The 71,322-nt window shown below is 37.6% G+C and overlaps 6 protein-coding genes, 1 long non-coding RNA gene and 1 other non-coding gene across 13 annotated transcripts in view; 5 read left to right on the top strand and 3 right to left on the bottom strand.

Annotated features, from left to right (window-relative positions):
* The window catches only part of LOC121048757 (abscisic stress-ripening protein 5-like), a 1,567-nt gene extending 855 nt beyond the window's left edge, over positions 1–712 (top strand). Inside the window, exon 2 of the mRNA XM_024309314.2 lies at positions 229–712. Within this exon, the coding sequence (XP_024165082.1) occupies positions 229–411 (183 nt within the window). The 3' untranslated portion in view covers positions 412–712. The remainder of the gene's footprint in view (positions 1–228) is intronic.
* A 10,626-nt stretch (positions 713–11,338) lies between these two features.
* Positions 11,339–12,888, top strand: LOC112172121 (abscisic stress-ripening protein 3). The gene is made up of 2 exons (XM_040508847.1): positions 11,339–11,803; positions 12,416–12,888. Exons 1-2 carry the CDS (start codon positions 11,414–11,416, stop codon positions 12,608–12,610), a joined length of 585 nt encoding a protein of 194 aa, XP_040364781.1. The 5' UTR covers positions 11,339–11,413; the 3' UTR covers positions 12,611–12,888.
* Positions 12,889–24,936: 12,048 nt separating this feature from the next.
* LOC112168906 (egg cell-secreted protein 1.3) lies at positions 24,937–25,626 on the bottom strand. The gene has a single exon (XM_024305840.2). It carries the CDS (start codon positions 25,563–25,565, stop codon positions 25,071–25,073), a length of 495 nt encoding a protein of 164 aa, XP_024161608.2. The 5' UTR covers positions 25,566–25,626; the 3' UTR covers positions 24,937–25,070.
* A 664-nt stretch (positions 25,627–26,290) lies between these two features.
* On the top strand, positions 26,291–26,362 carry TRNAH-GUG. Its single transcript has one exon. It is a non-coding gene; the product is annotated as a tRNA-His (tRNA).
* A 16,272-nt stretch (positions 26,363–42,634) lies between these two features.
* Positions 42,635–49,051, top strand: LOC112171987 (cellulose synthase A catalytic subunit 2 [UDP-forming]). Its single transcript, XM_024309138.2, has 14 exons — positions 42,635–43,335; positions 43,935–44,130; positions 44,233–44,468; positions 44,558–44,660; positions 44,757–44,934; positions 45,023–45,289; positions 45,378–45,723; positions 45,873–46,010; positions 46,112–46,237; positions 46,329–46,541; positions 46,675–46,942; positions 47,121–47,317; positions 47,420–47,770; positions 47,921–49,051. The coding sequence occupies exons 1-14, from the start codon at positions 43,255–43,257 to the stop codon at positions 48,500–48,502; spliced, it is 3,282 nt and encodes a 1,093-aa protein (XP_024164906.1). The 5' UTR covers positions 42,635–43,254; the 3' UTR covers positions 48,503–49,051.
* Positions 49,052–49,519: 468 nt separating this feature from the next.
* On the bottom strand, positions 49,520–50,519 carry LOC112171988. Its single transcript, XR_002925201.2, has 2 exons — positions 50,248–50,519; positions 49,520–50,162 (listed from the first exon to the last, which is right to left on the bottom strand). It is a non-coding gene; the product is annotated as an uncharacterized LOC112171988 (long non-coding RNA).
* Positions 50,520–53,052: 2,533 nt separating this feature from the next.
* LOC112171986 (pentatricopeptide repeat-containing protein At2g37230) lies at positions 53,053–55,901 on the top strand. Its single transcript, XM_024309137.2, has 2 exons — positions 53,053–53,498; positions 53,660–55,901. Exons 1-2 carry the CDS (start codon positions 53,131–53,133, stop codon positions 55,524–55,526), a joined length of 2,235 nt encoding a protein of 744 aa, XP_024164905.1. The 5' UTR covers positions 53,053–53,130; the 3' UTR covers positions 55,527–55,901.
* Positions 55,902–57,742: 1,841 nt separating this feature from the next.
* On the bottom strand, positions 57,743–68,306 carry LOC112171985. Of its 6 annotated transcripts, none has more exons than XM_024309130.2 (18): positions 67,956–68,306; positions 67,748–67,863; positions 65,870–67,466; positions 65,504–65,791; positions 64,587–65,294; positions 64,411–64,476; positions 63,577–64,056; positions 63,205–63,273; positions 62,912–63,046; positions 61,530–62,276; positions 61,161–61,226; positions 60,730–60,942; positions 60,440–60,610; positions 59,892–60,323; positions 59,177–59,779; positions 58,838–58,978; positions 58,324–58,614; positions 57,743–58,237 (listed from the first exon to the last, which is right to left on the bottom strand). In XM_024309130.2, exons 2-18 carry the CDS (start codon positions 67,859–67,861, stop codon positions 57,993–57,995), a joined length of 6,366 nt encoding a protein of 2,121 aa, XP_024164898.1. In that variant the 5' UTR covers positions 67,862–67,863; positions 67,956–68,306; the 3' UTR covers positions 57,743–57,992. The 6 variants fall into 6 exon arrangements, with proteins under 6 accessions (XP_024164898.1, XP_024164902.1, XP_024164901.1 ...); XM_024309134.2 differs by having other exon boundaries at positions 59,892–60,248; XM_024309133.2 differs by having other exon boundaries at positions 59,216–59,779; positions 67,956–68,305.
* Positions 68,307–71,322: the final 3,016 nt, after the last annotated feature.

The following is a 71,322-nucleotide window of genomic DNA, read 5'->3' as shown; positions in this document are numbered from 1 at the left end:
ATTGATCTTAAAGAATAGGAATTACTTGTATCTTTTTCATTCTCATTATAGGTCAAAATAATTTGTCCTTTGGTCTTGTTGAAATTGTGATTTCTTTTTATTTTTTTCTCTAATTTGTCAGTTGAAGTGGTGACTCTGTTTTCAGTATTTGTTGCTGGCTTCAGCCAAAAAAAAAAAAGTATTTGTTAGTGGCTTGACTGATTATCATGGTGATGTCTTTTAATGCAGCATGAGAAGCATAAGGAAAAGAAAGACCCAGAGCATGCCCACAAGCACAAGATAGAAGAGGAGATCGCTGCAGTGGCTGCAGTTGGATCCGGTGGGTTCGCCTTCCACGAGCACCATGAAAAGAAAGAGACCAAGGAAGAAGAGGAAGAGGCTCATGGAAAGAAGCACCACCATCTCTTCTAAATCCCAGCTTGTGATGATCTTCATCAATAATTAACTATATATCTATGCATTGTTGCATGTTTAAGTTTGTTTCCATGAACGATCTGATTTTTACTTATTTATTCGCTGTTAATTAATTATGTGATCAACAGTATATGTACATTATCTCAGAGTATGGGATTAATGCCTGTTGATTACGTGTTTAATTAATTATGTGTTTTTTGTGAGATATGGGTGTTATCTGGGTTTGCTTTGCTCTTAGCATGCCATGTATGTCATTGTTGATAATAATAAATAATATCGTGTACTTTTTGTAATTTCAGTAATATTATTTTTTTATGTCGTCAACATAATTGGGATTATTAATTTTGTCAATAACAACTTAAAGAAATGAGAATTACCCTATCTAGACGGTATGTGGCATTTCTCTTTGCTGTTTTTAAAATTGTAGGACCATCGATGGAGATCATATATGGCCAAATACGTTATTGTAATTTAGTTACTTCAATTAATAGCTTCGATTAGAGATTTCATCTTCTCCTTTGGCCAATTGAGGCTTCAACTTCACTAGTGTCTCTTCCAGACACGAATAGATTTGGCCATCTCTTCCACTAGAGGCTTCATCTTCATCAGTGCGTGGCTCTTCCAGAATCCAAACAAGCATAGATTTTGGCGATCTCTTCTAGACAGGGGTTAAACCGCAAAATTTCGGCTTCTCTTGTTGGATTTTGCTCAAACAGAGACGCAAACTAACGAGTAAACTTTGGTCCTTTATTTTCACAAACTCCTACCCAGAGCCGTCTCAAAAGTTTTAGAGGCACTGTGCGAAATTGAGAATACGGTCCTCTTTATCCGATTTTATATAAACATATTATTGAAAGTTTTTGTTATATACAAACAAATATAAATACAATTAATTTTTTTTTTAGTGTTTGTTTTGTTTTAGACCTCTTATATATCTTATATTATTATATTTTGGGGTTTCAATAGATGCCGCTCCCAAAACCTAGCTGCCTGTGCTCGGTGATCCAAACATGGCGACTGCTGCCGATCTCCATTCTAAGTGGAGAAACCCACTCCACATCCCACAATCCAATCTCAGCCCTTCAATCTTGGTCGGCGACCAACCAACAAAAAGAAGGCTGTGCAACATTCAAGGTTTCTGGTCGGCGACCAACCAACAAAAAGAAGGCTGTGCAACATTCAAGGTTTCTTACCCGTGTCGGTTTGGGTTCGATCCAGATCGCAGCGGACCTCCAGGGGTGAGCCTTGGGCACTATCCTCCAAGAGACACTGGTGGATTGCTCTTCGGAGCAAGTAGATCTCTTGCGTCGGATCTCCAATCTACTTCATGTGGACGGTCAAGAAGCTTCTCTTAGCATCATCCTGCATTGATCACACCTTGGGACCTGAGGAAGATGGTGCAATCGGTGATTCATTGCCGAAGCAAGCTTGTACGGAAAGATGAGTTGGATGAGTTTGGTCGGAATCGACCGCGTCGGGGACGTCTCAAAGTTAGAATTATGGGTGATCCTCGGAGTTGGATAAGGCCTATGCTAACGTGGAGAGGATGGTCTCAGGATCTGGGGCGGAGACGAGATCGCCTGTATCTCGTATGTGCGGCGGCGATGGTGGCCGCGACGAAAACTGGTGCAAGAGCAGAGGAGCCCAATCTGGGTTGGGTGCCAAGATCATTGTTGAGGCCCAACTTGAATTGGGGGCCCAAATCTATTGTTTGGCTCAACTTGTGTGTATCCAAATCCTTTTGGGTGCCCACATCACTTTGGAGGCCCAATTGTGTTGGGGTTTCCAATTTCTTTTGGGTGCAACATCAAAATCCGGATTTGAAGCTCATAGTTTTGGGATCTGGTTCTATGGGGTTTTGAATTTGGGATCCAGGAGGCTGGACCCAGCCATACCTCCTAGCCCCAACTTGGATGAAAAGGAGAGATTTTAGTTTTTCGTTGAACTATGCCTATGTACTGTGTTCTAGTTTTTTCATAGTTATAGGCTTGCTTTCATTTGTGAGCACTGATTGTCTAATGAGTGGTGCTAGCATGCCACATCCTAGACTTGCCCATAGATGGCAAGGGAAGGTATGTATCCGTGCCGTTCTGGCTTGAGTTGAATGAAAGTTGTCTGGATTGATTCAAAAAAAATTATATATATATATATATATATCTTATATTACTTGTCCACTTCTTTAAAAACAAAAGAAAAAAAAACTGAGAGAAAGAGGACTAAAACTTGTAAACAAAAATTCCCTTAAAACAAGCAAAACTACAATTGAATTATTAACCAAGATAAATACAATATAATACTACCCAAAAAACATAGTAAATGAAAGAATGATCAAGGATAAATGTGTTAATAAAAACAAACAAGAAAAAAGGACGAAGGAAAAGGAAGATAAATATAATTTTTTGGGTAGTACAAAAATAAATGAAAGAATGTAGTATCCATAAAAATAAATAAAAAATAGAAGAAGGAAAAGGGGCGCCCCGAAAAAAAAAATCAAATGACATGCCACATGAGTCAAACTTGTGTCACTGAGTTGAAGACAAAAGTTCAGTGCCAACTGAACTATGAAACATTCATGCAATCAAGGCCCTTCACACAAATATATTAGTACTGAGAATTATATAGGGCCCCATAATTTGGGAGCCCTGTTCCATCGCACACCTTGTACGGCATCTAAGCTGGCTTTGCTCCTCCCTTAATGGGTTCTAATTTTTAATTTATACTTTCTCGTGTCAAATTTCTTTTTTGTTGTCTAAAAGTAGAGTTCTAAGGCCCAAAAAAATCTAAAGACAAAACAAAATATATTAACAAAGTGAATTTCATCATGAAGAAAACAGCGTGGTGTTAGCATCATACATGTAAATATTAAACAAATAACATCACAGCTGTGATACACACTACGTACTATACTACCCTACTTAAAAACAACAAGATAATCCATCCCAACTAAGGAAAATCCTATCCCCATGCCAAACCCTATTTTATAAGTTATATACGAGTATGATTTCTACACAGCACACATAAGTAAACACTTGAAAGTGAATTAACGCTATTATGTTCTGATCACATAGTAAACGGTGCTCAAACAGGAGTGACTATTTTTCAACTCTACTAATTAATTCTCTCTCTCTCCCGATTCTTTCTCCCACTTCTTCTAAACCCAATTCAAATTTACCAACCATCTGTAACCAAAAAAAAAAATTTGCCAACCATCCCGTAGAGAATAGTTCAGTCCATTACATAGAGTGAAGGGTCCCGTAGTATTGATCGAATTAATGCCCAACCAGATCAACATGTGAGCGTATATATACATACATATAGATTGATCAAAGAAACTTGTTTTTTTTTCCTTCTTCTTAATTTCATGCATGCCTCATTATGTATATGTCTTAATGTCTGTTTGTATTTTAGTAGTGCGTAATTCACAGTTGACTCTGGACGTACTAGACCTCATATCGATCGGTCATTATCTATCTTCCATCGAAAATGAAGAGAAGAGAATGGGGGTTACACAGTAATAAGTAACTAGGTTAATTGAGTTTAGATGAGTTAGTGAATTATAAGCTGTTCTAGATATGAAGAGTTGGTGCTTCCATAAAAAAATATGAGCTTGAAGAAAGATGTACCATTAAAAATCCATCACTAATGTCTAATAACTAGTTGGTATGCGATGCATTTGAAGTCATGGGTCAAGATCACCAACCACCATAATTCATATGGATATGCAGTCCATTAATTTGTATGACTCGAGAATGATATAGAAAGTTAGAATGGCAGATTATGGAGAATGGTAGGTTTTATTTTTTGGTCTGAAAACCAAAAGAAAAATGGAGCCTTTCCTTTCTTTATTTCTTGGATATTATTACTTGTCTATGTAATTAGCTGAGAGCAAATAGAAAACCCGTACCAAGTCTAATCCAAATTATCCAATCATGCCCTCGATCTTGTCCGTCATTAAAGACATGCAATAACAAATATATGTGCGTCTGTGTGTCTAGGGTTGCAATAACAACTATATGTGCGTGTGTGTCTAGCCGTAATCCAAATTATCCAATCATGCCCTCGATCTTGTCCTTCATTAAAGACATGCAATAACAAATATATGTGCGTCTGTGTGTCTAGGGTTGCAATAACAACTATATGTGCGTGTGTGTCTATATAAATATATATTTGCTCAGGTGCGGATATCCGCACCGAAGCAAAAAGGTACGGATTTGCCATTTTTTCTCACTTTCCGATCATATTTTCACATCTTAACCGTTCAATTTTTAGTTCCTAATGTATAGATCATCTCTACAAAATTTCAGCCAATTTGGTGATCGTTAAGGTATCCAAAACTGCAATTTACACGAACGGACCGAATCTGTCGAACCGGAACCGTTCGTATTTATAATGGTAAATTGCAGTTTTGGATGACTTAACGATCACCAAATTGGCTGAAATTTTGCAGAGATGATCTATACATTAGGACCTAAAAACTGAACGGCTAAGATGTGAAACTATGATCGGAAAGTGGAGAAAAACTGGAAATCCGCACCGAAGGAAAAAGTGCGGACGTCCGCACCCAAGAAGGGCTGTATATATATATATATATATATATATATATATATATATATATATATATATCTGTTTGAGAGCGAACGTCCGCAACCCAGAAAAAGTGCGGATGTCGCTCCTCCGGCCTCGATCGAGCATCGACAGCTCGGGGCGGCTTGCCGAATGGACGCCGGTGGTCTGCGAAGCCGATCTGCGGTTGGGTGGAGTCGCTGACGACCGTTCTGTAGCGCTGCACAGAACTTGCAATTGCAGGTGAGGTGGCTGCCCAGAAACCGACAACCCAGACCTCAATTGCTGCCCAGAAAAGGTTTGAGACGCCTCCGGCCAGCCCCTCGCCGCCGTCGCCGCCTGGGACCTCTGCTGCATCGACGTCCGCACTTTAGCGAAAGCGCGGACATTCGCCTATGATCGGGCCTCTATATATATATATATATATAATTGACTAAAAATAGGGATCCCTCACTAGAAATCCTATATGTATGTGTGTGTGTGTGTGTGTGTGTTAAGGTTTAGGATATATAAATTGACTAAAAATAGGGATCCCTCACTAGAAATGCTATATGTATGTGTGTGTGTGTGTGTTAAGGTTTAGGATATATATATATATATATATATATATATAGAGAGAGAGAGAGAGAGAGAGAGAGAGAGAGAGAACGTTTCTTGGGTGCGGATAGAACATTTCTTGGGTGCGAGCGTCCTTAGGTACGGATTTCTCATTTTTCCCCACTTTCCGATCACACATTTACATCTTAACCGTTCAGTGTTTAGATTCTAATGTATAGATCATCTCTGCAAAATTTCAGCCAAATTGGTGATCTTTAAGGCATTCAAAACTACAATTTACAACAATGAATACGAACGGTTCTGAATCTGTCAAACAGGAACCGTTCGTATTCATTGTTATAAATTACATTTTTGAATGCCGTAACGATCACCAATTTCGCTGAAATTTTGCAGAGATGATCTATACATTAGGACCTAAAAAATGAACTGTTAAGATGTAAATGTGTGATCTAAAAGTGGGGAAAAATGGGAAATCAATACCTAATCCTTAGGTACGGGCGTCCGCACCCAAGAACCCCTGTGTGTGTATAGTGTGTGTGTGTGTGTGATTAATAAGCCCTATGTGTGTGTGTGAGTGTTAATGAGAGGATTTACAATATATAACCTAGCCTACCAGCTATTATTAATTTGTAATGAGACTCAAATTACTTGATATTATATGCCTATCACAAGGTCCATACAGTTCGGACTGATCGATATGCTTATATCATATTATACACTCGAAAATGAACCCACTATATATTATACCTACTGATAGGATTAGCATCTAATCCTGAACTAATTCCATGCCATCTCATATGATTTTGTTGATGGAAAGCAATCGATCTGAATGTGCCCTACATATATTGGATAAAGGTGTTGTACATGCTGAATTTCTTTTTCTTTTTTCTTGTTTCTTTTTTGGCTATGATGTGATTGATCGAGTTACGTTCTGTGATTACAGGTACTTCTATAAATGGGAGAAAGCAATTGGGTTTCGAGAAAGAAGAAGGTGAAGACAGAACTTTATCTTTAATAAAAGGGTTCGACAAATAATTCTGCCTAAGCTTTATTATTACAGAAAAATGAAACATTCCATTAAGCTCTTATTGAGTTTGCTGACTTTAGGGTTTATGATTTAGCAATTGATTATGATGAATAAGAAGGTAATGGAAAATTTGCTGCTATGCAAAGACTAATTGGCATAGAACTGCTACGATTATTATTTTGGTTTATTCATTAGTTATACACCTCATTAAGGTTTACGAAATTCTTCGACCTATAGCTTGCTTTTACGAAATTGCTTATTTTCTGAAGTGGTCATTTTTGTGGGGAGAGGTTTTAATGAGAACAACTAAAATTAGAATTTCATGAGGATTTTCTTGTGAGACCTACTTTTCAATACATTTTTGTAAATTAACCGTTAGATGTTTAGATATTCATGTGTATATCATTTATGAAAATTGACAGGACCCGTCCATGATTTCACCTTGAAAATCTGAAAATCCAAAGTGGCCCTGTGGGGCCCACTTCAGAAGAAATTCTACCAAAACTTTGGCGAAACTCCCTCTAAAAGTGGACTACCAAAAACCTGTAGAAAGACATTTACATTTCTAAAATAATCCACCCTTATTCTTCTAGAGCCACCATGCTCCCTATATCACAACATCTCCCATTTTACAAACAATTCTCAACTTAAGAATATTAATCTCATAGGTTATCAGAACAATCTAAGGTACAAGCGTACAAGAGAATAGAATACAAGATAAAGGACCGATACTTTTATAATGCGGAAGCTATGACAGTTATGCCTCAACCCCATGTACGCTCGACCTCAAGCTAAACTGGCCTGCAAACTGGGCATTTAAAACCGAAGGGCCCAGGGGAAAACATTTAAAAAATCGTTAGAGTGAGTGGACAAAAATTAAGTAATTTCAAATGAATAAGTAAAACTTAATGTTTTCCCGAGTTATTCTCTAAAACCTCGCATGCAGTAATAATCTTGGAAATACTTTCAATCATCATCTTTACTGCAATCTTAATCACGTAAAAATAGAGCATCTTGCAATCTCTTAAAATCTCATCCTCAATCCTTTTTAAAATATCTTTTTCAAGAGGTTTGTTTGATGACTAGAAATGACTGTTGTCTAGTTATCTAATGCTATCAGGGGGGACTGCCACCCAGATGACGCATCGAAAGAGACTGCCAACCGGATTAGGAGGCGGTGGATAGAAGGGACTGCCAACTAACCACAGGTAGTTAGAAGGGACTGCCAACTAACTACCTCATGTCATCTGGAATGGACTGCCAACCGGGATGCAGTCTGGAAGGGACTGCCAACCAGACTATTACCTAGAAGGGACTACCAACTAGGTAATATACGCATGCGCCGAAGATAGCCTCCTCAATAAACTGGAAACAACCTCTTTCAATTACTTGCTTTCGGAAAGAAACTCTATATTACTTCAATAAATCATTAATAAATCACCGAAAGCATAACTCAAGATTATCTCACTAACTCAAACCTCAATATCTCAATAAATCATCGAAAGCATAAATCAAATACTCTGTAAATCAATAAATGCTTTCGGAAAGAAAACTCAATCTAACTTCAAGGCTGATAAGTGCGGAGCTCAAAATTCAATAAATCTCGATAATTCAATCATGCTCAAATATTCGATGAAACATTCGTACTCGTGAATCCTCATAAAAACCGATATTCGAAATCAATAGTTCTCATAATATTTTCTTAATCAGTCACTTCCCAAAAATCATTTCCCAACTCAATAACTCATAAATAAATAGCTTAAAAAATCTATTGAAAGCCCTCGGGAAGGAAATCCACTGAAAAATCTCGTAACTCATAGAGCATAATAAATCTCAAGAAATCAAACTCATAAAATCATAACACTCAATAATTCAAATAATAAATTAAACCTCAATCGGAAAAATAATAATATACTGCATGCACATTTAATTTAAAATAAATGTCCACTCACAGTACTATTTAGGCGATCACGCATACGAGTTCCTTCATCAACCAATAGCTCGGTATATCGCCCTGTACACAATTATAATTCATGAATAACGACTCGGCAATAGCTCGGTATATCTTCCTGTACACAATTATAATTCATGAATAACGATTCGGCAATTAAATACGATTCCTAAAATCAAATCCTCATAATCACATCTTCACTTCTTCTAGGATTCAACCCAAATTATACCAATAATACCAATTCGTTAATTTAAAGGTTCCAAGGCAGAACCGAGAGATATCCGACGGTTGGATTCTCGTAAATCGGTAATGAAAATTCTAAATTCCAGAAATTTCATAATCAACACAACTTTTCTTCAATTCCAACCAAATTCACATTTACGAGCTCTACATCAATTATAGGATTTAATATGCTAAAAATCGAAGTCAGAAAACTGCCCTACGTACCTCCATGCGCCAGCAGCCACCACCTCCAATGGCCACCAAATTTTGGCAGTAGCAACATCACAACAAACCCAACAAGTTTCTCAACTACAGCACATTCCAATTTTACCTTTAAGTGCTCAAAATTGGCCGGTGTAGAAAACCCAGAAAATCCAAGAACCTTAGGATCGGGCTTTGGTCGATTCTCCCTCTACACTGCAAATCGTGGCTCAAGGCTGGGGGGAAAATGATCCTTGGCAAAAACCGCACCTTCGACGCCGGTTAGGTGGCCAGAGACGGTCGGAATCGCCGGAAATCGACGAAACTTCCAAATTGCTACAGTGAGCTTCACTGCTCAATTCCGAGTTCCTTCGGCCGAGTCATCGAAAAACACCACCGCAGGTGTGATAAGGAGGTGGAGGCGAGCTTGCCGGTGCTCGGATTCTGTTGTGGGATGGCCGGAGGAGGAAGAACTCGGTGAAGGAAAAATCGTGCTGAAGAGGAGGAAAGGATCGGGGGAGAGGAGAGAGAAACTTACCACAGTAGTTTCCACCTTTTATAGAAACTTACTATGAACAGTAACTTTTTTATTTCTCTCATAACTTTCTTATACGAACTCCAATTTTTACGTACCACATATGCACGCGCTCGGTTTAATGTCCTCTACAACTTTCATGAAGAACATTTTCTCAAATTTTGACCCGATCAAAAAGTCAACTTTTAGGGCCACTACAAGTACTGAAACGACAGTAAAAGTGAAAATAAAGGTCGTTTACCGTCCAAATGACTAGTAAACCGGTGAATTCAGGTTCGGGACGTTACAAAAAATTTCAATCAAATTGAAAATTGTTAAGGCATTCATCGTGATTTATCCTTTATAAATATGAACGGTTCAATGTTTGACAGATTTGATTCGTCTATTGATTTGATCTAGTTTGATACCTTAACGATTAGCAATTTGGAAGAAATTTTTTAGAAGTTATCAACTCATGCATACATAAACATGTAAAAGTTGATTTGCGGTAATGTAATCGAAAAATGGGTCTTCCAAACCATTGATTAGAAAGTCCTTATAAAGTCTTCATTTAAGTGGTCTTCATTAAAAGCTCTCATATTTTTGTGTACCATCTCAGGTTTTACTAAACAAAAATAAAGTCATCTGTCTAACATACAAAACAAATTAAAACTATCAAAATTCTAAACATTTATAATAGTGAGAGGCAGAGATTAAGAAAACTAGTCATTTTTAACCAAAACTATATATACCAGCTATGAAGTTTGCTTGCTCTCCCTATTTTTGTGTACTAACTCAAGTTTTACTAAACAAAAATAAAGTCATCCGTCAAACATACAAAACTATCAAAATTCTAAAGATTTATAGTAGCTAGTGAGAGGCAAATATTAAGAAAACTAGTCATTTTTAACCAAAACTATACCGGCGCCCGTGAAGTTTGCTTGCTCTCCCAATTTTTGTGTACCATTTCAGGTTTTACTAAACAATAATTATAAAGTCATCTGTCGAACATACAAAACTAACTAAAACTATCAAAATTCTAAACATTTATAGTAGTGAGAGGCAGAGATTAAGAAAACTAGTCATTTTTCACCAAAACTATATATACCGGCCGTGAAGTTTACTTGCTCTCCCAATTTTTGTGTACCATCTCAGGTTTTACTAAATTAAAATTATAAAGTATCTGTCGAACATACAAAACTAACTAAAACTATCAAAATTCTAAACATTTATAGTAGTGAGAGGCAGAGATTAAGAAAACTAGTCATTTTTCACCAAAACTATATATACCGACCGTGAAGTTTGCTTGCTTTTCCTATTTTTGTGTACCATCTCAGATTTTACTAAACAAAAATAAAGTCATCTGTTGAACATACAAAACTAACAAAAATTATCAAAATTCTAAAGATTTATAGTAGTGAGAGGCAAATATTAGAAAACTAGTCATTTTTAACCAAAACTATACTGGTGCCGTGAAGTTTGCTTGCTCTCCCTATTTTTATATACCATCTCAGGTTTTACTAAACAAAAATATAGTCATCTGTCGAACATACAAAACTAACTAAAACTATCAAAATTCTAAACATTTATAGTAATGAGAGCAAAAATTAAGAAAACTAGTCATTTTTAACTAAAATATACCCGCGCCCGTGAAATTTGCTTAATTATCATTAAGGAACATGTGTAGGGTGATCTAGGTTACAAGACGATCGATTTTAATGCATGTCAAGTAAATCTATACCAAGCCTTTGCTTGGCCAGCAATGCACGTGGCAAGCGAAGAAGAATCCCACTTTTGGGTTGATTTTTTCTGAAGAGAGAGGAGAAGCCAAAATTAGAGAGCTCTATGGTCATCAACACTTATAAATAGCCACCACCATGCACGCCAAGTCTCCCACACCCAAACACAGAACCTTTCCTCATATTCTTTGCATTTTCCCCCAGTAATACCCACCACCGCCACCATGTCTGGAGAGAAGCACCACCACGGCCTCTTCCACCACCACAAGGACAACGAGGACAAACCGGTTGAAACCTCCGCCTACAAATCACAGACTACTTACGAAGGCGGAGGCTACAGCGAGACCACCGGTTATTCCGCTGAGGGAGAGGGTGGCAGGTACAAAAGTGAGACCACCGACGCGTATGGCTCAGCTGCTCCCGGAGGTGGCCGATGCACCAGCGAGACCACTGGTTACGTCAAGGAGGGACACGGTGGCAAGTACAGCGAGACCAGAACCGAAGCTTATGGCACCACTGAATCCGGAATCGATTACAAGAAGGAGGAGAAGCACCACAAACATCTCGAAGAACTCGGCGGGCTCGGTGCTGCTGCTGCTGGAGCTTATGCTTTGGTAAAAATTGAATTAACCCTACATATATTTAAATTCTAAAAGACCATTATATTATATGAACGCATCATCTACGTTTTAAGTTTGAAATTGACTTTCTCAGTTCTTTACAAACTCACTGACGGATCCATGAGTTAACTAGACGTTTTCTCTGTAGCGGAAACATGCTGGATATTACAAACCCCATCTCCATGCCAAAGTCTCTTGCATTCTTATAAGATTAAGTGGCGCATTTGGCATAGTAGATTACTTACAAGTTACAACAGCGCAGCTTCCCTTATTTTGGCCGATTAGGCAACATGTTTGAGTATTTTTATAAACTGCATGCATGTTGCTCGTGACAATACATAGGATGAGTTGCAAGAATTCATGACTAATTAGAGAAATTCGACATCGGTCCTGGACCCTACATATTCATCTTACAGAATAGGAACTACTTGACACCTCATTAAAACTCGGTCACAATGTGTCAAAATAATTTGTCCTTTGATCTTGTTGAAATTGTGATTTTTTTTCTTGTTCTTTTTTCTCTAAATTGTCAGTTGGAGTGGTAACTCTCTTTTAAGTATTTGTTAGTGACTTAATTGACTGATTATGATATCTTTTAATTTGCAGCATGAGAAGCATAAGGCAAAGAAAGACCCGGAGCATGCCCACAGGCACAAGATTGAAGAGGAGATCGCTGCAGTGGCTGCAGTTGGAGCCGGTGGGTTCGCCTTCCACGAGCACCATGAGAAGAAAGAGGCGAAGAAAGAGGCGAAGAAAGAAGAGGAAGAGGCTCATGGAAAGAAGCACCACCATCTCTTCTAAAACCCAGCTTCCGATGATCTCCATCAATAATTAACAATGTATACATCTATGCTTTGTTTGCATGTTTAACAAATTTTACTTATTTGTTCTCTGTCAATTAATTATGTGATCAACAGTATATGTACATTATCTCAGAGTCTGGGATTAATGCCTGTTGATAACATGTTTAACAATTATGTGTTCTTTGTGAGATATGGGTGTTATTTGGGTTTGCATATTTGCTCTTTTAGCATGCCATGTATGTCATTGTTGATAATAATAAATAATATCGTTTACTTGGTGTAATTTCTGTAATTTTTTTTTATGCCATGGCATCAATATTATTTTGTGGGAGGATCGTCAAAGGACGGTTGAGGGAGGGCCGTGGTTTTTTGGAAAGTGGGCGCTGACTATGGCTGAGTTCGATGGTTTGAAAGATCCGGCGCAAGTGCCGATCTCTTCTTTTCCAGTATGGGTGGAGATTATGGGTCTACCGCCGGCCCTAGCTACTGAGGGCGCTGTGGCGCTCATTGGCGCTACCTTAGGGGAGATCGTGCATCTAGATAAAGCTGGGATTCGTAAGGGTACGACGGCTAGGGTTCGTATCAGTCATGTTCTGTCGTCTCCGGTGAAACAGGTTTTCCCTCCATCCACCTTGATTTCACCTCTGGGGCATCTGCGATGGTCAGATTCCGCTATGAGAGGCTCGTTGGATTCTGCCAGGTTTGTGGTATGATGGAACATCAGCGGTCGGGTTGCGGTGGCCCTCCGGAAGCACTGCAGGTCTCCGTTGGTGCTAACCCTAACCCTAGTTTGGTGGGATCTGTAGCTCCGAGTCTTGCAGAGGTTTTGGCTCAGTCCACAGCGCCTAATCTGTTTACCTCCGTGGAAAAGTCGACTTCACTACAGGGTTTCTCAGTCGCCGCTCTAGCGGCCCAACTGGCCAAAATCCCATCTCCGGTTCAGGGGGTCAGTGCGCCCATGCAAACTGCTGTAGTGGTCCCATCTATCAGTGTTACGAAGAGAACGGCCTCTTCGGCCCTCATGCAATATTCCAAGCGTAAGAAGACAATTGAGAAGGCTCCTCAGGTGGAGGGCGTTGACCTTGGTTTTGAACCTGAATTGGCTCTGAAGAGTAAGAACGGGGTTCTCTTAGTTTCTCCGGCAAAGAAGGCTAAAATGGGACGTCCTCCTGGGCGTAAGAACAATCCAAAACCTGTGGGTTTGAAACCTAAGAAGCTGATTTCTGAGGATCCAAAACCTCGTAGGAAGAGGAGTTTTAAGGCAGTGGACAATCCTTCCTCTGGTGAAGGCAGCTCGGGTTTGGCTGCAGGAACACCCACCCTTACTGATAGGGAGGTTCACATGTCTTCTAGCAAAGGTTCTGAGCCTGAGGAATGCACTCCCATGGGTGCCCTCGAATAGGGGAAGTCGATGGGAACATGAATAAATTGGAATGGTCTTTTGTCTTTGGTTGGGGACCATTCTAGTAGTGTCGAACTATGTTTCTACAACACTTGAGCTTCATCTCATGGATTCATTATGTTTGATTAGTCTAGGCTTGTCTTAGGTTTTTCATTCATGACTCTTTCTGTTGTTGCCCGGAGTCCGGGTGAGTCATCTCTTGTAATGTTTCCTACTTTACTTCAATGGACTGACACCCCCCGCGTTCAAAAAAAAATATTATTTTGTGAATAACAACTTTAAAGAAATGATAACTGCCCTATCTTGCCGGATCGACGGTCCTCCGGTCTAGGTACATTGCCCTGCGTCGTTGGCTTTGAGTATCTACAGCATTTGGGTAGGTGGATTGTTGGATCTGTCTAACCTATGGACGTTGCACGGCTGTGGTAGATTGGGTCTGAGGAGCGGCTGCAGTGCACGGCTTCTCTTCTGGCCAACTTCTTGACCACGGAAGGACTGACTTGGACTGGTCTTGGTGGTCGCTGAATTGGGTGCGGCAGCGGTGTGCTTTTGTAGGCTGCACAAGGATCTGCAGCAAGGTTCGGCGTTCGAGGGGTGTAGTAGGCCGAGTCTTCGGCGGTCTTTGCTCGAGATGGTGATGCACGGCTAGAAAAGCCGGCGGCCAGAGCTATTCGAACGGTGTGCCGCCGGAGGACAGGACGGCGATGGCGGCAAAGGAGCAGCGAGCAGTGATGCTCCTCCTCTGTTGGCTTAGGGTTGGGCCTAGGCTCAACCTTGGACTGATGGGGCAGGGGACTCTTCCTGCTGGACAAGACTTGATTTGGGCTTGGACCTACGGGTTTGGGCTCAGCTCAAGGCAATCTGGCCCTAATGTATTAGGGTATTGAGCCTGTGTGAGGTTAGATTGACTTCTATGAGTCTTCTATGACGTTTCTAGTGTCTTATTTGTACCACAATTACATGATTGGCAAGTGGAGGGTAGTTGAATGATTTCTTTTCCGTATGAGCTAAGGCTTTTTCATTCTTGTGTAGGCTTGCTTAAATGTGAGCGTCCTAGTGATCTTTAATGGTTTGTTTTAGCTTAGGTAGATTATTCCGGATTTTCTTGCCGGATTTCTTATGTAAATTTTGGTAGACTTAAGTCATTTGTTGTTGATCTAATGAATTCAACTTCTATTTCAAAAACTACCCTATCTAGGCTGCGTTTGGGACTTTGGGGAGGGGGTGGGGGCTTTTTTGCTCCCCTGCTTATAAGCGCCTCTACATCTCGCGTTTGGTAAACCAGCTTCTCCTCTACTTTTTTCAGAAGCCAGCGCTGCTTCGATGGAAAAGCCAAAGCCGCCAGTGACCTGCTTTTAGAAGCAGGAGATGGCTTTTGTCACTATAGCTATACTTACTGTAGTTTAATGAACTTTTGGAAATACCGATTTCTATCCTCTCTTCGTTTCAGCAATTTCACAATGCCATGAAACCCTTCTCTTCCTTGTTCAAGTTCGAAGTGTCGCTTCATGACTCTGGTTTGATCTCTCTCTCTCTCTGACTGCCTTCACCTCGCCTCTCATCCGTGTTTGAAATCAAAGCCTCAATCCTTGATTGCTGGCTGCTTGGCAATTTGATTCATGGTTAGTCTTGTATCTATTTTAGTTTCAATTTCTTTGAATTTGATGAATGTTTGAGATAATATTGTTCTGGGTTTGACGGATATGAGATCAATTATGCTTGGATTGCTTTGAGTTTTAGAAATATTCTTTTTTTCTAGAGCTAAGATTGTATAGTTCGTTTAGATGGAATTGTAAATTCTTTGTCTTTTTGCTTAAATTTGTGTAATTGGGTACTGAATTAATGTGGGTTTAATTTTATTTTGAAAAATGGGAACTAGATCGAGTAGTTTTCTTCCAGTAGCTTCAATTTCTTCTTCCTCTTCCTCCCTTTGTTCACTCAGTTCAGACATGCCCGACTCTCCTAGACGGGTCTTATTTATATAATTATATGTTCTTTGTATGGTTTTAGAGAAAAATTTAGTTTCTTGGAATTTTGATGATTATAACTGAATGGGATTTGAACCACTATGGTGGTTGATTCTGTTGATTGCATTGCTTATACTAGTATTAAACTCTTACTGCTGATGCGGGGTTTGAACTAGTTGAATCATACTAGCATTGTATGGGTGCTTATTATGATCTTAGAACAAATACTCTTCAAGAGAAAAACAACATAAAATAGAAAGACGAGATGTTTGTATGCTATCTTAGAAAGGGTCGACTGATATATGGGAAATGGAGATGTGATCTTAATGGAAGCTGTTGAGAGAAGTGGAGGATATTATGAATGGGTGGACAGCCCAAAAAGGAGCAGATAGGAGTGCAGGGGGATGAGTTTTTTCTTTTTTGGAAGCTTTTGGTATAAGTGCATCATTGTGTTTTTCTGAATTTTTTCCTTGCTCTTTCTCAGTACATTCTCTTTCTTTCTTTGGTAGCCTAGGTACCTTGATAGTTAAGTCTAGTGCGTGTTTTAGATCTATGTTACCCTGTAAGAGTATTGGTTGAAAGCATTCCTGTAGAATCAGTATTAAGCCAGATGTGTTGAAAGCATGGACTGATTATGAAGGCATAAAGGTACAGATTTAGCTTTTCAGGTATTAATACTTCCATGAATGAGGTCATAATTTAAATATATTTTCTCCATCAAGCATCTCAATGTTGAAACTATATAAGAATCGATATAAAAACAATTGGGATAAATTGGAATGTTTTCTGATGTCCTGGTGATGTGTTAGTGTAGGTATGAATTACGTTACTGGTTTGACAAAAGCATTGGTTCAGTGGTGTATAACACTTGATAGTAGGTGAATTGACTCTCATAGCATTGGTTCTTTTGCACCATTTGCATCTTTCTTTTGCTTGTGTTATATTTTACTGAAAGTTTGACTCTCATAGCAGATCACCACATTCAAAACAATTGATTTCTCCCTCTTGCTTTATTTATTGTTTCTTCATATCTGTGTTCATTTAACATTACTCTTTCCAACTGGTCAGCGTTTTTATTGTTTTGCATCGATTGCAGCCTTGTGCTTCACTTAACCCAAAACTTAAATTGCATTGATGCTTACCATCCAGACTTTTAGCATTGTTCTTGTGATCCTTATGGACTATGGTGGTGGTCTATGAAAGTCATATGTGTAAGTCATTGAAAGAATGGCAACTACTATGATTAGAACTGTCAATTCAATAACAATGTATGATTCTAGTGTTGGGTTATCCGTCCTTTAACATTCAATTATTTGAGAATTGAATGTTACATATCAGCTTACTGGTCCTCTGGGTATGTTGTAGGTACTTGAGCATACTTGGGTTGGATCAACACAGCAAGAGTTGCTGCATTAGGTGGGGCTAGTAGTACATCCAAGAGGGAAAGGATTTAGTGCTTCTTATCTTAAGAAGGTTGTGTAGGAAGTGATTTCAAACTGTAGTGGATAAGTTCTTTCACAACTATTTTGTACCTTTTGTTATAAGCCATTTGACTTGTAGAGGTTGTTGAGATTTACAACTTGTCTGATTTTTTTTTTCCTTCTTATTTATTGTGTCTAACTTTTGAGATCCAAAGAGAAATAAATTTATTATGTTCAATTGGCCTCCCCCTTTAGCTGTATTTCTTTTTGCTTAATCTTATAGGTTTTACAATAGCTAAGTCAATGAGTAAACTATCTATAGAAGGTTTCAAGCTCTATGATTGCTCAAGTTGTTTCTGTTGGATTTTAACAAATGTCAGACCCTCTTTATGAATCAGGTGAACTTCATGCAACATGTCTTAGATACAGTGCATGTTGTTCATCTCGATAAATTGATCTCTTCTCTATATGTGCACGTTCTGAATGCTTTTTACTTGCTTTAGGAACCGAAACGATTCTTGGTGTCTCAGCATTATGGAAATGAGTAGTGGAAAATTGGAAATGGTATTTTGTCTTTGATGTTTTGTGAGAAAAGAAGATCATCACATTCAAAACAATTGATTTCTCCCTCTTGCTCTAAAATTGTCCAATATTAATCATATGATCACCATGATTTATAAAAATTGACAGTTAAGAAAAATTTATAAGGACATAATAAAGATTAAAATAATGATAACAAGAGCATTAAAGTGTTTAGCAAACTCAAAACTGGCTTGTGCTTTTTATTTGTAGAATTACTAATTTAGACATGAAAGATTATTTTGCCTTGATAAATGTTGTTCAAATATTTATAAAAAGTTATAAAAAGTCACTGACAACACTTATAAAAAGTCAATTTACCAAACACTTATAAAAAGTCAATTTACGTGTTGCATTATTTTGCCTTGATAAATGTTGCATTATTTTGCCTTGATAAATGTTGCATTATTTTGCCACTGACAACACTTATAAAAAGTCAATTTACCAAACACTCAATTGTTTTGCTTTTCAGCCACTTATTCTCAGAAATAAGCAGAAACCAGCTTTTTTTAAAAGCATGCACAACCATACCAAACACACCCCTAGACGGTATGTGGCATTCTCTTTGCTGTTTTTTCAAATGTACTAATGTCCATCGATGGAGATCATATATGGATGAATGTACGTTGTAGTTTAATTACTTCAATTAACTAACTTCGATTAGAGGTTTCATCTTCTCTTTTGGCCAATAGAGGCTTCAACTTCACTAGTGTCTCTTCCAGACACGAATATATTTGGCGATCTCTTCCATTAGAGGCTTCATCTTCATCAGTGCGTGGCTCTTCCAGAATCCAAACACGCATAGATTTTGGCGATCTCTTTAGACAGGGGTTAGTCGGCTTCTCTTAGTTGGATTTTGCTCAAACAAGCAAACTAACTAATAAACTGTGGTCCTAATGTTAATGAGTTCTAATTCTTAATTGATACTTTCTTGCGTCTAACTCTTTGTTGTTTTTCAAAAGAAGAGCTCCAAGGCCCAAATGACATATATTAACAGAGTAAATTACTAAATTTCATCATAGAAATATAACGTGGTGTTAGCACCAATGCGCGCAAACATTAAATAAATAACATGAAACTAGTACCCCTTAGTTAAAAACAACAAGATAAAGAACCAAAAAAAAAAATAACAAATTACATATAAGTTATTGACAAAAGATGATTTAACAAATAAATCATCTAAAGATTGAATTAAACATATAAGGACTAAATCTTACAAATAAGGACAATGTGCTATCCACTTGCCACATGTCATGAGTTAATTTACCTTTTTATCCTTATCTACTTCTTTTGACTTCTAATCCCTTTATAAGGTTAAATATTACAAATAAGGACAATCTGCTCTCCACTTGCCACATGTCATGAATTAATTTACTTTTTTACCCTTAACTACTTTTTTTGACTTTTTTTATTTATTTCTAATTCCTTTTATGTTACTTTTTTTTATTTTTTAGAATAATCACTTTATATTACTTTTTTGGGAAAAACTTATAAACAGTACCTGAATTACGGGCCACTAATAACTTTCGTACCTCAACTTCAAAAACTATCACAATGGTACCCAGATTATCTAACACGACCTAACATTCATACATGCCGTCCACTTTGCCGTTAACGGTGTTAAATTTACAAGGGTAAATCTGTCATTTCACTGTTCATCTCTCTTATCATGGCACTGTTCATTTTTTAAAAAAATTAAAAAAAAATTTTCTCTCCTCAGGAAGAAAAAATTTAAAAAATTTTAAAAAATGAACAGTACCATGGTAAGAGAGATGAACAGTGAAATGACAGATTTACCCTTGTAAATTTAACACCGTTAACGGCAAAGTGGATCCCAGGTATGAATCTTGGGTCGGGGTGAAAAGTCCAGGTACCAAAATGATAGTTTTTGAAGTTGAGGTACGAAAGTTACTAGTGGCCCATAGTTTGGGTACTATTTATATTGTTTTCCCTACTTTTTTTTTATGTTACTTTTTTTCGTAACTTAGCTTTATCGATATTTTAAACTTTCCAAAATATCTTCAAAACTAGTTTTAGATACGAATATTTACCACATATATCAAAACTTCCATCAAATTTTCTAAATTTTAATTTAAGCAAAATATCCATTGAAATTTCCACAATTTTGAGGTACAAAATTTTCTAAACTTCGTCTCACTAGTACATTTCCCAACACAAATCCCCTCTTCCGGTAATGTACTCGTCATCGCGTAATCCTGCTACAACACTTGTACTCGTGTTCTGCTACTGCACTCGTCATCGCCTAATCCTGCTACTGCACTTGTCATCCCCTAATCCTGCTACTGCACTCATACTCGTCAAGTTCTGCTACTGCACTTGTCATTGCCTAATCTTGCTACTGCACTCGTTGCACTTGTACTCGTGTTCTGCTACTGCACTCGTCATCGCCTAATCCTGCTACTGCACTCGTCATCGCCTAATCCTGCTACTGCACTTGTCATCACCTAATCCTGCTACTGCACTCATATTCGTCCAGTTCTGCTACTGCACTTGTATTCGTGTTCTGCTACTGCACTTGTACTTGTGTTCTGCTACTGCACTCGTCATCGCCTATTCCTGCTACTGTACTCGTCCAATCTGATATAGTAGCACATAGCAATAATGAACAGCAGAAATAAACTTCAAATAAACACAGTTGCACATAGCAATAATGCACTGCAGAAACAAACTTCACTTTAACACAATAGCACATACCTTCAAATAAATTTCACAAATACAAGAAACTGCACACAGTAGCACATAAAATAAACTGCACAAAGAAACTTCAATTGAACACAGTAGCACATAGCAATAATAAACAGCAGAAATAAACTACAATTGAACACAGTAGCACATAGCTACAGAAATAAACTTCAATTGAACACAGTAGCACATAGCAATAATGAACAGCAGAAATAAACTTCAAATAAACACAGTAGCACATAGCAATAATGAACTACAGAAACAAACTTCATTTTAACACAGTAGCACATAGCAATAATGCACTGCAGAAAGAAACTTCATATAAACTGCACACAGTTGCACATAGCAATAATGCACTGCAGAAACAAACTTCACTTTAACACAGTAGCACATAGCAATAATGCACTGCAGAAAGAAACTTCAATTGAACACAGTAGCACATAGCAATAATGCACTACAGAAAGAAACTTCAATTGAACACAGTAGCACATAGCTGCAGAAATAAACTTCAATTGAACACAGTAGCACATAGCAATAATGCTCTGCAGAAAGAAACTTCATATAAACTGCACACAGTTGCACATAGCAATAATGCACTGCAGAAACAACCACAAGGAAAATTTCAAATGCAAAATGAAAGTAACTGTTTCCCAAACACAAACAAAAGTTTCGAGAACCACAATTTCGAAGCCACATTCAACATGCACATGCATACACGAATTCAAACCACAACACAGACACAGTAGCTAATATACAAATCCTCGAAATCAATTATACAAATGTTGAGGTTTCAAGCTGGGTAAATCGAACTTTGGAGGTTTCGATTCTACTGCTACTTTTGATTTGCTCAGGTTTGGAGATTTCAATCGATTCTACTGCTACTTTCGAAGACACATAAATTAAGGCAGCAAAATTTGAGTAAGAGCTTACCTTATCAACCTCCATTGGAGCCAGATTCAAGCAGAGTGCTACTGCTTCGGATCTCTTGCAGTGCGTTTTGGATCCGTCAGAGATTTTAGGGTTTCTGACTGAGTGCTACTGCTTCCCCTGAGTGCTACTGCTTCCCAACACTCCAAACTGAGTGTTACTGCTTCAAACGGCACAATCCTTAACGTTTTCTGAAAATTTTCAAGGTTATGTCAGTCAATTGTATAATTAGCCGTAGTGATTTCCACATCCAAGAACCAACTGAAACTACAGTCAACTATGAAAACAATTAGACCAGAAATCTTTAAACCCTAACTGAAAGGAATCCAAAAAATTTTCTCAAGTCGGTGCCAGTAAATTGTCAAATTAACTTCGATTCATTTCCAAGAAATAACTAATCTTACAATACTCAGATAATTAAGCGAAAACCCCAAGAAACTCGAAATTAGAAAAGTGGTACTGACCGGAATTCACGGTCACGAAGCCCATTAGATCGTCGCCGTCGTCTTCGTGAATGGTGAGCGCATCGTCGTCGCCGGCGCGATTCAGATTAGAATAAGAGGCGAAGGTCGATTCCGGAATCAATTTGAGTGCTACTGGAGATTTTTTTGCAGTGCTACTGCTTCGGAGATTCAAGCTAGATCCGTCGCCGTCGTCTTCGTGAATGGTGAGCGCATCGTCGCCGCCGGCGCGATTCAGATTGGAGTCAGAGGCGCAGGTCGATTCCGGAATCAAGCTGAGTGCTACTGAAGATTTTGCAGTGCTACTGCTTCAAGCCAGATCCGTCGCTGGAGAGAAATTCACGTTTGGGCTTTTTTGCGTTTTGTGTTTTGGGATTTCAAGTTTAGGTCGTTGGATTGTGGCAGTGGCATAAGCGTAAATTTTAATAAAAACTGAACATTTTAGTCATTTTGTAACATAATTCGAAGCCAGGCCCAGTTACATTTGGTTTTGGACCTGAGCTTGTGTCCTTATTTGTATAAAATAAATTGAAGGTGGGTTTTCTGTGTTTATATATTTGGTGAGGTGCTACTGTATAATTTTCTTAAAAAAAAACCACCCAAAGTAAAGTTTTTTTTTTATTATTATTTTTTTTTTAAGCCTAATGCAAGTTTATGATTTAGGTTTATAAGTTGGGAAAACTCCTATATTCAGGTCACAAATTTTTAGGCAAAACTCACTAAAATCATATATTCTTACTCAAGTAATTACAACCCGATAGCCCGACCGGGCTAAGGAAAATCCTAACCCTAAACCCTATTTTATAAGTTATATATGAGTATTGATTTCTACACAGCGCACATAAGTAAACACTTGAAAGTGAATCAACGCAATTATGTTCTGATCACATGATAAACGGATGCTCAAACGGGAGTGACTCCTTTTCTACTCTATTAATTAATTCCCTCTCCCTATTCTTTCTCACACTTTTTCTAAACCCAATTCAAATTTACCAACCATCCCGTTGAGAATAGTTCAGTCCATTACAAAGAAGGGTCCCGTAGTATTGATCGATTAATGCTCAACCACATCAACATGTGTGCATATACATACATATAGATTGATCAAAGAAACTTCTTTCTTTTTCTTCTTAATTTCATGCTTGCCTCATTATGCATATGTCTGGACGTACGTATATGAGTACTTGAGTAGTGCGTATCAATTCATAGTCGACTCTGGTCGTATTAGACCTCATATCGGCCATAATATCTCTTCCATCGAAGAGAAGAGAATGGGGCTAGGTTAATTGAGTTTTGATGAGTTCGTGAATTATAAGCTTGAAGAAAGTACCATGCCCTAAAAATCCATCACTAATAACTAGTTGTGACTCTCTTTTGCGATGGAAAGCATTCAAAGGCATAGATCAAGATCATCAACCACCATAAATCATATGGATATATATGCACTCCATTAATTTGTGTGACTCATGAATGACATACAAAGTTAGAATGGCAGGTTATGGAGAATGGCACGTTTTTTTTATTTTGATAGTTTTTTGGTCTGAAAAACAAAAGAAAAATGGAACCTTTCCTTTCTTGGATAGACACATGTAATTAGCTGAGAGCAATAGTAAACCCCGATCCAATCATGCCCTCTTCTCCTTCATGAAATAAATAGTTAAATGATAGCCTGCTACCAGCTATTATTAAGTTGTAATGAGACTTAAATTACTTGATATTATATGCCTATCACAAGCTCCATACAGTTGGGACTGATCGATATGCTTATATCAAATTATACACTCGAAGATGAACCCTCTTTATATACCTACCGATAGGATTCGCATCTAATTATGCTGAACTAATTCCATGCCATCTCATATGATTTTGTTGATGGAAAGCAATGGATCTGAATCTTTTTTTCTTTTTCTTTTTTTGTCTATAATGAGATTGATCATTACATACAGGGCCGTCCCGTGACAAAATGAGGCATAAGGCAAAATTTAGAGAGACCTTCCTAATAATTTTTTTCATTGAAAAAAAAATTGTCAGCAAAGCTAAGTTCAAACGAAAACATAGCAAATTATATAAAGAAATAAAAAGTAACAATGACAATAAAGAACAATATAACCTAATTTTTTAATCACAAAATTTTAGACTTCAGGCCTTGACGGTTTGTTACAATTGTATCAACTATCTGAATTCTGATTACGAAATTAGAATAGATGATGAAATTCAGAATTAAATAGACATAAAAGGAAGAAATGTTACTCTTTGTCTTTGAAAGAATCATAGGGAAATAAAAAATTCATGTTTCAGCAGCTAATAACGTTTCATTTTTGCCCAAATTGGTGAAAGTGAGAGCAAAACTTTTAGTTATCTTCTTTCTAATCCCAGAGTGATGGTGAAAGAGGAAAGTTTGGGGTGTTTAACTTACAAATACAGAAGAAAAAGAGGAAATCTTGAGGCCTCAGGGAGTCACGGATTTGATTTCATCGGCACTGACGTCGTCTTCTACAGACTGCAGTTCTACGTCTTTTTTCTTTTACTATCTGTTTTTTTTTTTTTTTTTTAACATATACCCCAAACTGAGGTCCAAGGCCACTGCCTTGGCTGCCTTGGTCAAAGGACGGCCCTGATTACATACTATAAATGGAAGAAAGCAATTGGGTTTCGAGAAAGGAGAAAGTGAAGACAGAACTTCTTTAATAAAAGGGTTCGACAAATAATTCTGCCTAAGCTTTATTATTAGAGAAAAGTGAATCGTTCCATTAAGTTCTTAATGAGTTTGTTTGACTTGAGGGTTTATGGTTTAGAAATTTAATGAATAAAAAGGTAATGGAAAATGTGCTGCTATGCACAGACTAATTAGCATAGAACTGATACGATTATTATTTTGGTTTATTCAATAGTACTCTTCATTAGTTATACACCTCATAAGTGTGAGAGAATTAAGACATAACAAGCAGCAAACAAACCATACAAAGTTATTTATTCCAGATTACCATAACTGGATTCTTCAAGGAGCCATATCAGCCTGATAAGGAACATGAACTGCTCTATTAGGATGAAGAAGGTACGGTGGTGATGGTATCGACGGAGGAGAATGATGAGTTTGTTCAGCCTCGTCGCAATAACCTTTGAGAATATCAGTCTCTTCCGTGGTAAACCCTAGCGCGCCGAGCAAGGCAGGCCAGCACTGGTGCTCGATTACCCGAATAGCTTCACAACATCCATCACCCAAAGAAGTCTGGCCATTCAAGAAAAACATTATAGCCTCACCGCTACATGACTGGAGCTGAAGCAAGGAATCCCAGCAGTTGGAGGATTCTCCATCCAAATTCAACCTAGCTGCCAGGCTTGGATCTGATCCGGTTGGGTCATTCGTCACCAAGGGTCGATAAGCAGAAGCCATGAACGGCATGGTTAGGGCAATGAGAGCAGTGAGAGTTAGGAAGAGATTGGAAGTGTTAAAGGCCATTGTGATTCTGTTATTCAGGAGATAATGTGTCATGTGTGAAGGGACAGAGGAGAAGCGAGGGTTTAAGTAGTGATGGAGATGCGAAAGCGTTACGTGCATGGGGTGGTGAAGAGGCTCACGATCTATCAGTAATAATCAATTGATTATTCATATAATTAGCGATGGTTTTGTGATGTTTGGTTTCCCTTGGTTGGGCTGCTCTCTTTGTGGGCTTGTGCTTTGCGCGCTTTGTACGTTGAGTTTTTGGTTGGTATGTTTGGGTGCCTGTATAATTCTTCTATCCCCACATCTTCCCCATCGTTTTTATTTTTTGGTTATCTTTCAATTTTTGCCACATTAATCATCCACATTGCAAAATTAAATTGACCATCATTCATGAATTTCCGACCATTCACATAATTTGGCGATAAATTACTGAATAACTATATCGATAGTCTTAAGTTTGGAGTGTGGTACTCTTTCTAGGGACTTGTTTAGTTTGGGTTTAATGAGGCCACTAGAAACTCTTTATTTATAAATTATTACCAAAAGTTAAATGAATATTTTCTCCAATAAAACAATAATAAATAAATAAATAAATTGTATCGATAATATTAATTCTTTTCGGTGCCCTTCGTAGCGAATTTCTGCACACGTAATTTCTGCAACTCAGTGTTCTGCTGAAATTTCTCATATTTTTGGCATCCAAATGAAATTGTCTAGTATGGCTCTCGACCGCCAACCTTTATATTTCTCTTCTGGTCAGTTTAACAACAACTGTGGCTGTAGTTTAGTGGTGAGAATTCCACGTTGTGGCCGTGGAGACCTGGGCTCGAATCCCAGCAGCCACATTCTATTTTTTAAGGAGTCTTTTTGCCTTTTTTTTTTTTTTTTTTTACAATTTTTTTTAACAAAAAAATTTAAGTAATTTTCTTATTAATCATGAAGTGCTCCAGGGCTTCAGGCTCTCAAGAGCAGCTAGTGTATGTCTGTGTCTATATATATATATATATATATATATATATATATATTTTCCCTTCTTTTTTCTTTTTTGAACACAAGCTAGAATATTTCTAGTTTCTCTTTAGGATAGTGCGAGGTGTAGTCCAATAAAATGGCTACGACACTAAGTGGCCTTATCACTTCTTGGAGGAGTACAGGCCAGCGCTTGTGCTCACTGCACCAGAAGTTCAAAACCCCGCCGAGGTGGAGGTTAAATTGTAGCGGCCACCTAGCTAGTGGGCGTTTGAAAATCAATGACAATTAATGGTACTTAAATATATAGGTTGACAACGTTGGTATTGGGGTTTGTCATGGAGCTCTTAGCCTCTTACACGTCCCAACATATTCTCTTCATATTGAGGCAGAAGCAGTTCGGTAGGCTAGGTTTGCTTTGTGATACATCAAGGGTGGCCTGCGGTGGATCTTGGAACATGGAAGTGACTCTTGAGAAGGAGTGGGCACCCCTTGTAAGAAAATATATGCATGTGGACTTGACATAATCAATGAAAATAACAAATTGATTTAGCTTGAGATAAATGACTAGGAATTAATATATAGATGTACTAATACAAGAAATATACTGATCAAGTGTGTCTGTGATGAGAGTACGTAGCACTCACTTTATCTAAGTACAAGATTAATCAAAGAGGTATGGTAGAGAATGCAAGAAATACTTAGTCTACATAAAATTTACAAATGAATAAATGGTTTTTACTTTCATTACGACTAACAATATAAATTCTTTTCAGATAAAAGAAGCTTGAACTCAATGAAAGGTGGAATACCGTTGTAGTTGTTGTTACTACATTTAAATTGCTACTACTCATATGGTTCTCATCGATAACCCATGTATTTTCTTACAACTTATACATGTACTTGTGTTCGAAGCATGTACATTTATATTGGATTGAGTACGTTTGTGTTATTGTGAAATAATCTCGAGCAATTCTGGAATATGCATAAAGTTTTACAACTCTAAGATTAGCCGCATCTCATGGATGATCTCTACGATGTTGGTATATTTGCTATCAATCCCATCAAATTCAACATATTTATCATGAAACGGTATTGTTTATAAATTTACACACTACCTTATTAATCTTAATAATTTATAATTAATCGTGATAATAGAATTTAGAATATACTCTACAAAAAGCAACTTGATGCTTATGGAAGCCCAACCCAAATGATGAAAATTTAGCTAGATGATAACATCTCAAACTCTGTGGCATGAGCTGAGAAGGAAAAAAAAAAAAAAAGTATTCTTCAAAATCAATAAACACCAATAAATAACTAATCAGGAATAGAGCAAATATTCACTGCCATTTGCAGAGTCGCAGACACTGTCACTATGAACAGTGATGGGCAACCAAATATTGTATTTAAACAAACAAAAGCCAAGACAAAAACATCAACAACAAAAAAAAATTAACGAAAACGTAAATAAAAACAAAAATAAAATTAGTAATAAATGACGCAATTAACTGGTCAAGAAATATTTAAAAATGTGCCCGCTCTCCCATTTTCCCACGAAAATCTCGCGCGGTTTCCCACCGACAGAATAGCACTTCTCTCTATTAATTTTATATTAACCAATAATATTCTATTTGCATCATTTAGTAAAATAATAAAAGAAAAAAGAATAATATTATTTGTTGGTCCACTCTGACAGCTACTGAAAGCTACAGACACGAAATCAATTCAACAAAACGTGTACACGTGCTACATGATTATACTATCCCGTCCAAATATGTTAGCAAATATTAAATACTTCCTCATAATTCCAAGTTTTTATTTTATATTTTATGGGGAAACAAACAAGAACATTAGCAAGAGATTGTAACTTAGGCGTCTTTTGGACGAAGTAGGCATGATTAAAAGTATAAGGACGTTAAGGGGAAGCTTCATTAATCCACATTTGCAATTATGAGATTTGGTAGTCGATAGCGAAAACTGCACCTATTGTAAAATTTACTTCTCGAGTTATTTTGAAATAATGGTGATTCGGAGAGTAAGTATATAAACTGTTATTTTGAGAAAAGATATGTAAGCATAGTGAACTATAATATTAAACTATAATTAAAATATTGGAAATTGTGGACATATTACATTTCAAGAAAAAAAAAATTAGATTAAAATATCGAGAAAATATTCACAGAAAATTCATACCAAATTTTTAATAAAAAATTGTATAATTAACTAAAACAAAATATTAGAAAGTTGCAAAAATTCATTATCAATACTTGTGAGAAAAAAAATTTGAAAAACATTATCAATATTTTATTTTGTAAAAAATTAAATAACTCTAATTTTTAAAGTGAGAATTGTAAAATAGAAAATGCGAATTTCACTCTTTTTTTTTAATATTGTAATGTCATATCCAAAACTCCAAACCAAATAACTTACTCCGAAAAATCCTAACAAATGATGGTTAAGATAGGATTCGATATTTTTAAACTACGAAACGCTCGGCTTCCATCCCGGTTAAAGCACATGAAAGAATGAATGTTATTTCTGAAAAAATATTTTCTTTTCTTTTTCTCTGATGTACGCAAAATCTCTGCAGCAGACGAAGAAAGAAGAACAGCCAGCTGTATCCATCAGTTCACCAGTTCAGAAATGGTCTTTTTCTCTTGGGAGGCCCATCCTCTGGGGCCCACTCAATACGTGTTCGTGTGGGGCCTCCGGCAAACGATTGCGGTAAGCGTCATTAGTCTTAATCATAACAATCCTTTCATTGTTTTGTAACTCGTGATCAATCATCAAAAACCATGATTAGGGTTTCCGTATGGTAGAGCCACGGGGACGGCGTTTATCTACTGTGAAGTGTGAACAAAGGGCCTAGACACGTGGCTTTAGTCTATTGGTTTCATATACTGTAATTAGGATTGGGTTTAGACGCCACCGACGAAAGGGGGTAAAAGAGTTGTTAAGCATCCGAAGCAATTATTAATACCAATTATGTTCCTAACTTCCATTATCCATTTGAAGTTCCTTTTTTTTTTTTTAGGAAATTTTGCAAATGGTTGTTAGAGGTCAAAATTAGGCGCTATATTATACTCTACGATGCACCATGCCACCATTGATCCAGCTTTACCTAGGTCCTAGAGTTAGTAGAATTACTTTTCAACTTCTAGGACAAATTGTAATCTATTTGCAACTAATGAGGTTTGATTTGACTAGATTAATCAATAGGCTGCGTTAGGTTAGTAACTCGATCATTCCATGTTTGACTTGATAAATTTGACATTATCTCAATCATCTCATGATTATATCGAGTAGTCGTTTCGTGTTTACACTGTATTTTCAACTAATAAGTGTTCGGTCATCTACTAAACACTCAATTTGTTAACTAAAGTGGTATTGGTTTGATTGCTTAACTGGCGAATTCAATAATAGCTTGCCTAAAACGAAATGACTTGGAAACGAAGCATGGTACAAGGGCAATTGAACTTGTAAAATCAAAAGAGAGGAATAATAGCTGTGTGCAAGAAGGTGGCATTGTCCATGCTCCAATAGGGTTGTTTCCCTTCAAATGGAAACCATCTGATGACACTACATGCACTAGACTGGTGTTGTGAATTGCTCATGGCTTCTGAACAGATAGTTTGGACAGGGAAGGGTGGAGTAGCTCAAAAGAAAAGCTAAAAAGGCACTAACCATTACATTTTTTCTTGGCAACAATTATTTCTTTTGATTGATTCCTTTAGCTTTTTCCACCTTTTCCTTTACCCTTTCCTTTTATACCAAGTTTTCACTGTTGCTTGCGTTCAAATTATTTGCACGTGACAAAAAAATTAAGGACCAGGTTTCATTTCGCTCTTCCACCTGTAAAACAAATTAACATGTCAAATGAATGTGGGAAGGAGAAAGAGACCATTTTGCTTTGCTAGGGTTTCTGTAGCCCTATTTTTTTTTTTTTAATATTCTGGACGACAGTGTAACTGCTCACCCCATTCTTGATTTCAGTGAGATTTGAATCCATAACATTCACAGTATTAGTTAGGCTAGCTAACTAACAGACCATGACTCATCGACTCTGTAGTCCTAGTTAGCCGCACTTCTCTATTCAACAATTGTAGAAGAGATGTCGTCGTGATTCGCTCTTGGTCCAATGATGCATCGTTGAATGCATGAACTCGGGTTTCTTATGTGAGTTGCTCATCAAGATCATTGTTTTTTTTTTCTCTTACCTAGTTCCCCGATTATTGACCAAAAAGAAGGTGACGCTGCATTTCTTCATGGGGAGATCTCAGGAGTATGGGATTTACATCTTCCAATACAAAGTACCGAATGAGGATTTGAATTGTGTTTGTACATGGGGAACTTGGTTTTACAACGGTTATTGTTGGCCAAGTATGACAACACCACTCCACTTTTTAGAAGTTTAAGTAGAGGCCGGTGTGAGGCAGTGAGGGTTGTGGGTTGCCATGAGACTGAACAATATATGAAAATTTCAATGAAGGAAATCCAAAAGTGCATTTCAAAGGACCGTTGGTGCAGAAATTTACTAGGGTATGGCGTAGAAATGGCGTAGAAAAAGAAAGTGGCAATCGAGTACATTCAAAGAGTACCAAAATGATAACGTCAATTTTGACCTTGATGATATATACTAGCTGGTGGTGGTGGTTTACATACATAACATGTGGGGTGCTGCTTCAAGCCGAAAGCCATAAAAATGTACTGGGGAATAATATCACAAACATACATTTTTTTTGTCCGGATCACAAACGTACATATCGTTGAGGATATATTATTTTTGTTTTTATCATGTGCGAACGTCCGTACTGAAATTTCGGTACGGATTTCCTGTTTTCATCCAATTTTCGATCATATATTTTGATCTTAACCGTTCAGTTTTTAGGTCCTAATGTATAGATCATCTCTACAAAATTTTAACCAATTTGGTGATTGTTAAGACATCCAAAACTAATTGAATCTTTGGATGACTTAAGTGATTAATAATGTAATAATTAAGTGACCAAAGTGATATATTTGAATCTTCAGTGACCAATGTGTCGAATGAGTCATAATTGAGTGTCCATTTGTGAAATTTTCCATATATATATATATATGTATGGATGGTAGTTATTCCCCTAATAATCAATAAAAACTTTGCAACCCTAGCTTCCTAAGCTTAGGCAGGCCAAATGAACAAACCACATTCATGCCTTATCATTCTATCGATCATGTGTGTTTGATATAATCATTATCGATCTGAGCTAGCAAACCCCAATTTTTTTGCTGGTGAAAAAAAGAAAAAAAAGAAGAAGAAGAAGCCAGTTATATTAGTCTTCATTTGTTTCAGGGAAATAATTAAATAGCTAGTTAACTAGATATATACAACATGATCATTCCTTCACCAGATAATTAAAAAATATTTGCTCACGTACTCACTTTTAAAGATTAAGATTAGAAAACTTAAAATACCCACCATGCCTGAAAATTACAAAATTTTTGTTTATTTGGTGACCGTATAAACGCTACTTCTACTTCCACCTAGCTATCTTGGTGCGGTGTCAGCAACCAAATGAATTAATATTGCACCAGTTTAAGGCTTGGTCTTGGATGTGGACATCTGTGTGCAACCTGGCCAACTCAGCTGGATCAATAATTGAGGGCCGGCCATGCATAGTTCAACATTTCACTTTCAGGATCTTAAAGCTACTGAATGTTATTTAAAGTGTACGTGCATATGTGTTAGACTATTTCTGTTCATCGAGCTAGAAGATGAATGATGTAGTTAGCAGCTAGCAGGTAGCTTAGGGTCGATCATGAGCATTTTGAGGATCTCTCTCTTCTCCCAGTTTATTGCAGAAGCATCCGAAATGACCCGACTTAATTGGCCTAATTGTTCTAATGGTATGATCGAGGGCAGAACAAAAAAGCATGCAATATTATTAATTCGTAGATAGATACGTTACTGACAAATCAGCCTCAGCTGGCCCCTCGTTGAAAGAAAAACTATACACATGTGACGCGTTCATGCATCCCTATAGCTACCAAATTATATTCCTCTCTCTCTCTCTCTCTCTCTCTCTCAAATGGCTCCCAAATGGATGCAATGAATTGTTGTAAAGGAAAATGACATTTGGCCAAAAGAAAGAAAGATGAGTGTGTACATATATAGATATATAAACCCACAAGCACACAACCATATACTAGAATATGAGGGATTTTTTTTTTCCAGCTATTTTAAGAGATTTTCGTGGAACTCACTTTTCGGTCACATATCCGCATCTTCACTATTAAGTTTTTAGATCCTTATAGGAGATAAATTCTGTAAATTTTCAGCCAAATTAATGATCATTTGGGTATTCATAATTGCAATTTACAATTATAAACATGGACAGTTCATGTTGGATAATTTGGTTCGTCAATTGATTTAATCTAATTCAATACCTTAACGGTTATCAATTTTGCTGAAAATTTGCATAAGTGACTACACATTGGGACCTAAAAACTGAACCGTCGAGATGCCTGTATATAATTGAAAAGTGGGTCCCACAAGGGATCCCTAAAATGACAAAAAAAATGAGTCCCTCACTAGAAGAGTCGACATATATATATATATATATATATATATAATCAAGAGATGACGTCCTTAAACTCTTAAAGTGATGATGTTTTTATTTTTAGGATATATTTTAATAATCATAACCACTCATTCTTTAGTTACCTACACATATATGAATTCTATAAAAAATTAGCCAAATCAGAAAATGTTTAACCATTTGATTAACACAATGTTCCTTTTAATTTTATCTAACGGATTACATTTGTTTACATAATTTTGAATGACCAAATGATTATGGATTTGGTTGATTTTTAGTAGACATCATTCTTGTATAGGAATCTAAACGTTCAACTATTGAGATCATTGAATTAGGTACATACTTGTGTAAAATAACAAAAATCCTCAAATTCTTAAAGTAAGAGGTCCTATCTAGAACGGGCATATATATATATATATATATATATATATATATATATATATATATATATATATATACACGGGCGGGTTCTAGAGAGGACGTCCGCACTTTCACTAAAGTGCGGACAGCGCTGCTGCAGCAGCTTTCAGGCTGCGGGGCTTGCTAGACGGAGGCCAGAGGCGGACGGACCGGTCTACAGTCGGTGGAGTCGCCGGCGACGTGGTTGCAACGCTCCCCAAAAACCTGCAGTTGCAGGTGAGGTCGTTGCCCAGAAACCTGCAACCTCGACCTCCTCCGACCTCGATCACTGCCCAGAAGCGTTCTGGGATACCTCTGGCCTCCGTCCGGCAAGCCCGGCCGCCCCGTCCCAACCTGAAAGCTGTTGTAGGAGAGAGAGAGAGAGAGAGAGAGAGAGAGAGAGAGAGAGAGAGAGAGAGAGAGAGAGAGAGAGAGAGAGAGAGAGAGAGAGAGAGAGAGCTTCTATGCTAAGGAGGTCGTTAATTTAGCTCAAGGAACGGATTTTCATATTTTGAGCACTTTTCAATCGCATATTCACATTTTAACGGTTTAGTTTTTAGGTATATATGAGTAGATCACTTATGCAAATTTTAGCTAAATTGATGATCGTTAAGGCATCCAAAACTGCAATTTGCATGAACGGTTTAGGTTTGACAGATTCGGTTCGTTTGTGTAAATTGTAGTTTTGGATGCCTTAACTATCATCAATTTGACTGAAAATTTACAAAAGTGATATATACATTAGAATCTAAAAATTGAATGGCTAAGATGTGAATATGTGATCGAAAAGTGATCAAAATATGAAAATTCGTTCCTTAAGCTAAGTTAAGGACCTTTTTAGCATAGCAATATATATATATATATATATATATATATATATCCATGAGGAATTCCAAATTAACAGTTGTGAAACCCACTTCAATAATGAGTAGATAAGCTCAAAAAAATTTCTTCCAAATTACTAATCTTTAAAAAACCGAAGTAAATCATAACTGTTGTTTAGAAAGTCCTCAATTTATAAGTTTTCATATTTTAGCATCTCTCTCACACACACACACACACACACACATATATATATATATATATTTATATATATATATATATATATATATATATATATTCTCGGTTTTCAAGGACCGCACATTATAGAGAGTTCGAAAGACCAATGACAACTACTATTTTGTAGGATTCTTTCAATAACATTTAATCTCCTCAGTTTGTCAACGAAATTGAATAGAATAATATGATTTTGCTAAAGTATTAGTTCTTCAATCTTTTTCCGTTTCCAAGTACATGAAATCATGCATAATTCCAGTTAGTTGGAACATCATTCATATGACTACACATGCTAACCAAATCTTGTGAGTGAATGATGGTGATATTTATAAACTCTTGCGCACTATAAAACTTTTGTTTTAAAGGATATCAAAGTATAATTAATGATTCTAAGATTTAGGTCCAATGATTGTGAGAGTCCGCAATCGCTCTCTTTCTCGTTGAACGATTTGGCCTGAGATTTTTTAAGGAACGTTTGGTACGATTGGGAATTCCATGACAGTGTAACTGTGTTCAAATCACCTTGTAGTGTGTTTCGACACGGTGCATCTCCGTGGTGATAGCTGCTTATGATGGCCTTTCCGGTCCCCCGATCCTAATCGATCTCAAAACTGTTAGGATTTGGGTGCGACTGCACAATCTTCCATCGACTGTTGAAATTGAGAAGGTGATTGGACTACGCTAGAATCGACCGTCCATCACTATGGATAGATTCAGTCTGGTGTCCATATTGTTGATGGTTCGTGTTTGAGTTAACCAGTTGTGATTGACATAATATGGTTTCTGATGTGTGAAGCAGCATTAGAAATATTAGGGCCCTGAGTTCAGAATTTTGCAACAACATGCGGCTAGATTTAGTACTTTCTTTAGCAGACTCTCTATTTTGGCTCCTTAGCTATTTTAGAGAGCATGCTTAGCTTTTTATCTATTTTAGCAGCTGCACCAGACTCCTAAGTGGCTCTCTATTATAACTTTTAACTATCTCGCTCATAAATATAGAGAGCGAGATAATTTAAAACATTTCTTTTAAGTTATTTTATGTAATTTATAAATACATTTAAACTAGGGTGGTGCTATTCACACACCCATTTTCTCTATTCACACACCCCTTCTTTTTTTATATTACTTTAATTCAATTTATTTTTACAAGTTACCCTAACTACCCTCCCTCTTTTTCATTTTTTCTATTTGGCAAGTCAATCATGAATCAAAAATCATTTTACAATAAATCAAAAAAAAAAAAACCTATAAATGAAGGATAAATAATACATTCATTAAGTGGAATGACCTGTGTTATTAGACAAGGAATATGCATTCCATGTAATTACGTTCATCCAACTGAATTTAAATTGCAAAGTTTGTCCTTATACAAGTAGGAGGGGTAAGACGCATGCGTTACTTCTTTATTGTCTCGGGTTTATTGCACCTAGCTTATTAGAGTTTCTTGTCTCTTAAAGATTGGCAATAAGCTATTTTCAAACGTAGTCTGAAAATTTGGGACTAGGTGCAAAAATAAAAAATTGGAGTATAGTTAAAAATGAAATGATTGAACAAGATTTACCTGAGGACCTACACAAATGCAGACACATGCATAATCAATGGTATGAAACTCTTATTATAATGTATTCTAGATAACTGTATTGAAAGAACACACCCACAAATAAAAGTTCAACATTAGGCTGAAAAAAAAAAAAAAAAAAAAAAAACAAGACTTTGGAACATTATTTTCAGTATGTAACAATTAATTAGATTCTATGCAATAACATCTCAAATGTTGCAAAGTAGCATGGTACACTGATCAACATGGAATCAAAGCATCTTATAGTGAACTAGCCAAAAATCCACAGCCGTATATACATAATGATGAGTATGTAATTGCTAATCTCGCAATAAAAAATAATAAAAATGTATTATGCAAGGCCAGAATAACAAAAATACGATTGAACATAGTCAACAATGTTAATCCTCACATGCGGGAAAACAAGGAATCACAAAGAGTTTTGAAGTCCTCGTATGTGGGAAAATAAAGGTTTAGGATTTAGGGATGATTAACTTGCCAAATAGAAGAAAAAAAATCAGAATTACAAGGGAGGATAGTTAGGGTAATTTGTAAAAACAAATTGAATTAAAATAATAAAAAAATAAAGGGGGCGTGTGAATAGAGAAAATAGGTGTGTGAATAGCACCACCCTTAAACTATTTAATCTTCATTTAAAAAATAATATAAATTCAAAACTAGCTAAAATAGAGAACATTGATGCAGACGTAATTCTAAAGTGACTAGCTAAAATAACTTTTTAGCTACTTTAATTAAAATTTGACTCAAAAATGACTAGCATTACTAATACCATTATACCAAATGGTACTGGACAAAAAATTGAAGTATTTCCATTGACAAAAAAAAAAAAAAAACAATTTTTTGACATTGCTCGTGTGCGGACGCAAAGGCGTTGGCTAGTAATTTGCCGACACCAACGATGAGTTTTAATAACGCTACGAGTATATATTTAAAATACATTGAAAACAAGATTTATGTGTGTAAATTAAGAAGAGTAGAAGCTGAAGAGAACTGTCAATGGGCATGTCCTTACCCTCTCTAAAACTCAAGTTGCAACATATAGGGTGTAGAATTTATTCAAGTCATAACAGTGTGTTTGATAAAGACGATATGAGAATGATTCAATTAACTGATTAAGCAAACGAAACCACATAAAATTTCAACTTTTCAGTCCCACATAATCCCTTGCAATTCCATGACAGGGAAATTTGAAAAACTTGAATCCTTCTACAACAATCCACCTAGGATTTTCTCATAGGATTAACATTGAAAAATAAAATTTGAAATTTAAACTTTAGACCTCATTCATCATTTTGGAGAGAAATATCATTTTCTCTTAAAAGTCATTGATCACCAAAGAGAAATTTTATTAATACATTCCTAAATACTTAATACACATTCAAATTTTTCTACATTTAAAATCAGATTATATGGATAAATGAAATGACTAAAAAGACATCTATATTAGAAAAGAAACTATAGTTGGAATATGTTTAATAGCTTTTAATATTGTTATAAATTCAAGTTGAAATCTTTGTCATGAGTTCATGGCAAGATTGATTATTAGCATTATGCATTTACAAAATTCTTATGATTGTTCATATAAGCTATGCTTTGTGTCATAGTTATAGGCTCACTTGAATAAGTGAGCGGTAAGTTCTAAGATAGTAGGTCTATCCTATGTACCACTGTGGCTCTCCCACGAAGCCTTGCTTTGTCCATCAGTATGTGACAGCGGGTGGGTATGTAATGACCTTCTTGGCATGCGCATTTTATCAATGAAATTATCATTACTTAAAAAAAAAAAAATTGTTTCATTGTAATTAATAGAAAGAAAATAAAAACTAGTATGATATATATAAACCCTAATTGGAATCTTCTTCTACAAGCTTGACTACTAGCAATTTTGCATTACAAAATCCTTATGATTGTATATGTTGTTTCATGATAATTAATGGAGAGAAAATAACAACAATGTAGTTATAAAGTCTAAACCTAGTTGGGATCCTCTTCATGTGTTCTTGATTGTTTTTCAATAATCTTGACTATGAGCAATTTTGAATAACAAAATTTTTAAGATTGTATAGGTCTCATGATAATAATTGAAAGAAAATTAAAATTATTATGATGATTCTGATAATTAAACGCATTTAAATTCATTATGATATGTATAGAATGTTGTGATATATTATGATAAAGTTTAGCATGATGATTTTAATATTGATTTATATATAGTGATTTTATATAGAATTTTGAGATTTGAGGATAATTTAGGTAGTTTGAATAGTGTATTTAATAAAATGAGAGAAATAAGAAATTAAATGGGTGATGTATTAAGTAAAAGATGTGTATTAAATATTTAGAGATGTGCGAATTACCAAGTGCACGTATCAATAGGAATAGGAATAGTACAGATGAGAAAAAAGAAATTTGAGAAAGCCACAATGATAATGAGAGAAAAATGTGGCATGGAGCTAGGTGGCTTCAAGTTATTTGTTAAAAAGAATCATGGAATTGAGAAGTCACGTTAATTATTACCGGTTTCAAGGCCATACCATTATAGGATACTCCTTTTCTTTCCTGTTAGGTCACGAATTTATTGGGATTAGAAAATAATGTGCAGATCAAACATAAGATTACAGTGATTACTGTTTTTGTGCGTTTTAAAATCTTGATCAAAGATAGAATTTCTTCAACAAAAACTGGCGTACAGACGAAATAATGTATAAGAATTTAAATATAATTGTAACTAATTTGATATTAAATCTATTTATCATTTGATAAAAAAAAAATTTATTTATCAAGTACGGTTTGAAACTTGTCAAGACTCAGGAGTTAATGAGAATAATAAGGAGTTGAAATCAACATTGAAGGTTATACAAGAGGTTGGTTTTTTCCCTTCAATGAAGTATTATGACATTTCTGATCCAAAAATGGTTTTTCGTAGTGTTTGAATTTTTTTAATACAAACTGAAATTCCTGAATAAATGTTACCGGGGGAGAAATTTTTTTTTTCTTTTTACTTCTTTCTAAAAGAGGATCAAAGGATTTCACTTCTACTCCCATGGTGACTCGAACCCATGACCTTGATCTTAGGTAGTGGGGAGAATTATTATTATTATTATTATTTTTTTTTGTAAAAAAAAAAAAAAAAAAAAAACCCTTATCCCATCCCACCTTTACATATGTCAATGAGAATCGAACTCATGACCTTTACAATGTTGAAATGCTCTTCTACTTGTATACCACAGGCCGTACACAATCAAAGGAACACAAAGAAAGACCTACATCTAAACAGAGTTTTTTTTTTTTTTTTTGACTTTGTCAAGGGGAACCCAAAGACTTCCTAGGCCCAAGATAAACTCATTCGGCGCATGTGAAATGCTCCAACTGTGCATTGTAACACAGTGTCTGACCACTTTGATAGCTTCGAGGTTCGAACCTAGGTTGGGGAGCACACCCAACTAGGCAAGAACCACTAGGCCACTTGCAGTGGTTATATCTAAAGAGAGTTAAATTAGGCCTAAACTCCCTAAAGCTCAACATGGGAATTTAATTCAAATGAAATAAATAAAAAGAAGAGAATAAAAATAAGGGATCCTGATCAATGCTAGTTTTTTGTTGTGCCTAAAGTGATTAGAGACGACTCCCAAACCAAACCACCACCACCGTAGGAGGAGCAATTGGCTATGTTGCAAGGCAGCAAAAGCGTCGTCGTCAGCGGGGGCAGGACTTTCAATTGCCAAACGAGATCTTGTCGGTGATTCTGAGCGACCCGTACTAGTAGCTGGATCTGGCACGGAAGATCATGTCGATGGCGATAGCCGCTAAGGTTTCCAATCTTGAGGCGAAGGTGGGGAGGCTAAGGCGGAAACTAAGAGGAACAAATATAGGAACGAGCCTCACGCCTCCCAGCATGTTAACCACGACGAACAAGTGCATTCGCTCGTGATGATGACGGAAATTGCCGGTGGAGTTGTGGTGAATCAAGTCGGAAAGGTTTCGTGCTCGGAAACCAAAATCAGTCAAGAAACAAAGCCGAGATGTCCCAAAAGAGGCAGGAAAGGTTCCGTCGTCGACTCGCCAGGCCACATGGACTTCTGCAGCGAAGTCTTCACTGTCGTGACTAGGACTTAGGCGCTCCAATGAAGGGGGGGGGGGAGAGAGAGAGAGAGAGAGTCACAAAGTTTGAGTGTGAGTGAGGTAGTTTGTAGTTTCTTAATCATTCAGAGGTTAAATTTGTCTTTTTATCTTTAGATGAAGTAAGTGGGTGCACACATAATTTAGTAGAGTAAGTGGACTCTTAAGTTAAATTTAGGCATTTAGTCAGGATCCCTATAAATAATTACAATTGCTAACAAGGGTGAGGAGGCCTCCGAGCAATACGGAGCGACCTCGAAAGTGAGAAACCTAGGGTTTCGTGTGGCGGCGGAGACTGTGCGATGTCTAGACCAGGGTGACGGAGAGAATACGGAGCAGATCCTTTCTTGGCGACGTCAGATTCTGGGGATTGTTTCGAAGGCCCATTTCGAGGCGGTGTGGCTCCGATTCGCGGCGGCTTTTAGCTGAAGCTTTCGAGGGTGAGGTGTGTTTCGATCCAGTGGTGACGGGCTTCGACCGCTGCGGCTTAAGGATGTGGCGGTGAGGGTGGTGGATTAAGGCTTCGGGTTCGATATTCTTCTCGGATCCGTGGTGGTGCGGGGCTTATTCTCAGAGATTTACTGATTCCCGGCGGAGGCTCGACACCACCTGTTGCTTTCAGGTCGGAGGTTGAGGTCTCGGCTCTTAGGCGGAGCGGGTGCCTCTGTTGATCGCTCTTTTGCTTTTGGGTTGCTCAAGGAGGACCCAACGATGGTGGAGGAGCGCTGGAGGCAGCCGGAATGGTGAAAGGCGGGGCTGCCTTCTGAGAAGGCTGGGCTGGCTTGGCGGGGTGAGAAAGTTGGATTTTGGCAGTGGGCTTGGGCCTCTGCCTTGCTGGGTTATGTTGTGCAGCCTAGTGAATTGGGTCTAGTTTTGGGCCCAGTTCTCCTCTTTTTTTCACCTAGTTTGGACTGGTCTGGGCTTTTGGGTGGTCTAGCCCTATTTTTGTCTTTTGGATGTTACCGTGTGACTGTGTTGATTTTTGTGATGTACACCATATGGGTCTTAGGCGTCAAGATGCTCAAGACAGTGGTTCCATCTTGGGGATAAGGTGGGGTTAGGGATTTATTTTCTTGTTTTATTCTCTGCAGTTCCTTCAAGTTTCATTGTTGGCTAGTAATAATTTGGCTGCTTTGGGCAGTTTGTATTCTGCTTTGTGCAGACCTGATCTCCGATTTGTATTATGAAGGTTTTTCGAATCTCTCTCGATTGACGCAGTGACGTCGTTGAATATTATATGGAGTCTGACTCCATTTCCCTCAAAAAAAAAAAAAAAAATTACAATCGCTAATAAGAGCATATGGAACCTGAACAAACTCGAGTGCGTGAACAAACAAAAAATTATTGCTAAAGAACACAAATTTAAAACGAAAGAGAGCATGAGCCACCGTATTACATTGACTATTATCATAAATCAAAGAAAATTAAGAATAAGACAGGGAACCATAACCCCCTCCTAATAAAAGGACCTAACAACAACCAACCCATAACCATTATATTTTATGGACTATATAATGGGAAGACGAACACTCTCAATGATAATCCAATCCAATGAAACACAACATCAAGAGATTGAAGTATGTCTTCTGAAAGCTAATAATTTGGTATGCCATGAAGTAAAAACACTAGACGAGTGTTTGACAAACATCATCACAATCTTGTAACACGCCTTCCCAATGCCTTCTTGGGGTTTGAAACAAAGATAAAATTTGTTATTTACCACACCAAATAGGAAAGGAAAAAATTTTGGGTTCCCAAAAGGCAAAACAAGAAAATTTGTTTGTTTGTTTTTTTTTTTTTTTGTAAGGAATGCAAGACAGCAACACATTAGGTTAGAGACAGCAACACATGAGGGAGGCTGGACCATCAGCTAGCTTCATCATTTTAGGGTTTAAGATTGTTTTAGACAAACAAACAAAGCACATTAAATGTCTCGCGAGATTTTGATTGTACTAGTCTCACTCTCCCTCTCCCTTCTCTTCTGGCCCTTTTAGTTGTTGAAGAAGAACCTCACACTCTCTCTCTTCTTCTTCTTCTTCTAGTTTCTTCCGTCTTCTCTCCCTCCTTTGACGCAGACACAGCGAAACCGTGACAGAGAGACTTTCAAAGACATCAAATTCAAACACCACCACCACCACCGACACTTCCACAGTTGCACGCACACCAGAATAAAAAGAAAAACCCTCATTTTCTGTTTTTCTGTATTGAGTTTACCAAAATACCCCTCCTCCGCCACCGACTCTCCGGTGGGGGCACCAGCTTAGCCCCACCTGTACCGGTGGCTTCCATCATCAAAAGTTCTGGGTCCCTCCCAAAACCCCCATAATTCCTCTCGCTCTCTTTCTTTTTTAGAGATTAAAAGCTCCGGGTTTTGATCACCAATTACATCCTTGATTTTACAGCGTTAAACCTCATCTCTCTCTCTCTCTCTTGTCTGATTGTCTGTGTCCCTATCTCGTCCCATTGTACGTTGAATTTTCAACTCCCTTCTCAGTTCTCACCACAGCAAACAGCATTTGATTCTCTTTTTAGTTTTTACCTCTAAAAAGCTGTTCTCGTGTCACAGATTCAAACACCCTTTCAAACAAAGCACCAAGTTTAAGTCTTTCTCTCTGTCTCTCTATTCACAAGTACAGCAAGACATACTGGAATACTGGGTTCTCTCTCTCTATCTGAAGAAAAGAATCCTCCATTCATTACCCACAACCTAAATTTTACTTTCCTTATTTTTAATTTCACCCAACCCCCCTTTCCCCTTTTTTTTGATTTTTATATAAATATATGCAATACCCATTTGTTTACACCTCTCTGTAAAGCTCTGTTTTTTATTCATTGTGTAATGTGGGGTTGGTGTTCCTTGTATTGGGTGCCTGCTCAGCCTCTAAACTAAACAAGCAAACACACACCAGAGGAAGAAGAAGAGGAGGAGGAGGAGGACTAGAGGTGTCTTCTTTGGGTTGTGATGAGAGAGAGAGATATATATTGAGCAAGTGGTAAAAGTCTTTTTCTGAGTTTTCTGTTTGTGTGGGAAATTATGGACACCAATGGAAGACTGGTTGCTGGTTCTCATAACAGGAATGAGTTTGTTCTCATCAATGCTGATGAAGTTTCTAGAGTAAGTCCTATTTTTAGTACTCTGCAAATCTTCAGACCCTTCAAAATCTGCTACTTTAGTCTTTGTTTTTCCCCAAAAGTCATTTTCTGGACTACATTTCTGCATTTTCAGGAGTACCCAGCTGCTCCTATTGACTTATTCTTGCACTTGTTGGATCCTGAAATCACTTCATCAAGATTTTTCCTTCTATTTCTGGACATTTCTCTATCTTCATAGCAAATTTTCTCCTCCTCCTCCTTTTTTTTTTTTTACTTTTTTCACCCCTGCCTGATTTTACTTGAGATTTTCAAGTTGCAACTACAGATTTTGGTGGAGGATTTTTGAGTGTACATATGAATATGAGTGTTTTCAGCCTCACATTCATGGTTTAGCTCTGGTTTCTGCTGAAACGTCTTCCATAAATTAGCTTTGTCCGTTGTTGATTTCAGAGTTGGTCAATGAAAGTTGTTGCAGAAAGTCTGCAGCTTTATTTCTGAAACCGCGTCATCAGTTTTCCATTGAATCCGCTATTTAATTTTCAGTTGGGTATTTTGTGATTTTTTTTTTCACTAATTTATCTCAAGTGTTAGTTCTTGAGCTGATGGAGATTGATATTGCAGGTAACATCTGTTAAAGAACTGAGTGGGCAGATTTGCCAGATCTGTGGTGATGAAATAGAATTTACAGTGAATGGGGAGCCTTTTGTTGCTTGCAATGAATGTGCCTTCCCTGTTTGCAGATCTTGCTATGAGTATGAAAGAAGAGAAGGCAATCAATCATGCCCCCAATGCAAAACCAGATACAAGAGAGTTAAAGGTGACTCTCTCTCCTTATTCCATATCAATGTTGATTTGGGTTCTTTCTTGTTACTGTTTTTTAGTTGAAGAAAGTCTGAAAAGAATTTGCATAATTTGTTAGGGAGTGCAAGAGTTGAAGGAGATGAAGAAGAGGATGATATTGATGATTTGGAGAATGAGTTTGACATTGCAAGCAATGACAGGAGAGACCCTCACCAAATTGCTGCAGCGGTGCTGGCTGCTCGCCTTAATATTGGCCGGGGTTCCCAAGTCCACGGTTCGGGGATTAGTACACCGGCTGAGTTTGATACTGCATCCATGGCTTCAGAGATCCCTCTCCTGACCTATGGACAAGAGGTGAAATAATATTATCTGCTTCCTGTTCTTTCTTTTTGGTGGTTGTCATTGTTCATGTGTGTTGATAATTGTGTTGGTTTTTGGTATAGGATGTTGGGATTGCATCTGATAAACATGCCCTCATTATTCCCCCATTTATGAGTCGTGGAAAACGTGTTCATCCGATGCCGTCTGCTGATGCCTCCATGTCATGTAAGTTCATTAAATTTGTCACAATGCTTGTAGCTGTTCATAGTATTTTTCCATCTTACTTATGATTGTGATTGTTGGTCTTAATGATGCATGCAGTTCCACCCAGGCCAATGGATCCTAAGAAAGACTTAGCTGTATATGGGTATGGAACTGTTGCATGGAAGGAGCGAATGGAGGAATGGAAGAAGAAGCAAAATGAAAAGCTTCAGGTGGTGAAGCACGAAGGAGGAAATGGTGGTGGAAACAATGAGCCAATCGATTCTGATTTACCCAAGTAGGTTGCATTGTCAATTTCAGAATTTGTTAACAGTCCCAGTCATGATATGTTATCATTGACTTTTACAATCACATTACTTCTACAGGATGGATGAAGGCAGACAGCCACTGTCGAGGAAGTTGCCTATACCTTCAAGCAAGATAAATCCATACAGAATGATCATCCTACTCCGTCTTGCGGTTCTTGGCCTATTTTTTCACTATAGAATTCTTCATCCAGTCAACGATGCATATGGATTGTGGTTAACATCTGTAATATGTGAGATTTGGTTTGCCATGTCATGGATATTGGATCAGTTTCCCAAATGGCATCCGATTGAGAGAGAAACATACCTTGATCGATTGTCACTGAGGTAACCACGCCTTCTCTTTCTCCTTGGGTAAAGTGACTGTTTGAAATGTCTGTTCTAAGTTATTGTACCTAAAATTTGTTTGTTTTAGGTATGAGAAGGAAGGGAAGACATCTGGGTTAGCTGACATAGACATCTTTGTTAGTACGGTTGATCCTACAAAGGAGCCTCCACTTATCACAGCAAACACGGTTCTGTCCATCCTTGCTGTAGACTATCCAGTCGACAAAGTTGCATGCTATGTCTCAGATGATGGTGCTGCCATGCTCACTTTTGAAGCTCTTTCAGAGACATCTGAATTTGCAAGAAAGTGGGTCCCTTTCTGCAAGAAGTTCAACATTGAACCCCGGGCCCCAGAGTGGTATTTTGCGCAAAAAGTTGACTATTTGAGAGATAAAGTAGATCCAACATTTGTCAGGGAACGTCGAGCCATGAAGGTTTGCGCATTCTCTCAAAACTTTAAATGATAACATTAACAAGACTGTAATCTCAGTGTAAAAAGAGTATTTCTGTTGAGCCATGAAGTCTTTTGGTTTCTTATGGATGATGGCGTTACTGATCTGCTGTTATCGTTTTGTTGGTGTAGAGGGATTATGAAGAGTTCAAAGTTCGGATAAATTCATTGGTTGCCACAGCACAGAAGGTTCCCGAGGAGGGTTGGACAATGCAGGATGGGTCTCCATGGCCTGGCAACAATGTACGGGATCATCCTGGAATGATTCAGGTGAGGGGGTCTTCATTTTATGCATATCACATGTCTAGAGAAACTATCATAGTTTCAAACTATACACACTATTGAGTATCTTAATCATATCTCTTTCTCAGGTTTTCCTTGGGCAAAATGGTTTTCGTGATATTGAAGGCAATGAGTTACCCCGTTTGGTTTATGTGTCTCGTGAGAAGAGACCGGGTTTTGATCATCACAAAAAGGCTGGCGCTATGAATGCTCTGGTAAAGTTCTCATCTTTGTGTGCATTTCTAAATTTGAATTTCATCCTTGTTTTCATTTAACTAATAATTGTAATTGTGTTAATAAAATCAGATACGGGTGTCAGCAGTAGTCTCAAATGCTCCTTACATACTCAATGTTGACTGTGATCACTATATAAACAACAGCAAAGCACTTCGAGAAGCAATGTGCTTCATGATGGACCCCACATCAGGAAAGAAAATCTGTTATGTACAGTTTCCTCAAAGATTTGATGGGATTGATCTTCATGACAGATACTCAAATCGCAATGTTGTTTTCTTTGATGTAAGTTCTTTTTTCTCTCTCGTTTTTTTTGTTTTTTTGGGAGAAATATATCTAGTGATAGAAATACCAATGAAGTTGCAAAAATGTGAACCCAGTTAAGGAAAGCTAACTCCTTTACACCATTTGAATGCAGATCAATATGAAAGGTTTAGATGGGATCCAAGGGCCCATTTATGTTGGAACTGGTTGTGTCTTCCGAAGGCAGGCCCTTTATGGATATGATGCTCCTGTGAAGAAGAAAGCCCCAGGGAAGACTTGTAATTGTTGGCCAAAATGGTGCTGCATGTGTTGTGGATCCAGAAAGACCAAGAAAAAAGCAAAGTCTAATGATAAAAAGAAAAAGAACAAGGAGGCTTCAAAGCAGATACATGCACTAGAGAATATTCAGGAGGGTGTTGAAGGTAAGAAAGTGATCTCTAAATGGCCACTTTACATACATGACTGCCCTGATAGAATAGACTTGAATTTCCTTGGCCAGTATGGTCTCACGCTTCAATTTGTCAATGTGTGTTATCAATTATTGATGCAATAGATGTGTTAAATGTAGATACTTATGGTGCTACTGAAACTCTGTTGCAGGAATAGATAATGAAAAATCATCCCTGATGCCCCAAATAAAATTTGAGAAAAAATTTGGACAGTCGCCAGTTTTCATAGCTTCTTCACTTATGGAAGACGGTGGAGTTCCCAAGGGAACAAGTTCTGCATCACTCTTAAAAGAAGCCATACATGTCATTAGTTGTGGCTATGAAGATAAAACGGAATGGGGAAAGGAGGTATGCTGCACCATTTGAGGGATTTGACTGAGCAATGAATCTCAAGCTCTATGTTATGCAAGTTACAACATTTTCTGTTTCTAATTCTTTATTGTGTTTCAGGTTGGGTGGATATATGGATCTGTTACAGAAGATATCCTAACAGGTTTCAAAATGCATTGCCATGGCTGGAGGTCAGTGTATTGCATGCCCAAAAGGCCTGCATTTAAGGGTTCAGCTCCTATAAATTTGTCAGATCGGCTACACCAGGTGCTTAGATGGGCCTTGGGATCTGTTGAGATTTTATTAAGCAGGCACTGTCCCATATGGTATGGATATGGGTGTGGTTTGAAATGGTTGGAGCGCTTTTCATATATCAACTCAGTTGTATATCCTTTGACATCCATACCCTTGATCGCTTACTGTTCCTTGCCAGCTGTCTGTCTCCTTACTGGGAAATTCATTGTCCCTGAGGTTAGTTCCCTCGTTACATTAATCTGGATTACATGTAATGTATCAGAATCTAATTCGTTCATCCGCTTTTAGGCGCAGAAACTCAACTTGAGAATGCCATGCTTGCTGAATTTGATTCCTTTATCTAACATTTTCTCTCTGGATATACAGATTAGCAACTATGCAAGTATTATTTTCATGGCCCTCTTTCTATCCATCGCGGCAACTAGTGTACTTGAGATGCAGTGGGGGCATGTCGGCATTCATGACTGGTGGAGAAATGAACAGTTTTGGGTGATTGGTGGTGCATCATCACACCTGTTTGCGCTAGTCCAGGGTCTGCTCAAGGTCTTGGGTGGAGTTAGCACAAACTTCACTGTCACATCCAAAGCAGCAGATGATGGAGAGTATTCCGAGCTATATCTCTTCAAGTGGACGGCGCTATTAATCCCTCCTATGACCTTATTGATCATAAACATAATTGGAGTCGTAGTCGGAATTTCTGATGCCATTAACAATGGTTACGAAACATGGGGTCCTCTATTTGGTAGGTTATTCTTTGCCATATGGGTCATTGTCCATCTTTACCCATTCCTGAAAGGTATGGTGGGAAGAAATGACAGACTTCCCACAATCATTATTGTGTGGTCAATTCTTCTGGCATCCATATTCTCGCTATTATGGGTCCGAATAAACCCATTTGTGTCCAAAGGTGGTATTGTGTTAGAAGTTTGTGGGTTGGATTGTGACTAGGATACCCTGCACAAATAGGTTTAGAATGGTGTTAGCTATATATAGAAAAGCTGTTTGGGCAGAGAAACTGTCTTTCACTTGAAGAGCAAGGCATCCCCTGGAATGAGAACTTTCACAAGGATGAATCGTCTTGAGGCGAAAGAGAAGAACTGAAGGGCTATCCTGGAAGATTGTTTGCATGTAGATACAAAGGGTCTTTGGGGTCTGACACATAAGTTGTTTTGCAAAATGTTCATTAATTCTTTAGTACAGGATTTTGTGGGTTGGAAGGGGGATTGTTTTGTATCAAGGTCTGTCTGTAAACCCAAGAAAGCATAATAAGTTCAGTTTGATTCATAATTCATCTTCCCTTGTCAGTAAGGGGGTTGGGGGTTTGGTTCATAGTGTCATGAGATCGTGTCCTTTTGTGCAGCATTACAAGAAAGTAGCTAAGAAATAGGTCTTGTATTTCTGGAAATGTCCGACTGTTCATAAAAAAAGGCACGTCTTTTGTATGTGTTATTTATTTAGAACTGAATTTTGAATAAATGAATGATTTAATTTACAGCATGGATTGGAGTCTAATTAATTGTTGCGGGTTGTTTGGACTTGGGAGTGAATCGGCACCATCTCATCTCAAAATAAGCCTGGGTACATTTGTTCAAATATACTCGACTGATCATTCACCAGAAACCAAGTGGTGGAGGTTCCACATCATAATTATAAAATGTCAAATACAATTGTATTTGATTGATGAGAATTTAAATGTATGCTAGGTGAATAAATTTTGTAGACACTACATGCGTCATATCTTATGTGACGGTTGATATGGTTATTTCACGTCATTTTAATAATTTTTTACTAATATTAGCTGTCAGAGATGTGCAGGGCCATTTGACTAATGCATGCAACCAGTTTCGTTCTCCTGGAGAGTTAAGACTCCAAATTGTTACTTCATTTAAAATGGTTTGGCTCAAGGAACACATCAGCACATTATCCAGACACTCTTTAGTTGGTTTGATACCCACCAGACACAAATGAAAGATATATTGCGTTGCATATTCATTTCGTGGAAACACAGAAGAAATGTCAACACCAACATATGGTTGTATTAGCTGTTCAGACAAACATTACATCAGGAATCAAGGGCACTGAACCAGTGAACCTTCACATCATGTTCTGGAAAGGTCCAAAGTTTTGCATCCAAAATTCACACATGAGAATCTCATATTAACATATTGCATTTCATTGCATGTCCACACACTTCTACACCATAGTTACATTTGAACTGTGCTCAATAAGTCGACATATTCATCTACATCTAACATGGTAAATGGGCAAAAGACTTCCATAAAACCCTGCATGAGATATGCTTCTGTTTCAAAAATAGAGTGCACAGCCAATGGGAGCAAAGACAGATGAGCAGTAAATTTACTTGTTTTGGAGATCCTCCAATGCTCGCCTGTCATGCAGAGGTTTTACTGAAGTGATGTTTGTTACTGGTTCACTCTTTCTGGCACTGAAGTTTTCCTTTCATATCAGACTTATTGATAAGATTCTTTGGAGTTCTAGGGACAAAAATATCTCTGTTCTTTTTCCGACTTGGTGTAGTAGAAACACTAATATTTATCTCCAAATCTGCCTCTAGAGCTCTTTCGATCTCTGATTGAATCCAGTTTTGCTGAGAAAAAACGAGCACATTTTATTAAAGATAATACAGAAAGGAGCGTTTAATGGAAGTCCTGCTTCTAATAGCTTCGACTTACCATGACTAGAACACTCAGTAACAGGAGAACATTGGTGGCAATGAATACCCAATTTCTGAGTGGATTTCAGCTTCACAACTTCTCTCAGTTGATGCTTATGCCCACTAAGTTCCCCAGCACCAACTTGTGGAATAGCTACACCTCCATTCCCATTCTTAACATTTTCACTAGTTGAATTGGAGTTTGATATCTCTGGATCTCATTTCTTAACTTTGTCATCGTCTCCAAAAAGCCAATCCATGACTGTTGACTACAGGCGAGGCTACATTCTCTGAAGCCTTAATTTCTGTTTGATCTCAAACATATAAGAATCAATTCACGGAGAAAAGGTCGAGCTTCAAGCCTGAGACTCTTCCTGCCTTCAAGCCTCTACCTTCTTGCAGAGAGTCTCTTTTTAAAAACACCGCCTATATATATATGAACAAGAAATGACATACATTTTTCAATAAAGATCAGACTAATATGGTGTTGCGTGCATATGAAAAAGGTTATCAAAATGTTGTTTTCTTGGGATTCACCATTTTCACACAGGAAGAAGGGTTTGTTCAGATCATTCATTGGCAGATAAAATGCAATTAGAAGAGCAAAAGCACAGAGCAAAGATACTCACAAGTCACAACAGAATGAAACACTGTGCAAGGAGAAAGTAGAATCACTTTCTTTCCTGGTATGAGAAATATCTGAAAATGATTTGCCATATGAAGAGTCTCTTTCTTCTAATAGACTGTCGGCATCCAATATTTGCGGCGTTTTTTTCTACCGACTTAACCCCATCACCAGCATTCTTAATACCAATTATTTCTTCCATACTTCTAGTACTACCTTTGTCAGCAACAATATTATTGTCTCTACTGCCATCAACCAGTACATCATCACAAAGATTGCATCTACTCTGTTCATCAGAAGTAGAATCCTTGGAACTTGATGCTTCATTTAATCTCAGATTTGAAACCTCAATACCAGCAGCGATATTACTTTTCAAACCAACCACTTTTTCTGAAGACACTGTATTGGGACCTACATAACCAAATGATAGCAAAGAATTTGCATCTTCTTCCTACTTCATCACCATTACGTTACCAATCATTTATATGAGATTCTAGGTCTTCAGAAACTCTCAAATTTTCTGATGGTTGATCTCCCAAACAAGCATCAGTTGCCACCTTTTCTTTTGTACTTTCACTGTCAGCCTTACTAAACCCTATTAATTCTCATAGATCTCCTGCAGTAGGGACAAATATAGATACTAAACCTCATCCATGTGTAGAAATTTCAGTAGTAAAAATATGGTCTCTAAAATGAAATATTCAAGATTGATGACCAAAGGATACTCACCAAGAGATGAAGAAACAATAACCTCTGAGGCAGAACCAATATTATTGAGATCAAGTATTTCCTCAGTCTCTTCGGAGTCTAGTGTGTGGTTTCCTCAGAACCATATATGCCAGTATCGGGACTTTCATCAACCTTCTCACCTGAGATGCTTTCCTGCATTCCTGAAAAGAACAATATAATAAATTATACTTTTCAATAATGACCTTGAAACTTTTTGTATTCAAGGTGTTGTATACCTGTGTGCTGTAGACATAGGATCTAGTTTCCCTTAATGTAGTCTTGCATGCATGTGTATAAATTCTGAATATTTCAATGATAAATACACACTGAAATTCACCCTACTCTTTCTTGTAAGGGAAGAAATAGTTAAGCATAAGTCATTACCGAATCCATCTGTGCTAGCATTGTCACCAACTAGCATATGCATATTCTTCTTTTCAGGATCCTTGCCTATGACCAGGAGGACAATTTTCATTTAATAATAGCCATCTAGTCATATTGTGCATTACCAGTGCAGAAAATGATATAGAAGATCGCTACATAATATAGCTTAAAAAAATCATATACATAAGGACGAGAGGAACTACAATAGCTAAACGCCTAAAACAAGTACACATAATAAAAAATTCAAAAGAAGACCCTTACACAAGAATATAAGCAAATTTTATCAGACTTTTTGTTAGATAAGCTTAAACGAAAATCAAGAACAACAGAGCAAAGGAACTCACATGAGACTACAACATGGTGCAAAGGACTCACTGATGTGCTCCTTGCTTCCAGTAGACCGCAGCCACCAATCAGTTCTTGGTCAACCATCCTAGTTCCATCCGCAGTATTCTCCTTACTAACTTCCATGCCTCCAGGACCAGTTATTGTGTGTGTCTATGGCCATCAGAGCTGATGGAAAAGGAAAGGCTTTCTCCTCCTCGGATATCCTCAGAACTTGAATCTTCACCCTTCTTCCATGCATATGCTATCCTTTCTGCATTTTTCCAGCTAGCTAGCTCAGAGGATATTTGTTTGCAGTTGTCAGGACAATTCCAAAGTTCATTTTATCTTGTGATTCGAATTCTATAACTTGATTTGCTCTCTGATTTGTAACAGTTTCACCATTTTCGAAAAACCAGAACTAGTAGCACGCATCACTAATTTTTGTTTAACGACGAAAGAAAACTTGTTACTTTAAATGTGACTGAAACTTCACTTGTACAAACGTGTCATCACACACATATATAAGAACTATGATCACTACGCAGAATGAGTCTTTTCTTCTATATATTGTGACACGCGGGCTATTATCACCAAACAACTAGTTCCTCTTTACAGAAAGTTTTCCCCTTCAATTTCTCCAAAAAAAAAAAAAAAGGTTTTGCCCTTCAAAAAGAAACATATAGAAATTCAGGGACCGTTTAGCAAAATTGACCACGGTCCAAAATGATCATCTATGCCAAAGTTAGGGGTCAAAATTGAACCTAAACCCCTGAGTTCTAAACCCTAAGTCACTCTTTGGCTTCACTCTTGTTCCTTCTGTGAAAAGTGAAAACCCAGATGCCATCAATGGCTTACATTTCTCTCTCCAAACCCTCCCAATGGCGACCCCGCTCCCTCACCCTCCCCCGCCTCTTCTGCTCCTCCACCGAATCCCCGACCCCCCAATCCGACCCGCAAAATGGATCCGCCGCCGCCGCCGCCCCGACGGCCCCAAGACCCAGGCAGCCGCGTCGGGTCCGGAGCCCGGAAAAGCCCGAGGACATCATCTGCAGAATGATGGCGAATCGGGCCTGGACGACCCGGTTGCAGAACTCCATCCGCGATTTGGTACCCGAATTCGATCACCATCTCGTCTGGAATGTCCTTCACGGAGCCAAGACCTCCGACCAAGCCCTCCAATTCTTCCGATGGGTCGAGCGTTCCAGGTACCCTATAACCTCAAAAGTCTCCAACTTTATCTTCTCAAGTTTCGAACTTCAATTTCATTTCTACTGCTCAGAATTCTTTGGTAGCTAGGATTCTAGATAATGATTCTGACATGGCATTGTTTGATTCAATGAATTTGTTGCTGGTGATTGAATGCTAGGTTGTTTCAGCATGATAGGGAGACCCATTTGAAGATTATTGAGATTCTGGGCCGAGCTTCGAAGCTCAACCATGCCCGGTGTATCCTACTAGATATGCCCAAGAAGGGTGTGCAATGGGATGAGGACCTCTTCATTCATCTTATTGATAGTTATGGCAAGGCCGGCATTGTTCAGGAGTCGGTCAAGCTTTTCAATCAGATGAAGGAACTGGGTGTGGAGCGGAGTCTCAAGTCGTATGAGGCTCTGTTCAAGAGTATTTTGCGGAGGGGGCGGTATATGATGGGGAAGAGGTACTTCAATCATATGTTGGCTGAGGGAATAGAGCCGACTCGGCATACTTATAATATTATGATTTGGGGTTTCTTCTTGTCCTTGAGATTGGAGACTGCAAAGCGGTTTTTTGAGGACATGAAAAGTAGAGGAGTTAGTCCTGATGTTGTCACCTATAACACCATGATTAATGGGTATAATCGGTTTAAGCTGATGGATGAGGCCGAGCAGTTGTTTGTAGAGTTGAAGGGAAAGAATATACAGCCCAATGTTATAAGTTATACTACCATGATTAAAGGGTATGTTTCTGTTGGGAGAGTGGATGATGGGTTCAGGCTGTTTCAAGAGATGAAGTCTTTTGGTATCAAGCCTAATGATGTCACCTTTTCGACTTTATTGCCAGGCCTTTGTGATGCGGAGAAAAAGGACGAAGCTCGGAATATATTGAGTGAGATGGTTGAGAGGCATATTGCTCCCAAGGATAATTCAATCTTTGAGAAATTGTTATATTGTCAGTGTAAGTCTGGAGATTTGGATGCGGCTGCTGATGTGCTCAAGGCAATGATTAGGCTGCACATTCCGACAGAAGCTGGTCATTATGGTATCCTTATTGAGAACTTTTGCAAGGCCGGGGTGTATGATCGAGCAGTTCACTTGCTTGATAAGCTCATTGAGAAAGAAATTATTATGAGGGCCCAGACTACTATGGAATTGGAGGCTAGGGCTTACAACCCAATGATTGAGCATCTGTGCAACCATGGGCAGACAGGTAAAGCTGAAGTCCTCTTCAGGCAGTTGATGAAAAAGGGTGTTCAGGATTCAGTTGCCTTCAATAATCTGATCCGTGGGCATGCCAAGGAGGGAAATTCTGATTCTGCGTTTGAGATTTTGAAGATTATGGGTAGAAGAGGGGTTCCTAGAGAAGCAGATTCCTACAAGTTGCTCATTAAGAGCTACCTAAGTAAAGGTGAACCAGCTGATGCTAAAACAGCTTTGGACAGTATGATTGAAAATGGGCATGTTCCAGAATCATCACTATTCAGGTCAGTAATGGAGAGTCTATTTGAAGATGGTAGGGTTCAAACGGCAAGCCGCGTAATGAAGAGTATGGTAGAGAAGGGAGTGAATGAGAACATGGATTTAGTTGCCAAGATCTTGGAAGCCCTCTTTATTAGAGGTCATGTTGAGGAAGCGCTTGGACGGATTGATCTACTTATGCAAAGTGGGTGTGCACCTGAATTTGACAGCCTCTTATCTCTTCTTGCTGAAAAAGGAAAGACCATTGCAGCTGTTAAGCTATTAGATTTTTGCCTCGAGAGAGATTGCATGGTAGAATTTTCAAGCTATGATAAGGTGTTGGATGCTCTCTTAGCATCAGGAAAGACTCTAAATGCGTACTCAATTTTGTGTAAAATAATGGATAAAGGAGGGGTCACTGATTGGCGTAGCACTGATGATCTGATTAAGAGCCTCAATCTAGAGGGTAACACAAAACAAGCTGACGTCCTCTCTAGAAAGATAAAGGGAGGGGAGGCAAAAGCCAGTCGAAGTAAAATGGGGAAGAAACATGCAAGCCATGCAGGATTGGGTGCTTGACAACCTAAAGATCACTGGAGGAGTTAGCAATGAATTTCTTAACTTTTCTGTTTTGTGCAATGTTGGGAGCTCCGCATTTAGGAACAGAAGGAGGGAGAGTGCTTATTTAAAGTGCTACTTTGCAGCATTAGATATTAGCATGTAGAGAAATTGGGCAGCTTCCTCTTAGTGCTGGATTCATGTCCTAGCGATGGGCTATTTTGGTCTTTTCTCTTCAAAAAGTTTCAGTTAGTTAGATTTACCCTTTATGCCCTGTTTTACTGTCACTTTCATACATCTTTGTTGGTTACTCTGATGATTTTTGCATTGCCAGTTGAAATTTTGGCACAAAATTCAATAAATGCAGCCTGTTTCCACTGTGTCTCCCTTTTTTATTGTTCTGTGATTTGGGTACTAGTAATGTTTATGATCCAACCTTTCATCTATTCTATTTTCAGTTCTTTGAGAATCACTTCATCTTAGATTTGAAAGCACCCCATCATCTCTACCATTAGAAATGGAAGAGTCTGTTTTGGTCACATGCTTCACCAAAAATGAAATGCTTTAAAAGATCCATAATTGGAACAAAAATAACTAAATATATGTGACAGGGTTGGTATGGGAAAACACAAACAATAATAAAAATAGATTTAGAAAAGATGGGAGAACTGCAGAATCCAAAGTGGAGTACACGATGGACCGATGGCTTCACCCACATTCAAAAGCAGTTAGCATTGCAGTTCATGCAAAAAGGGTGACTAAGGATCAACACAGAATGAAAAATTAGGGAATTGAAGGAAGAAACACAGAGGCAGGTATGTTTATGCAGATTATACTGAATTTATGGGGGTTTCTTTCCCCAATGATTTAATTTCTATACTTGCTCGTATGGTTCTTGGTGTAATCTGGCTCACTCAGCACCTGATTTTTGAAACCAAGTTCTGCAACTCATAATTGCATTATGGGTGTTATTGCTCTTTGAATTGTTTGAGATGATTCTTTGGTAGATTGTGTAAAATTTTAATAATACCGGGAATGAGGCCGGTTTTTGTTGTATCATAATTCATAAGCAATGACAATAGAATTTGTAAAAAAGACAATTTCAGTCTTCTAAGCCTCATTGATAGGATTACAGGATTATTGTGTGGTCAATTCTTCTGGCATCCGTATTCTCGCTATTATGGGTCCGAATAAACCCATTTGGTGTCCAGAGGTAGTATTGTATTAGAAGTTTGTGGGTTGGATTGTGACTAAGATACCCTGCACAAATAGGTTTAGAATGGTGTTAGCTACAGATAGAAAAGCTCTTTGGGCAGAGAAACCGTCTTTCAATTGAAAAGCAAGGCATCCCCTGGAATGAGAACTTTCACAAGGATTAATCGTCTTGAGGCGAAACAGAAGAACTGAAGGGCTATCCTGGAAGATTATTTGCATGTAGATACAAAGGGACTTGGGGTGTGACACATAAATTGTTTTGCAAAATGTTCATTAATTCTTTAGTACAGGATTTTGTGGGTTGGAAAGGGGGATTGTTTTGTATCAAGGTCTGATTGTAAACCCAAGAGAGCATAATAAGTTCAGTTTGATTCATAATTCATCTTCCCTTATCAGTAAGGGGATTGGGGGTTTGGTTCATAGTGTCATGAAATCGTGTCCTTTTGTACAGCATAAAATATAGGTCTTGTATTTCTGAAAATGTCAGTGTTTATCAAACAAGGCAAATCTTTATTATGTTTATTTAGAATTGAATTTTGAAAAAAATGTATCATTTAATTCATGAGCCGAGATTGGAGTCTAATTAATTGTTATGGATTGTTTGGACTTTGGAGTGAATCTCCACTATCTCAACTCAAAATAAGCCTGGGTACATTTGTTTAAATTTACTTGACTGATTATTCACCAGAAACCAAGTGGTGGAGTTTCCCCATCATAATAATTATGAAATGTCAACATATAATTGTAATTGATTGATGTGAAATTAAATGTATCAATTTTTTAATGATTATTTTTTTATAAGAGTGTTGTAAATCTTAAATGTTGTAAATGATTAATAATCAAAAGATTTTCACCGTCACATTAGGTGAGATGTAAGATCATTTTGATTAATGCATGCAACCGGTACCGTTCTCCTGGAGAGTTAAAGACTCCAAATTGTTGCTTCATTTAAAAAGGTTTGGCTCAAGGAGCACATTATCTAGACACTCCTAAAGAGTGTCCCATTGGTTTGATACCCACCAAACACAAATGAAAGATATATTGCATTGCATATTCATTTCGTGGAAACACAGCACAAATGTGAACATCAACATTTTGAATGGCAACACAGCAGAAATATGAACATCAATATATATAAACATTAGTTGTTCAGACAAACATAACATCAGGAATCAAGGGTACCGAACCTTCAGATCATGTTCAAGAAAGGTCCAAAGTTACATGTTTCAAAAGTGGACAGACAATAGGAGCAAAGACAGACGAGCAGTAAGTCTACTTGTTTTGCAGATCCTCCAGTGCTCGCCTGCCATGCAGAGGTTTTACTGAACTGATGTTTGTTACTGGTTCACTCTTTCTGGCATTGAAGTTTTCCTTCATATCAGACTCATTGATCAGATTCTTTGGAGTTCTAGGGATAAAAATATCTCTGTTCTTCTTCCGTCCATGTGCAGTAGAAACACTAATACTTCTCTCCAAATTTGCCTCCAGAGCTTTCTCTCTGAATGAATCCAGTTTTGCTGAGAAAAAACAAGCACATTTTATTAATGATCAATACAGAAAGGAGTGTTTAATTGAAGTCCTGCTTCTAATAGATTAGACTTACCATGACTAGAGATCTCTGTAACAGGAGAACATGGGCGGCAATGAATACCCAATACTTGAGTGGATTTCAGCTTCCCAACTTCTATTGGTTGATGCTTATGCTCTCCAAGTTCCCCTGCACCAACTTGTGGAATAGCTACACCTCCATTCCCATTCTTAACATCTTCACTAGTTGAATTGGTGTTTGACATCTCTGCATCTGATTTCTTAACTTCATCATTGTCTCCAAAAAGCCAATCCATCCCAAGACTGTTGGCTACAGGCGAGGCTACATTCTCCAAGGCCTTAATTTCTGTTTGATTGAGCTCGGATTAATGGATTATTATTTTCTATGAGAGTTAATAAAACTAGAAGATGAAAAACTGCATGTATTCAACCAAGGTAGCATAGTATCCATCACTGCATTGCCAAGGAGGCTTAGGAAATGAAGATTTAGGAGAAACAAAAAAAAAAAAAAATCAATTGAGCAATTGGAGCAATTCTTGCCATGTATTAAGGATGCATTTAGCACTTACCATGCCTTGAAGCAGTAGCAGGAGGATCAGCAAAACCATCTATGCCAGCATTTACACCTTCAAACTTCAAGCCTGAGACTCTTCCTGCCTTCAAGCCTCTACCTTCTTGCACAGACAGATGTCTCTTTTTGAAAACACCGCCTATATATGAACAAGAAAAGACAAACATTTTTCAATAACGATCGAACTTATATAGTGTTGTGTGCATATGAAAAAGGTTATAAAAATGTTTTCCTTGGGATTCACCATTTTCACATAGGAAGAAGAGTTTGTTCAGATCATTCATTGGCAGATAAAATGCAATTAGAAGAGCAAAAAGCACAGAACAAAGATACTCACAACAGAATGGAACATTGTGCAAGGAGAAAGTAGAATCACCTTCATTCCTGCTATGAGAAATATCAGAAAATGATTTGCCATATGAAGAGTCTCTTTCTTCCAAAAGATGGTCACCTTCCAATGGTTGCGGGGTTTTTTCTACCGACTTAATTCCATCACCAACATTCTTAATACCAATTATTGCTTCCGTACTTCCAGTACTAACTTTGTCTGCAACAGCATTATTGTCTCTACTGCCATCGACCAGTACATCATCACAAAGATTGCATTTACTCTGTTCATCAAAAGTAGAATCTTTGGAACTTGGTGCTTCATTTAATCTCAGATTTGAAACCTCAATACCAGCAGCCATATTTTCCAAACACCCAACCACTTTTTCTGGAGACACTGTATTGGCACCTACATAACCAAATGATAGCAAAGAATTTCCATCTTCTTCCTGGTTTATCACCATTACGTTACCAATCATTGTATGAGCTTCTAGGTCTTCCGAAACTCTCAAATTTTCTGATGGTTGATCTCCCAAACAATCATCAGTCGCCACCTTTTCTTTTGCACTTTCACTGTCAGCCTTACTAAACTCTTTTAAGTCACATAGATCTCCTGCAGTAGGGACAATATAGTTACTAAACCTCATCTATATGTAAAAATTTCAATTGTAAAAATATCGTCACTAAAATGAAATATTCAAGATTGATAATCAAAGGATACTCACCAAAAGATGAAGAAACATTAAACTCTGAGGCAATGGCAGCAGCATTACACGTTTGAGGTTTGGCACAAGCATTATCAAGGCATGGTTCTACTTCTGTTGACTCATCCCAAAAACTTGGAATGTGCACATTAGTATCCATAATAGCAGAACCAGTAAGGCAATGGTTATACATTTCCTGAGCGGATTTCGACTCCACCACTTCCCTGATCACTTTATTCTCCTGATGATGAAGTTCCTCTACAACTTGTGAATTATCAATACTTTCTTTTAAATTATTCACATCCTCAATATGTTCACTCTTTGAATTGCCTTTTGACATCTCGAGACCTGATTTTTCGAGTCCAGCAGTTTGGTCATCTGTGGAAAGTCGTTTCATCCCAAAACTAGTCAATATGGGTGAGGCAGCCTCTAATTCCAAGGCTTTGTTTTCTACTTTTCAAATAAACAAGAATCATTAGTAAAGGAAAAGCTGAGCTATAATTAAAGACCACCATTATTGTTATCATTAAAAGAGGTGGTTTATTCGCCTTCATGCAAGGAGCATTTACCATAATTAGAAGCAGAAACTGGAGAATCAACACCCATTTCAGATTTTAGCATAGAGGGTTCAGTGGAATCAGCTTTTTTGAGTCCAGAAGTTTGGTCATCTTTGAAAAGTCCTTTCATCCCAAAACCATTCAATATGGGTGAGGCAGCCTCTAATTCCAAGGCTTTGTTTTCTGTTTCTCAAATAAGCAAGAATCATTAGTAAAGGAAAAGCTGAGCTATAATTAAAGACCACCATTATTGTTATCATTAAAAGAGGTGGTTTATTCGCCTTCATGCAAGGAGCATTTACCATAATTAGAAGCAGAAAATGGAGAATCAACACCCATTTCAGGTTTCAGCATTGAGGGTTCGGTGGAATCAGCAGAACAGGTGGCCACAGTACCAATATTATGGAGATCAAGTATTTCCTCAGTCTCTTTGGAATTTAGTGTGTCCTCAGAACCATATATGCCAGTATCTAAACCTTCATCAACCTTCTCACCTGAGACACTTTCTAGCATTCCTGGAAGAATAATAAATAATATTTTTCAATAATGACCTTGAAACTTTTTGTGTTCAAGGTGTTGTGTACTTGTGTGCTGTAGAAATAGGTTCTTGTTTCCGCTAATGTAGTCTTGCATGTGTATAAATTCTGAATATTTCAATGATAAATACACTGAAATTCACCGACTCTTTCTTGTGCAAATGAACGGAAAGAAATAGTTATGCATAAGTCATTACCGAATCCATCTGTGCTAGCATTGTCACCAACTAGCATATGCATATTCTTCCTTTCAGGATCCTTGCCTGTGACCAGGAAGACAATTTTCATTCAATAAGAGCCATGAAGTCATTGCGCACTACCAGTACGGAAAATGATATAGAAGATTGTTATATAATATAGCTTAAAAAAAAAAACCATATACGTAAGGAGAAGAGGAACTACAATAGCTAAACGCCTAAAACAAGTACACAATATAAAAAATTCAAAAGAAGAAGAGTTTATTTTTCAGCCCCCTTAAACAAAATTATAGAAAGTTTTTTTACTAGATATATTTTTGTTAAATAAGGTTAAATGAAAAACAACAAGCACAGAGCAAAGGAACTTACATGAGACTACAGCATCGTGCAAAGAATAACCAAGGTCGCACTCAAGCCTGTTCCAAGAGACATCAGAAAATGATTTCACATCTGACATGCTCCTTGCTTCCAGTAGACTGCCACCAATCAGTTTTTGCTCAACCATCTTAGTTCCATCCACATTATTCTCCTTACTAACTTCCATGCCTCCAGGACCAGTTATGTCTGCTGCATCATTATTGTGTCTATGGCCATCAGAGCTGATGGAAAAGGAAAGGCTTTCTCCTCCTCGGATATCCTTAGAACTTGAATCTTCACCCATCTTCCATGCAGATGCTATCCCTTCTGCAGTTTTGTCATCCCTAGATATGGAGTCACTTGAAGCTGCAGAAACACATTTTTCCACCTCTGAGGATATTTGTTTGCAGTTGTCAGGACTTCCAAAGTTCACTTTATCTTGTGATTCAAATTCTATAACTTCATTTGCCATCTGATCTGTAACAATTTCAGAAAAGCTTTCTTCATGGATGGATACATTAGGATTCTTGACCTCTAAATATCCATTCCTTTCTTTCTCGCCATCTACATACTCTTGTATCATAACAGATACAATGTCTTGCTCTTTTAATCTTTCATTATCTTCCAAAATAGACTCTTCAGCACGTTGATCACATTTTTCAAGTATGTCTTTGCCGTCCCCAGCATCTATTGCATTCTCACTGTGCTTAACCTCCACTTGCCCATCAGAATTTTCACCTACATCTTGTTCAGCAACCCCTAAAAGTATTTCATCTTCTAATCAGTGAAAATTTCAAAGACAGCATGTAACTGTAAAGCCTATTATATGTAATTTCAAGATATAAATCACCATTAACTAAGATATTCTATCGGTTTGTTATATATTATCACAGGACATGCGTAATTAATTACAACTCTGCTACTATCAAGGCCTTAACCATTTTCCCGAAACCAGAACTAGTAGCATCATTAATTTGTTCTAATGACGAAAGCAACTTATTTTTAAATCCACATGTTTCTGAAACTTCACTTATCAAAAACCTGTCATCATATGCATAAGAAATTAAGAACTATGATCACTGTACAGAATGAGTCTTTACTTTTATTGAAAGAAGCGGGCTATTATCACCTAACAACTAATTTTTCTTTAGAAAGTTTTCCCCTTCAAAACCTGTTCTGTCCTGGACACCATCTTAGTTGTATACTTGTATACTCAAGGTCAAGTTGAGATGTGGTTTCAGATGAGGACATGACATATTGACCCACATCTCACCTCACATATTAAACTCATCTTGCAAATTTTAAGAAAAACTCTAATTCTAATAGGCGCAGATTGTTGTATAGAGTCAGCCATACAACAATGCAAGGTGTCAAGTTAGCAACCCTCAATGTACCTTTCTGGATATCAAGTAGTTCTTGACTATGTTCCTTGGAAGTTGCATTTTTATCCATACTCAAATCAGGCATAGCATCCAACATTTCTTCAACTTTACAGGCCCCTTCTTTATTTTCCTCATCTTCTTGAAAAGCTGCATTCACATCAAGACACTCATCGTCTATAAAATGATAAGAGAAATTTACAACAGAGGCTATAGTTATTAAAATAAATAAAAAGTAAAAAATGAGAGGGCTTTTGAACATAGTGCTACACATGTCTATTAAGTTCGAAACTTAAACAAGAAAGTACCTAGATCCTCATCAACATTCTCCTTTTCTTTCTGATTGTTTTTGTCACCCTTGCTGCAGTATCGATCTCCTGCATTTGAGACAACATGCTTACTTAAGTGTAGACAGTTACTTAAATCAGCATCTCGTGTTATTACTAATAACCAAATATTTGTCTTTCAGTAATAAATTCACCACCAAAATAGTATGCATAAGTTTAATAATCAAAAGATGCAAAGATTTGAGGCAGAGTACTGAGACAATGCCACTACTGGAATCAATTTGACACTTGGTACAAGAGTTATCAACAGATGGTATGACCTCTGTCAAGTATTCTTAATACATTCAATATCAACTTGTCCATGATCATAGTAATTCAGATCAGCAAGTTTACCTTCAGTCAAGCAGTTGCCAATATTATTATTTTCTCTATAAGTGACATAGTCCTCCATATCAGCTTTGCTCCCCATCATTCTGTTCTCAATACCCCCACCAAGGGTCCTGATATTATCACTAATACTAGCATTTTCATCCTTGTATGTCTGTTCATCTGTAGCAAATGAAGCCTTTCCTTCCCTATGCAAGTCAGAATCACCAGTGTTCATGCAATCCAGTGGGAGAGCAGATTGTGATGTTCTCACTACACCTTCACTCTCTACAGACACCACTATATCCAGACCTTTCAAAGATTTTCTCTCATTTTCAACCTCCACAGCATCCATCGCACATTCAAGATTTGAATTCATAGTGGGTGCCACTATGTGATCATTCACAACTATTTTCCCATCAAAAGATAAATTCTGGTACTTGCTTCCATGCAACAAACCCTCAACTTCTTCACAGAGATGTATGCCTTGAGCTTTAAGTTTGTTCCCTTCAGCAGATTAAACAATCACATTATTTCATAGCTTTCAGGATGCAATCAATGTTTTTCCTTCAATATCCAACATCTACCAGAAATTATGTACAAGTAATCATTTACATCTATTAACCATTTTGGTTTTTACTTCTTTGAAACTGTTACTAGGAATTGAAAGAATATACATATCTTTCCAACTTCATTATCAGGAATATTCTATAGGCCAAAAATAAAAATGTTAGCAGTAGTGTTGGTCATCAAGAGCATAAACAAACATATATTAACCTGAATTGGCAAATTAGAGATCAGAAGTAATTTAAACTTTCCATATAATACAATATCTTTGTGAGGAGAGTTCATGGAACTGACCTTGTTCATATTCATCATTGCTACAAGAGACCCCACAGGAAGATGAGTTTTGGGCATCACCATCAGCTGGAACAAAGAGATCATACAAATGTTAGTAATAGGCAAAAAAGCTTTGATACTCCAAACAGATAACAAAAAATAAAATAAATAGAAAAAGATTTCTCTGTAAGCCTCACATTTTAAAACTACAGGGATTGTCCCACTTTCAAATGTATCCATTATCCTTTCTGCTAGGGTGATTGGACTTCTATCACCAACTGAGGATTCATGCTCACATTTGTCTTTAATTTCTTCACTGCCATTGACAATGCTTTCATTCGAGAATTTATCCTCAGCAACCTGACCATCTGTGTTGTTTGAATCAGGAAGGGCACTCTCATCCAAGTTTGAGCTTTTTTCAGTACCCCCATTTACCTCGTCAATACCAGTTGGTAAAGTTTGAGCAATATCTAATTCCTCAACAGATTCATTATCGGCTGGCACAACTTCTTCCGTCCTCTCACCATAAGAGGATTCATTCTCATATTTCTCTTCAATGTCTTCAGTAACATCTGAGATTTCAGGAAATTTAACTTCAGCAACCTGATCATCTGTGTTATGTGAATCCAGAAGAACACTTTCATCAAAATTTGAGTTCCTTTCAATAGCCTGGTGAAGAATCTCTTCAGTAACAATTGGTATCATTTGGGCACTATCTAATGCCTTAGCGGATTCATTATCTGCTGGCATAACTTCTTTTGTACTATCATGATTACATAGTATCTCTTCATTCCAGGAAGATGTTGTTTCATCAGGGACTTCAGAGACACATGTAGAAGAGAAATTTGTTCCAATATGATTTATATTTATTCCTCCAACGCAATGAGCTTGAAACTCATTCCCAACTGCACACCAAGTTGAGAAATGAAATAAGAAAATGATAGAGGTTCAGGAACTGCGCTAGGTTAATATGATCATTTAAACATTACTGAAAAATGAAACATTCTTGTGGAGCAAGTATAGACCAGTTAAAAATATGTATTATACAATATAAGCAAATGTATGTAGAGCAAAGAGCTTCCTTGTGGAGCAAGTATAGACCAGTCTCACATACCTTGCTTTACCAGTGAAGAATCTATTGGAGTTGTATCACTGGGAACGGTACTACCCGCATGCATTTCTCCAACCGTCTCTGCAGCAGCTTCAGCAGGCTTTTTAGAATCCATATCAACTTGAACCATCACTATATTGTCAATTGATTTCTGATCCTCAGAAACACTAGCTATGACCCCGTTTGCTAATTGATCATCCAGCACACCACCTCTTCGACTAATGGATTTAACAATCAATGACTCTTCTGATTCTGATCCTTCATTCAAGTCCAATAAGTTGGAAGTTTGACCTACAAGGTATAAGAACATATTAAGCACCAAAAATGATTAGTACATCTGTTTGACACCGAACTGAATAGCTCATTTACCTTCACATTCTGATCGATAGGTGAATGAATGAACATCACGTACACAGGCATTTGGAGAAACCACCACACTGCAGAGATTACCCGGAGATGCTACTGGGTTTTGTTCAACTGTGTTTTCTTGATCAGTATCCTTTCTGTTAAAAGACAAACAAGGATCATCCATAACACCCACAGTAGAGTTACTGAAGATGGCATCTTCTACTGCAACACTTTTGATATGATTAATGATGGGTTGTTCATCATTCTGTTCCTTATGTAACATAGAGGTCCCTTGAAAGTTCACAAATTCCACAACCCGATTTCCGTTCAGATGAGCCAAAATATCCGTGGCTTTCTCAATGTCCGAATATACAGTAGATGCTGCCAAACTAACTGGCTGATCCTTTGTGGCAGATTCTGTCTTCTTGCTTGATCCCTTCCTCTTCTTTCTTGACTTTTCTACAGCTTTGTTGAAACAAGAGTCAGTTTCATTTTCATTTCCTGCAGGTTCCTGTATTTCCAATCCAACATCTATCTTTGGTTCTTCAAGTGGTGAATTATTTTCAGCAGGCATACTTTCTGTCAATAATGCAGTCTTGCTATTAGATCTCCTTGAACGAGCCTTGGGTGGAAGTAGATTTTCCAAACCTGGCTCAACTTCAGGATTCCCTCCAAAGTCTTTATTCCTTGGTCGTTTTCTAATAACATCTCTTTCCAGTTCCTTGCCCATCTGCAGCACAGGAGATCTATCTAATGACTCATACACAACTACTGAACTCTCCTCTAACAGTGACGGCTCTTGGAATTCCTGCACAAGCCTATCCATTTCCACAGCAGTTGCAATTATGTCATCACAGGTTTCCGCTGGTACCTTTTTACATGCATTCCTACTAGACTTCCTTCCAGATTTAGCAGCACTAGAACTCTTTCTAGTAACCGGCTCTCTTGGTAGTTTCACGATTTCAACAGCTTCGCAAATTCCCAACTCCTTCTCGGCACCAGTCACAGAAGAAAACAATGTGGTTTTTCGTCTGGACCTCCTTAAAGGATGTTTAGGTAAGAGAACATCACTTGGCACCACTTGGGAAGCGCCTTCTGAATTTTCGTTCCTCGTTCTTTTTCTAGCTTCATCTCTGGCAACCTCCTTTCCCCCATGGAGCACAACTGCTTTACATTCCTTCTGGACTTTCACAGGTTTAATACCTTTCCCATCAACATTTTCCGCACCAATTATCACTTCCTTTTGCCCATGACCAGGTGAAAAAACAGACTCCACAGCTCCTGATGGTTGCAGTTGCTTTCGAGACCTCGTAACACGAACAGGGGTGTCCTTAATTTCCACTACTTCAACTTCTCTTGCATTTTCAACCACATCCAAAACTTCCTTCTTCTCCAAAACCTTCTTCCCCATAGACTTCCTTCTTCCGCCCCGCTTCTTTGGTTTGTACTCACAATCCGAGTCCGAGTCTTTGTCGGTAGCCACAAAGTAAAAGGTTTCATTGTCAGGACTGAACTTCACTTTCTTAACTTTCTGACTTTCAACCGAATCAATCACCATTTCAGTTGCTTCCAACTGTTTCTCCACCTGCTTAACTTCTGTTATCGAATTTTCATCTTCCTGTTTATTAAAAAGAAAAAATGCAAAGAAAAATGTCCAACAAATTAAACCAAACACCCCAATTCCCGTTCTGATAAATCACATAGCAAAAGAGGAAAATTACCAGCTGGAACTAAAATTTGTAAAATTTCATACGGATATTTCAATAAACCTAATAATCAATATAAACACGAACACAGCCAACAAATTCGATTCGCCCCAAAAATTTAAAATTTTGAACCCAAAATATAACACAATGAAAAAAAAGCAGAAATCTTTGTAGAAAATTGGAGGGGGATTACCTTAAGAAGCAAGGTAAGCCTTTCGGCCATTTCTGTGTTCTTCATATTGGCACGAATCCCATGCTTCTTGCACAGCGCTTGCAGCTCCTTCCTCTTCATCGCGTAGAAATCCATTTCTGGAGAAATCACCATTAACAAAGACCCAATCAAATTGAGGAAAAAAGATTACAGTTCAATTTCAACGAAATTAGGGATTTTACTTCGTTACCTAAACATGCCCAATGCGAAATTGGGAACCGAGAGAGACCTGGAGGATATAAAGAGATCGATGATGATGCAGAGAGAGAGAATCAAGACGGTTCTTCTTCTTCTTGGTTTTCGTTGTGGAAGTTAATTCCTTTTTGCTTTTCCGAAAATCCGATTTGAATTTTTGGCTTTCTCAGTTTCAGCGCTTCTTTTAAATTTCAAACTGAACGGGCTCTCCCGCTTTCCAACGCGAGTATCCGCGGTTGCGAGAGTAGGAATTGGACTTGTAGTCGCGGGATGAGCAATGGGGGAAGGAGAATGCGGAGGTAAAATAGTAATTTGAGAATTGGGAGAGAGCGAGTCTGATTTACGCGACCCGGACTGAGGCGTGTGTGAGATTAGAGCGCCGATGTGAAGCGTGTCCAGGAAGTTTGGGAGGCTAAAACGTGTTCAATGCCAAAGTGTCCCGAAAAAGGTTTAAGTCGTAAATGTTCATGGCTATGATCGATCAATTAGATTTTAATAATTTGCAATCCGATTGAGTTTTATGAGTTTATCCTAGTCAATATTGCTAGTCTATTCATCCTTTGTTACATCTGGCACGAGATGATAAAAAAAGAGCTTCGTCATCTATCGATGAGCAATAGATTGAATGAGCTCTTGGTATTGCTTTGTTTTTCTCTCCTTTTCAAATCCAAATCTATTTAGTAATTAAAAATTTTCAACTCAACGTATTCGTTCCGTTAACCCGACGGATCGTTGATAGCTCAATCCAAATTTGTATATGCGGGATTAACGAATACCCGATCTACCCAAGTCATTTATAATTACAAATATTTTTAATTTTAAGTAGTAATATTAAATTTTTATCATGATATCTGATCGGAGTAATATTTTCTATGATTTTAATATCATTTTCCCTACATTTTACTTGGTTATTTTCTTAACAATATCATTTCTAACTCATTTTGTTGTATTTAGGTAGAAATGAACTTCAAACGCAAGAAATGAGCTAAGGAGAGCTGGAAATGAAGGAAATGAAGAGGCAAGGAGGAAATGAGGCGCAGAAATGGAGAAATGGAAACTTTCCTAATCTAAAACAGGAAATCTCAGTCGAAGTAGGAATCCTAATGCAACTAGGAGTGAGCTCGAAAAAATGGTGTTCGGAAATGAAGAAATGACAGAGTCCTAGTTGGACTAGGAAACCTGATTGCACTAGGAGTCCTGGTGGTGCTAGGAGATGTTGTGGCTTCAAGATGACTCAAGATAGTTCAAGAATGTTCTAGAACGCACAAGGAATTTCGGCAACAAAGGAATGGGCTTGAAACTGTCCAATTGAGAAGCCTGGCCCAAAGATTGAAGCATGTGACTTGCACGTGAGGTTCTAGATCCTTCTTGACGTTGTGGAGGAACCCTAAATCGATTGTTATTGGTTTTTGCCGAAAATTAATAGAAGATTCATGAAGATTTCGACAAGAGTCCAATTAGGGTTATTTTCGGATTTCTATGGAATTCTTGGAGAGAAAATAGAGGAAGAAGAATTGAATTATGATTCTACATGCAAGGAAGCCGAAATATGGACTAGATACATGGAGAATTCGGCCAAGGGAAGTTTGCTTGCTCTCCAATTCAAATGGAATTTTCTTATTGGTTGAATGATGTCACAAAGGAGAATTCCTAGGAAACCCTAGCCCTAGGCCGTGCACTATATAAAGGAGGGGATAAAATGCTGTGAAGATCATCATGAAACCCTTAATCAAAATAGCAATTACCTCCCTTTATTCTCTCAAAGTTTCGGCCTCTCCAAGTGTTCAAGGTTTTGAAGCCGTGAAGCAAGTTCAACCTCCATCCACCATCCTTGCCGTGATCCTCATCATCCTCCACCACCTTTGAAGACCTTCTTGCGTTCTTGAAGCATCTCCAAAAGTGTAACCATGAACCCTAGAACTTTGTTTTCGGTTTTCTTACTTTGTACGTAACTTAAAAATCAGATTCTTAAGCGTTCTTTGTTTTTGGTTTTCTTGGTTGATGCGATTTCATGTTAGATTAAAGTATATGTTTTGATGATTAGTTTCCAATAGCCTTGAAGCATGATTTCATTTTAGGATTTTCAGATTTATAGTTTTCGAATTCTTTCTATGTTCTTGAATGTTTGTTGATTTTGTTCTTCAATCACATCTTTCATGTTTCGATTTCTTTGTTGACCAACTTAGGTTTCGAGTTGCATGATTGAATCCATAATGTGATGCTAGCGTTCTAGGTCTTGTTAATTAAAGTGGAAAACCTATAATTACTTAGGTAAATCAACAAAGAGGATTGCATGCTCGATTAGCGTTCTAACTTGTGTGTTTTTCTTGAATCGATCAAACTTTCTAAGTGTTTAATGCGTTGAATATGTTTGTTATTGGATTGGTCACTCATTAGCATAACATGTTTAATAGGGTTAACTATTGTGCGTTCATCTAATTAATTTAACTAAGAAAAGTAAAAAGAACTTATGCATGCGTTCATGGTTTGTTCTTGATTGATTTCATTCAAGTATGTATTTGATTCGAAAACTATGATTTGTAACCTTGGATTCGTGTTAAAGGTTGTTAACTTCATCTCTACATCTCATCCGTCCATCTCATCTTGATTCTTGGTAGATTGGTCATTGTAATTAGTTAGCCAGATAATTAGTTTAGAAAATAAAACAAATTTCGAAACCTCCCTTATTCTTTGTAATTTTTGTAAATATTGTATAATTGTATTAATATTCTTTTCTTTGACATTTAAATGACAGGAGCACCCCAATCCCCGGATAGAACGATCCCTACTTGCTACATACTAACAATTGACAACATGGTTAATTTTGAGCTCATCAATATCTCATAAAATATCAATATTTAACATCATTTCTAACCTAGTGGCCTTATAATAACAAGAAATATTTGATGGCCTTAAAGCTAAAGAAACATTCAAATATGCATTTATATGTAATTTTCTCTAAAAACTAACCCCCCCCCCCCCTACCTAAACGCTTTGGCTTTCACTTCCACTTCTCATACTCCGTTCATCCACCATCTTTCACTTCTCATACTCGGTTCGTCTACCATACTCTCTCTCTCTCTCTCTCTCTCTCTCAACCTTGGGCACTTCACACTTATATATATATGGCACATTGCAGTAAATTGCAAATCCCACCCATTCCGATATTTGTGCTAAGATTAAATATATATATATATATACATACATATTTCTTAATCTTACTTTATAATTATTTATTATTGTACAATTATTATTGTGTGTTTCAGGTTTTTAAGTATGTGAATTGGTCTATTTGCCTATAGTTTCTTCCAAGAGATGAAACCTCATATGAAGGAAGGACCGTTGGAGAGTTTTGTAAAATA

Source organism: Rosa chinensis, chromosome 6 (genome assembly GCF_002994745.2).
Source record: "Rosa chinensis cultivar Old Blush chromosome 6, RchiOBHm-V2, whole genome shotgun sequence".
In the NCBI taxonomy this organism is placed as follows: Eukaryota; Viridiplantae; Streptophyta; class Magnoliopsida; order Rosales; family Rosaceae; genus Rosa; species Rosa chinensis.
Note: the sequence above shows the minus strand (reverse complement) of the source record. Positions and strands in the feature narration are given on the sequence as shown.

Coding starts and splice junctions, on each gene's coding strand:
- LOC112172121 (XM_040508847.1), top strand. CDS start 11,414: ATGTCTGGAGAGAAGCACCACCACGGCCTCTTCCACCACCACAAGGAC. Junction 11,804..12,415: donor CTGCTGGAGCTTATGCTTTG/GTAAAAATTGAA, acceptor TTTAATTTGCAG/CATGAGAAGCATAAGGCAAA.
- LOC112168906 (XM_024305840.2), bottom strand. CDS start 25,565: ATGACACATTATCTCCTGAATAACAGAATCACAATGGCCTTTAACACT.
- LOC112171987 (XM_024309138.2), top strand. CDS start 43,255: ATGGACACCAATGGAAGACTGGTTGCTGGTTCTCATAACAGGAATGAG. Junction 45,290..45,377: donor CTTGATCGATTGTCACTGAG/GTAACCACGCCT, acceptor TGTTTGTTTTAG/GTATGAGAAGGAAGGGAAGA. Junction 45,724..45,872: donor GGGAACGTCGAGCCATGAAG/GTTTGCGCATTC, acceptor TTGTTGGTGTAG/AGGGATTATGAAGAGTTCAA.
- LOC112171986 (XM_024309137.2), top strand. CDS start 53,131: ATGCCATCAATGGCTTACATTTCTCTCTCCAAACCCTCCCAATGGCGA. Junction 53,499..53,659: donor CGATGGGTCGAGCGTTCCAG/GTACCCTATAAC, acceptor ATTGAATGCTAG/GTTGTTTCAGCATGATAGGG.
- LOC112171985 (XM_024309130.2), bottom strand. CDS start 67,861: ATGGATTTCTACGCGATGAAGAGGAAGGAGCTGCAAGCGCTGTGCAAG. Junction 60,611..60,729: donor ATTTTCTGCTTCTAATTATG/GTAAATGCTCCT, acceptor TTTGAGAAACAG/AAAACAAAGCCTTGGAATTA. Junction 58,615..58,837: donor TGCTACTGCTTCAAGGCATG/GTAAGTGCTAAA, acceptor TCAATCAAACAG/AAATTAAGGCCTTGGAGAAT.